Genomic DNA, 72,089 nt, shown 5'->3' with positions numbered 1-72,089 from the left:
CTTTTGTTTTTCATGATACTTACGACTTAAGGCATCTGCGACTACGTTTGCCTTTCCTTCGTGATATTGAATATCACAGTCGTAATCGCTGAGGATTTCCATCCACCTCCTTTGCCTCATATTTAACTCTTTTTGCCCAAATATATACCTTAAACTTTTATGATCTGTATAGATAGTAAATTTACTTCCATACAGATAATGTCTCCAAATCTTAAGGGCAAAAATTATGGCTCCTAATTCTAGGTCATGAGTTGTATAATTTTCCTCATGCTTTTTCAACTGCCTAGAGGCATACGCAATTACCTTCTTGCGTTGCATCAACACGCCTCCGTATCCTAATTTTGAAGCATCACAGTATACTTCAAAATCTTCTGTTCGTTCAGGTAAAGCTAAAATTGGAGCATTCGTCAATTTGTGCTTTAGAATCCTAAAAGCTTCTTCTTGTCTAGGTCCCCATTCGAATTTAACTGCCTTACAGGTTAGCTTAGTCAAAGGTACAGCTATCTTAGAGAAATTCTTAATAAATCGTCTATAGTATCCAGCTAATCCTAGAAAACTTCTAACTTCCATAGCCGTTCGTGGAACCTTCCAATTGGTGATTGCTTCTATTTTAGCAGGATCTACGTGAATTCCTTCGTGATTCACCATATGACCTAAAATTTGTACTTCCTGTAGCCAGAATTCATACTCCGAGAATTTGGCATAAAGCTTTTCCTTTCTTAACAAGGTTAAGAGTGCATGCAGATGCTCACAATGTTCTTCCTGACTTTTGGAATAAATGAGTATATCGTCAATGAACACGATTACAAATTTATCCAAGTATGGTTTACAGATCCTATTCATCATGTCCATAAATGCGGCTGGAGCATTTGTTAATCCGAAGGGCATGACTGTAAACTCATAATGACCATATCTAGTTCGGAAAGCAGTTTTAGGTATGTCCTCCTCTTGCACTTTCAGCTGGTGATATCCAGATCTTAAGTCTATCTTAGAGAAATACCTAGCTCCTTGCAATTGATCAAAAAGATCATCAATCCTAGGTAGTGGGTATCTATTCTTAATTGTAACCTTATTCAATTCCATATAATCAATACACATTCTCATTGATCCATCTTTCTTTTTCACAACCAACACTGGTGCACCCCAAGGGGATGAACTAGGTTGTATAAATCCTTTGCTTAGTAATTCATCTAATCGCTTTTTCAATTCTAGCATTTCGATAGGTGCTAATCGATAAGGTGCCTTAGCTATTGGTGTAGTACCTGGAATTAGATGAATTCTAAACTCTACTTCCCTATCAGGTGGTAACCCAGGTAATTCTTCTGGGAAGACATCTGGGTATTCTGAAACTATAGGGATGTCCTGGAGTTCCTTACTTTTAGTGTTAATGATTACAGAAATCATATACACCATTTCTTGTTTCCTTGAATAACTAGCCAATTTCATTACTGAAATGAATTTCAGTGGCTTCCGAGGTCTATCTCCTGTAATTAAAATTACTTCTCCTATGGGGGTACGGATTTCTACGGAATTCTTATCACACGGGATTCGAGCATGGTTGGCGACTAACCAATCCATTCCTAATACTACATCGAATCCGGCTAGATTCATAGGTAATAGGTTTGCAGAAAACTTATGGCCTAAAAGTTCTATTTTTCCTTCTTGCACCACCTTATTTATGTTGACAGAATTTCCATCTGCTGTTTCGACTGTAAAAATCTGCCTAAGGGTAGTTAAGGGTAAATTAAGAGCTTGGCAGAATGAAGTATTGATAAAACTTTGGTTTGCACCAGAGTCAAATAATACTTTTGCGTAAACGTCATGCACTAAGAACGTACCCGTTATCACATCTGGTATGAGTTCGGCTTCTTGAGTGGTCAGCTGGAATGCTCGGGCATTCTTCTTGGTTGTCCCTTCAGCTTGTTTGCCTTTATTATCTGTGGTTTTGACCAATTTAGGGCAGTCAGGTTTGAAATGCCCCGCTTCTCCGCAGTTATAACAGACCCTGGTCTTTTTCCTACAATCCTCCTCATGATGTCCTATCATTTTGCAAAAATTGCAGGTCACTTGGCATCTTCCAAAGTGTTTCTTTCTACAATTTCTGCAGAAAGGAGGTGATGAGGATTGCCCTGTTCCCTTTTTCTTAGTATTACCCACACGAAATCCTTGGGTAATCTTCTGAGCTAATTCTTTCTTTCGATCTTCTTCTCTTGTGCGTACCAGTTCATCGGTTAAGGTATTAGCTAACTCCACAGCATCGTCAATAGTGCGTGGTCTCGCAGCTTTAACGATGTTACGGATTTCTCCGATTAATCCCCAAATATAACGGGATATGAGTACCGATTCTGGCGAAGCCAGGTTAGGTACCACTCTCGCATATTCGAAGAATGTCGAAGTATATCCTCGACAATCTACGCCTATCATACGATGACTCAGGAACTTGTTTGCCATTTGTTCCTTTTCGTATTCGGGACAGAATTTTCTTTCTACAAGACTCTTAAATTCTTCCCAGTTCATTGCATAGGCCACTCTTCTTCCTTTTGCTTGTAGCACTGTGTTCCACCATTCTAGCGCCCCTTCTTTGAACAGGTTTGACGCATACATCACTTGATCTTCTTCAGCACATTTGCTTATTGCAATTAATGCTTCGGTTTTCTCTAACCAACGCAGTGTTGCAGTTGCCCCTTCATTACCTGCAAATTCTGCTGGTTTACAGGCAAGAAATTCTTTGTAAGTGCAACCAGACGTTGCAACTTTCATTTTCTTAGGGAATAGGGCCTGTTGCGGATCATGAGTGTCATGATTGCCGCCTCCATTTATGCTATTACTGTCGTTATCTTCCGGAGTGCGTTTACTAGGAATTAATTGTTGCGGTTCGGCAGGTTTCTGAGCAGCAGCCATGATTTCTGGAATAGCATTGGCTATCCCTTGAGTAATGATATTTTCAATATCTTGTCTAGTCATGTATTGGTTTTCTTGATTTTGCTCAGATTGATTTACTTCATTAACTGGTTCACTATTAGCGTTTTCCATCTGCTAATTAGTATTGATAAGAATTATTAGTATCAAACAAAATCCACACAGATAAACACATAAATTATTACAACATGCAGCTATAACCAAAATTGTCGATGCCTCGACTTCTGTTTTGTTTTATAGATTATATTTGCTTCAATACACACTTTTTATCTTACACTGTTTTATTTCCCATTTTACAGAGTTAGATTTACTGTATTAGTGATAATACAAACAAACTTTTCCAAACCCCCTACTATTTCCTGATCAACTGGCAGTTTAGTAGTGACGCTCCCTTTCATATTTCCAGGAAATCTGCTCCTCTATTTCCCGGATCCTATTCCCGGTGCCTATCAGTTCTTCACCAAACTGACGCAGTTCGGCTAAGTTTTCATAGCTCATTGACTGATTGGGGACAGGCTCTGGATCAAACTGTGGGAGAAAACTATAAGGACTATTGACAATATTTTGGAATTGCCAATCATTGGTCCACCATTCCTCCATTTGGCCTAACGGTCGTGTATGGACTAGTGGGTCTGGAATTACTGGTTCTAGGTTTATTGGGAATTGGGCTGTGGCAGGGTAAGAGAAGAGATTATTGTTAACCGGCTTTATGACATCACAATTGGCCAGTAGACGGTCTATTTCGTCCTAGAATGTGATCTCCTCAGGCTTTTTAGAGCTCTCTCCGATCTCTATTCCCTTTTGCTTCAGGTCACTTCCTATTTCTATTTCTGCTTGTTTGGAACTTTCTCCGGTTTCTATTTCTTTTCCTTTGCTTACAGGATTTTCTATTTTAGGGAGTCTCCTAGTTGTGGGTTTCCTCCTGCGCACCTTTCTCCATCCTACATACCTTCTCCTCTTTTTAGGTTTTGCTTTTTCCAGCGGTGGAGCTTGGAATTCCAGAGGTTCCTCTATGTCAGCAACGTAACCAGTGAAGTTGTGGGAGACTTCAATTGGCACGGGATAGAGGTTGAGGTTCTGAAATGCCTCAGATAGCTCACTCATGCTGTGCAGCATATATGCAAAATGCATAAAAATGCTAAGTTAAAACTTTGGAACAAAGTTTAACAAATAAACATTTTTTTTATTGCACACTAATTTGTACAACATAATAGTAAAGAGAACACACTCAGGTTTGTTTATTTATTTACTGGGAAGTACTTATTACTAGACTTAAAGTTTAAAGATTTGCATTTTCTGCTATGGTAGCGAGCAGATACAGATTTGCCCATTTTTCATCTAAGTTATTTTCCCCTAGTGGTTTATTGCCAATTTCCTGAATTTCCGGATTAAATCTCACTTTCTTGACTTTCTTTTCCTCTTGACCCTTTCTAATAATCAAATTCCTTTTCTCTGGGATAAGAGGATTTTCATAATTTGCCTTACGGACAAAGATTCCTTCTTCTATATCTGAGGAATATTTGGAAGAAGAAGTTCCCTTTTCTTTTAGGTGTACTATCTAATTTGCGGTAGACAGCAGAGATCTTTTGTTTACCCATACTGTAATTTTAACAATTACTCGGTTAATGCACATATATCATAACATGGCAATTAAAATTTTCCTAAGTACTTTTTAATAGGCTTAAATCAATTAGAACAGTGAGCTTAATCAGTAAGCTTAAAACAGTGGCTCTGATACCACCTTTTCCTGTCACGGCCCCCGACCCGGTTTTACCCGTTTCAGGAGCCGCGGGACAAGAATCCCGTGGTATTTAATTTAGGCTACAGCGGAAGTCTTTTTAAAACAGGATCTTTCAATAATTTAAACTGCCCGTTTCATAACTTAGGGATAAATTCCTGTAATTTACAATAATATGATTTCTCAGGGAAATCTTTATTTTTCAAAACATGTTTCTTTATTTATTTACATTGAGCCACTTTTCTAAGCTGGGAGTGCTTCACGGCACTTTTCTTTGCTCACACCAGATCACCTGAAACATGTTTGAAAAAGGTTTTGTCAGCGGGAAATACTGAGTGAATCATTCATTTTACTAAAACGACACATTTGTTATAATTCACAGTATTAAGAGCGATTACAATGTTTCTGATTTATCAAACCAACTACCCACAGTACTTGTCACTCGAACATCCATCGGTAGCCTCTTTGCTCGATGGTGTCTGTGACTATGGTCATATCACTCATTGGCTAACTCGTTGTCCAATAGTGACGATTATCAAGTAATGTATACAAAACCCCATATATCGGCTGTAACTTGGTGATTACAAAGACTTAATCCCTGTAATTATAACTTTGAAAATAATTTGGAGTTTTGTAAAACAGTTGATAAAAAGAGAATGACTCACGTTGCAGATTTTACGAGCAAGATATAAGCCTACTGATTAGCCTTGATTAACCTAATTTAACAATAATGCACACACAAACGGGTTAGTAACTAATACAGCAGTTACGTCAATTCACGAGATTAAACCCTCACAACGATTAATAAGTGCAATACTTAATAATTCAATCGGATTCCCAACGAATAACAGAGCATAGTCCGAATTCGAACAGCACTCAAATATTCAAGTCGAAATCACGACAAATAATCAAAGTACAAGCTCAATTTGAGCAGCACTCATACAATCGTTGGATAGTTATAATCGATCGGACGTTGAATCGTAATAGCGATCAAGTTATTACCCTGATTGTGGCAGCACCTCGTGATTTAGTGTGTGTTTATTGTACTGTTGTCGAAATAAGTTGACGTACAGACAGCAATTTCACGTCGTTTTAAGTTCTCTGTTCAAGTCCCAAGGTCGGCTATTTATAGTAATTTTTGGGACTTGCTTACGGACCATAAGCCATTTCCTTTGCGGTCCGTAAGCTAAGCAGTCTAATTATAGGCTGCCTAGGCTCGGGACTAGCTTGCAAGAATCAATAATTTTGGCCAATCAGCATATAGCAACGTATTATTTAGATAATTGTTCAACTAGGGTTTGCCCCCCATGAGTTTTAGGGGCCCTGATCCTAATTCCGATTGTTCTGAAAATTTTAGGGTTAATGCAGAATTACTTGGGTGTCTCCATTAGGGTTTCCTTATTGACTAATTATCATCCTAATTATTGATTTTTATGAGAGTTGTTACAGAAAGTACCCTCATTTATTTCAATAAATCTCGAGGTCGAGATTTCTTTTAAGGGGGTGAGGATGTAACACCTCGAAATTTTGCGTCCAATAATGTATTGACACGTGTCTTAGGTTTACACGTGGTATTAAATACTAAATAAAGGACTAAAGTTGACAAACATTGAAAGTATGTAAATTCGAGGGTTAAAAATGTCAACAAGAGATAATTATACTATACAGTAACCCTAAATGATTCTCGTACCTTTAAACGAATGAATCATGGATCGTACGGAACGAATCGTGGAAGAAAGTGAAGAATTACAAACTACAGGGGCCAAAGGTGTCAACATGTTTAAGTTATACCTCTGAGGACCTTTGGGCATACCCGAGGCTTTGTAATGGTAAATTATGCTCACTAGAATGTACGATATAAATTTCGCGAAGTTCCGTTTTAAAACGAGAAAGTTATGATCAAATTCGTTAATAAGGGTTAAAAGCGTCAAACATTGAAAGTTATGACTTTTCGGGTAGCAATAAATTAACCAAGGGTTAAAAAGTTGGGTAGAAGTTCCGAGGCCGTTATTCGTAAATAAACGAGGCCCAAAACGCAAAGTTACCCCTTCGAAACCGAAAGGCCAGGCTAATAATTACAAAAGATTTGAAAATCTTGAAATACAGGCCTCAGGCGGTCCGCGTCGAAGAAACAAAGGAGCTTACGCGGGCCGCGCGGGCAGTGCAGATCCGGGCTCTGACAATAGGATTCAGGCGACCCGCGTAAAGGTAGCCTGATCCTTAACGCGGGCCGCGTCAAGGTCCCAGATGCAGAATACGGGGACAGGAGCATTGTTTGCTGTTTTAACCGACTTAGAATGCAATTATGACAGCATGGGCGCCCCCTAAACATCCCCTAGCACTCAGGGACAGTTGTTGAACATCCATGAACAATTATAGACCTAGTTGTAATGATCCTAAGCTCCAAATTTCACTATAAAAGGCCACCTTGTGACCACAAGTTCTTCACACCTCAATCTGCTTTCTTGATCACATCTGGAGCTCAAGAACACTCTTCTAGCATCTCTGGTCGTGTACCAAACTTCTGTAAGTGTGCCTAACCCTTTGTGGTTTAGTTTTTGCTTAGTAATAGCTTAAAAGTCAATCCGTCGTAACTAACGATTGACTTCACGATAAATCACAAATGGTCCAGTGGTTTGTCGAATCAAAGATAGTTATATGTTGGTAATCATGTGGGCATTTAACTCCTAAAAGGGCACCCTCTGATTCCCACTCTAACTAGTCCGAATGACGAGTCAAACTTGCTTAGAAAAAGTCAACAGAATGCTATTTTGCGATTTTATGCATAATCAGTAATGTAGATAGCGTGTAACCTATTTTAACACTCATATAACCTAATAATAAGTATATTAACTAGTCTAAGCTTGTTTGATCCGACCATTTACTGTTTTGACCCGGTTCGGAACCGAAAGTCACAAAACTTTGACTTTTGCTATGACTTTAGTTCTGACCCGTTATGGTATGAATTAGATATGTCTTAGGACTCTCTTAGGACCAGGTTACATGATGATATAACCCTCTGTGACCGGTTCATTGTTTGTCCGAGTCTTTAGCACATTTCCGTTAAATGCTTAAATGTTGACCATAACGCCCTTTTCACTTTAAAATGAGAATTTTGGACATGTAAAAGGACAATAACCTTAGTTACTGATTTCTAAGCATGTCCCTAAGATTTCACGTCAATCCGAGGTCTAGAATAGGAGTTATGCTAAATAGCGCAATTACGGAAACTTTAGTAATTAAACGGCGCATTTAGCATAAAGCCTATCTAAACCCAAATTTCGATACCAAACCTTCTACATACTGATGTAGAATAATATTTTGAGATTTTTAAAGATTTTTAATCATTTTTAACCTGCTCATAACCTGCGGTTATGGCATCGGTTCGGTAAATACCGAATATACCCTTTTTTGACATAACTTGAGTTCTACAAGGTATTTTGACCCGATTCCAGTTGCTACTGATTTTAAATAATAAATAGAGTATTTCGGACTTTATAAACTGTTCGGAAAACTCAGACTTCCTGTAGAACTCAGAAACCTCTTTTATAATCTTCAAAAATGACCGAAATACCCCTACGGGGCATTTAATGGATTTAAACTCATTACGGGTATTATGGAAGGTATCTTACTGATACCACAACCTCTTTAGAGCATATTAACTTAGGAAAGCTGTGTAGGACTCTTACGGTTACCCGTTACGCCTTTTGCGCGCACGGTTCGGTTTATGTAACTAGTTTACATAAACTAGCCGAAACGGGTCAAACCTTATCATTTATACCTCAAAATCTAGAGTGTGGTTATAATACCCATATAAAAAGGTCTTCAAACTTGTTGGGTCCAAACCACATTCCATTCCCGGTTTTCGCCTTTCACGCGATTAAACCGTAATTATCCTTTGAAACTGACCGGTCTAAGCTAAGGTTAAATTAAAGACCCATTAGGATTCTAATAGGTTGTTTAAACCTTCGTTCTAGAGTAGGAGACCAGTAAAAGATACTTGCATTTGTTTATTAAGGATATTACTTGCTCAGGTAAATACTTTTAACTTATTTTCCGTTATACGGGCTTGGGTTACGGTATTTAAAATACCGCTTGGTCGGGCAATTGACCCCAACTCATTAGTAGTTGGGTATTATCAATGTGACCCGTTTAAAAATTGGTTTTGTTGGCTTTACGCCTTTGGGAGCTTAATGACCATGTCCCGGATATCCTTGTCATCATTTTACGAAATGGCCACGACCTCGACACGCGGGTGTAGGCGTACACCCGGAAATGTGTCTATATTAATTAAAGGTATAACCGTTGGTTTTCCCGCCACGACTTTTATGCTTTGTGGCGTGTCTATTAACCTTAAACGCGGCACGACCCGGGCGACCGAACGCATAGTGAACATGTAATTCTTTTACAATATTTAATTAATAAATTATCCCAAGTTATAAAGAGTTTGTGCCTTGTGCATTCAAATCAATTTTATTAAACATTTTTACAAAAGCGTCGGTTGATTGTATTTACCAGTGTAAACTGACGTATTTTCCCCAAAAGATTAAATGCAGGTTCTGTACGAAATAGGCTGGCCACTCCTTAAGCATCGTTAGAGTCTCGCAAGCTTGGGATGCCATATCTGTTGAACAATATTTATATTTTTATTTCGATCCCCTGTGGATTTATTTTCGACTATTCGTAATACTTGGATATTAAAATCGATGGTTGAAATATAATCTATCTTTATGCTTCCGCTGTGCATTTATATATTGTGGTTTGACTATATTGTTGCCAACTACGTCACGGTAATCCCCCACCGGGCCCACCGGTGAAACACGTGGAAATCGGGGTATGACACTAACGCATCATCATCACTGTGGTCTCCTGCAGAGTTTATTTCTTTCTTCTGTTTTAAACACTGATTCCTAAAGTGTCCTACTTCATTGCAATTCCAACATATCACATCCTTCCGAGCCTTAGACACACTCCTTCTCTTGCTCTGATGACTTTCTCGCTGATTCTTTCTTCCTCTGGCCTCTGTACTCAACAAAGAACTCAAAGACTCACCTGAACCACGGCGTCGAGCATCTTCTCCCAAAATAAGATCCCGCATCTTCGCAAACGTGAATTTACTCGATTCTGAAGTGCTAGTAACAACAGTTACGGTTCTAGACCAACTATCAGGCAATGATGATAACAATAGTAGAGCTTGAACCTCATCATCAATCTTAATATCGACAGACACTAAGCGAGACAAGATTGAGTTTAGGTTATTGATGTGATTTGTTACCGAGTCACCCTCCTTCATCCTAGTATTCACAAGATCTCGAATAAGATAAACCTTATTTGCTTTAGAAGGCTTCTCATACATGTTTAATAATGCTTCCATCATACCTTTAGCTGAGGACTCCTTCTAGATGTTATAGGTAACATTCTCGGACAGAGAAAGCGTTATCGCTACTCTGGCTTTCTTATCCAACTTCACCCAATCTGCTTCTGATATATCTTTTGGCTTCTCACCCTGAAGCACTGCATCTAAGTCTTTCTGACAAAGTAGTGCCTCAATCTGCATCTTCCACCAACCAAACTTATTCCCATCAAACTTCTCTATTATAACCTTTCCGTCTACAGCCTTGGCAGTGAGTAAACGAAACACTGGTTATGGATAAATAGAGACAAAGACAGAAATCCATCTGTTTAATACGCAATAGAATACGAACTTGATAATGAAAACTGAAACTTTAACTGCAACGATAAAACCTGACAAACGCGGTTAACTCTGGTTCTAGGTTTCTATAGTCGGTCTCTTTGATTCAACCAAACTGTTCTTCTACAAAACAGATCTCTGATTTTCACTGATACGGGACTGGTTGTCAAAGCTTTCGAAAAAATAGAACCTAAAACTCCTTCTGCGACGGCGGCAGAAACCCTAACGGCCGTGGCAGAACCCTAGCGGCGCTAGGGTGGCGGCGGCGGTTGGCTAGGTGGCTGACGACAAAAGAACTGAAGGTGGCGGTTCTCGTGTTCACGTGTGATCCCGATCAAGAGCCAAATCTCTGATACCAGTTGTTAGGATCGCTAGGATTGAATACACACACGAAAGTAATAAACAACACGAAGTTTTAAAGTAGTTCGGTCAGCTGACCTACGTCCACTGTGCTGCAACTTGGGTTTCTTTATTATTCAAGTCATCAAGGAATTACAAGTACAATCATATCAATATACAGAGACTAATTTAAGGTTAGGAAACTTGATCCCCAAGTTAGGCCCAAGCCCACATAGAGATAACTAGGACCGGCTAAATTAAAACCCTAATTTAACTGCCAAATAAAGACGTGTGGGCCCGACTCAAAGCTAGGGTCGGCCGCCCTCCCTTGACCAGGCCTCCACACTAAAACGCCCAACACTTGTGGTATGTAAGAATTTCACAGATGCCAAGTTAACATCTTTGATCTCCATCATTGAGATTTATAAGTTTAGTGGTTCTTATTAGTTAACGTTGTTAAAATTTCTAGTTAAGTCATGTATAATGACCAAACTACCCCCATATATTTAAAAAACAGAAGGGTAAATTACACTTTTCGTCCTTTATGTTTGTATTGAATTGCAATGGATAGCCTTTAACTTTAATAATTACAGTAACAATCCTTTATTTGGAAAACTCATTACACCTTCCGTCCTTTACCACTAACTAGGTTAAATTTTTTTTGTTAAGTCTGTTCACTTAAGGGTAATTTTGTAATTTTACCTATTTACTTAATAAAATATATATTTAGAAATAGAAAAATTCAATGAAATATATTTTATATTTATAAACCAATCACTCACACACTTTCAACTCTCTATTTCTAAACCCCTGCAACCTAATCTCCTCACCACCACTACTCCTGTCACCGACCACCACCACTCCTGCCACTTGCGACCACCTAAACACCTTGCTGTCAACCACCACTTCCAGAACTTATCATTTCTCCACCAGTAGCACTAGAAAGCCAACAACCACCACCCTCCGACTATTACCACCCAACCTCCGGTAACGACAATTCATCATAAGAACTGAGATATCAATATATCATATATACAAACACATATATATATATATATAGGGGGAGATCTAGAGAGAGAGAGAGATGGATAAAAGCTGTCATTTATGTGGGGAAGAATCTTCTGCTACAAACCCTAATCTTGAATCCAGTAAAGATCAGTACTTGAAGCAAATTCACAGATTATCTCACAAGATTTCAAAAACCCCAATTAGAAAATAACAACCCCCATTTGAATTCAATCATCACCTCCATCAACAAATCCATCACCCGCCGTTGATCTTCGATGAATCTCAACCGTCCAATCTCCACCACAACCAACAACAACAACACTAGTCACCGGTCTACAACGTCAGCAAAAGCGACTTCCTTGACGTCGTACAAAAACTCACCGGCTGACCACCGATCTCCGCCTACATGCAGTGTTTTCAGACAAACGTGACCGGATTCGGACACCCTTTACCGCCGCAAGTCCAACCGTCAACTTCTCTTCCTCAGCCGGATTTTCCTCCATCGTCTTCCGCCGCTGTCATTTGGGTGTCTGACCGGAGTTTTCGTTTTCTCCGACGAATCAATTTGGGTTCAACTGGACATTTGTTGACATAGTGTTGATAAAGAAATGCAGAAGATGAACAGTTGGAGTTTATGAGAAGGTGGATTTGGAGGCGTGTCTGTCTTAAAATTTGGGGAAGGTTGGTTGATAGTTGGAGTGGAACAGATGGTTTTCTAGAGAGAGAGAAACATGAGAGAGAAGAGAAAGAAAGAGGATAAGGTTTTAGGTTGTGTGGATGTGAAAATAAAAGGGAAAATAAGATATACTTTAAATATAATAGGCAAAATCACTAGCATACCCTCATGTGCAAGGCACATGCTATAGTTAACTAAAAATTTGAACCTGGTTAGTGCTAAAGGATGTAGGTTGTAATAGGTTTTCCAAATAAAGGATTGTGACTATAATTATTGAAGTTAAAGGCTATCCATTGCAATTCGATACAAACATAAAGGACAAAAAGTGTAATTTACCCAAAATAGAAATAAAAGGACCACATCCTCCTTTTCCCCAAACCACCACCACCTCCTGAAACCACCAACATGTAACAACTGTCACTAAAATTGATTATTAGGACGATAATTAGTCAATAAGAAATCCCTAATTGAGACACCCAAGTGATTCTGCACAAACCCTAAAATTTCCGGAACAATCAGAATCAGGATCAGGGCCCCTAAAACTAAAGGGGGGTAAACCCTAGTTGAACGTTTATCTAAATTAAACGTTATATAGATCTGATTGGTCAATTTCATTGACTCAGCTAGGCTAGTCCCGTAAGGAGCAAGCAAAAGAAAAATAGGTGTCCCTTACGGACCGTAAGGGGTTAGGCTTACGGTCCGTAAGCATGTCCAAATTTGTGTATAAATAGCCGACCTTGGCACTTGATTTCTGGTGTTAAAATGACGGAAATTCTCTGAACGTACGTCGAGTTAGAGTAGTCACAATCCAATTAAACACACTAATTCACGAAGTGCTGCCACAATCATTATATCCAATGGATGTTTAAGTGCCGCCCACATAGGGTTATACTTTGTCGTTCGTCGTTAAATCGATGGATGTTTAAGTATTGCACTTTTTCATTCGTTGTGAGAATTTGATCTCGTGAGTTATCGTAAATGCTGTATTGATCACTAACCCGGTTTTGTGTGCATCATTTCCTAAATTAGGATTATTAGTCTTAATACACTTACAATCAAAGTAGATGCTAATTCTCAGAAGAATCTGAATCATGAAGCTTGTTAATTCAAATACTGCATGCTTATAATGTGAGTTCATTTCTCTTTTCTCACAGTTTGTGAGTCCATTCTCTTTTCTCACAGTTTGTGAGTCATTCTCTTTTTATCAAACTGTTTTACAATACTCCAAATTATTTTCAAGAGTTATAATTACAGGGACTAAGTCGTGGATATCTTGAATTATTGGCTAGTGGGGTATTGTGCACATTACTAATTTTCTCCCAGTTAGGTTCATTAATCTACTTGGGATAATCACTGTTAGGTTCATTGACCTACATGGATAATCATCACTATTTAGGTTCATTGATCTAATAGTGGTATGACCATCGTCACCATTGTGACTTGTCACCATTGTGACAGTGCCATATAAAGATAAGATATGAACCATCGTAATCGCTCTTATGCTGTAATTTATAACTAAGGATCGTTTTATAAAACCTGAATGAACTCACTCAGTATTTCCCGCTGACAAAACCTTTTTAAAACGCGTTTCAGGTAATTACAGTAGATTGGAATGAAAGATGGATACGGCACTGAAAGGCGTCGAGAAGTGGCTTATTTTATTAATTAAATACAAATTGTTTTATGTAATAAAATTTATCTTTATTAAAGCTACCATTACAAAACATGGGGTTATCCCATCTATTTAAATAAAAGCCGGTGTTTTCTAAAACTCTGATACTTTTCCTAACTCACGGTCCTGATGAAAATTCCGCTGCAATATTTTTAAAATATAATCACCGGTACCGCTTGGCTGCTCGCGACTCCCGATTCCGTCCAGGGTGGGTCGGGGTCGTGACAGAAGGTGGTATCAGAGCCACTGCTTTAAGCCTGTAAGTGTTGTGATAATAATAATACTTAAGCTTAAATAAAAAGAGTTAGGAGATTACTATTAAATGGTAGCACAGCTGATATCATTTAGACTTGAACATAAGAAAAAATGCCTTAGTAGAAGCTAAGCCACTCGTTTAAGCAATTAGGTGTTGTAATAATACCTAAGTTTCAACGGAGAATTTGGAACTTAATATTATCTGGTAGCACTCCAGATAATATTTAGACTTGAACTTAAGAATTTTGTCTTAAACATAAGCTTCAAGATAAAAAATTACTTATATAAGTATAATGTAATAGATATTGGTATGTCATAAGAATAACGATTAGCAGGTAATAGCACTTAATTGCTGTTTATTCTGGTTTCTTGATATTTTAGTCCAGAATAAAGATATGTATGGAAATACAAATTTCCTTGATTCTGGATAAAAGCCCTATTGAAAGAGGCACTTTTAAAACCATTGAAAAAAAATAAAAAAAATATACTATTTATGGGAAATAGAAAATTTTCTCCGGCAAGACTGGGTATGGTGTAGCAGACTCTCCAGTTTGTCCGGATATATTGAGATTACCTCTCCGGCGCGAACCGGGTAAGCAGGTATATAATATGTCAAACAAGTGACAAAGAATTCCCTAAGTAGTATTATGATCAGATATTTGATTGGGTTTTTGGAAATATGACTTTGTGAATACGTTGACCTGATAAATGGTATGTTTATTTCCACATGTGAAATATATGATTATATAGATAGGTATATCTATAAGGAAATCCAAAAACCATAAGGATTGACAATTTGAAATAAAGCACTAGCATCTGTGTCTAGATTTCTTTATCAGGAATCTCTTTTCCGATATCAAACATTATTTCGTTTGATCATCTACCTTGTAACTCGAGTAACAATAATAAATAGTGGAAAACTCTATAAGTGGGAACGCCCTCAAAAGTATAAGAATTTTCAATACATTACCATAAACTATTCACACAAATAGGAAGCATGTAAAGTTGTACTAATACACAAGAAAAACACAAGAAACTTAAACGTCGAAGTTTATCACATACCTTTGTAATTTCCCTATTTTATTTCGACATTCCATGATAAAGTCACACCAGTTATCACACGGAATTCCAAGTAAAGTTTTTATATTATTTAAATTCTGATTACTGCCTATAGTAAGTTACCTCTCGTGTTTCTACTCCTTCTAATAGGCATCATACCATGAGGATTTCTTTCATAGTAGCGAATTTTTACATGTCTTGGTAAAACCACACGTTCATTGTACTTATGATTTATTCAAAATTAGGAAGACCATAGGAGGACTTTATGCCAATTGTTGTTTTATCAAAAGTTCAAATATCATTTCGCTATAGTTGATCTTTGCATAGTAAAACCTCGTTTTACAAAGCAGTGACTCTTTAATATCAAGTCAATGAATTTCTTGAAAAACTCAATTTTCCATGGTTTCTGTTGTAATGATGTCCAAACTTCCTTATTACAACTCATTTTATTCAAACCCAGTTAAATTGCTCGCAATCCGTATTCAATTCAAGGTCCCATATGATATTTTAAGCCATCATCTTCAAATTCAAAATAATCCCAACAAGCACTTTTGGTTCTCTTGGACTATAACATGTTTTTGGCCTTCGACTTCACTAAAATGTTTCTTTGATCACAAACACCCTATGGTGACATTTTCACAAAATCTAAAGATTGCGCTAATCTTGGATTTAACTATTTAATTAAATTATTTATATTAAATTTGCCTTGTTAATTTATTCTATATAAGCACTCTTAAAACAATCATATGCTCAGACAATGATACACCAATTCACCTCATCTCCCGATATACTCTCATTTAAGTTTATGATTAGTTTCATTATTTATAATAATATATCAGTATTTTAAATACTCTGGTTATTGTCAGGAACAAATATTGAGTAGCCTAGCCTTAGTTAGGCATGGACTGATCACCTATGATTAAACAAGGCAGCATTAACCAATATCCAATCATAATAATAACCATTTAATGTATGTAAATTAAGCCATCATACTTATTTAGTAAATTTTAAATTATAAAAGTACATATATAGATACTTTGTAGGCACTTCTTCTCGAGTTGGATGAATATCATAGTACGTCATCCTTCCCTGAAACCTTACTGGCTAGCACCCACCGAAATGCTAGAATTGAAAAAGCAATTAGATGAATTACTAAGTAAAGGTTTCATACAACCTAGTTCATCCCCGTGGAGAGCACCTGTATTGTTATGAAAAAGAAAGACGGATCTATGAGAAGGTGTATCGATTATAGAGAATTAAATAAGGTTACAATTAAAAATCGATACCCATTACCTAGGATTGATGATCTTTTGATCAATTCCATGAAGCTAGGTATTTTTCTAAGATAGACTTACGTTCCGGATATCATCAATTGAAAGCAGACAAAGAAGACATACCTAAAAATGCTTTCAGAACTAGGATGATCATTTGCCTTTAATCGAATTCTCCTATAACAATATTTATCATTCGAGCATCAAAACAAGTCGGTCGAAGCACTGTACGGACGCAAGTACAGAACTCCAGTTGTTGGGCAGAAATAGGAGAAAGCCAACTATCAGATCATGAGATTATACAAGAACCCACAAACAAAATATTCTCATTTATTCCAGTAAATCTCGAGGACGAGATTTTTCTTAAGGTGGGGAGGATGTAACAACTGTCACTAAAATCGATTATTAGGACGATAATTAGTCAATAAGAAATCCCTAATTGAGACACCCAAGTGATTCTGCACAAACCCTAAAATTTCCGGAACAATCAGAATCAGGATCAGGGCCCCTAAAACTCAAGGGGGGTAAACCCTAGTTGAACGTTTATCTAAATTAAACGTTGTATAGATCTGATTGGTCAATTTCATTGACTCAGCTAGGCTAGTCCCGTAAGGAGCAAGCAAAAGAAAAATAGGTGTCCCTTACGGACCGTAAGGGGTTAGGCTTACGGTCCGTAAGCATGTCCAAATTTGTGTATATATAGCCGACCTTGGCACTTGATTTCTGGTGTTAAAACGACGGAAATTCTCTGAACGTACGTCGAGTTAGAGTAGTTGTAAGACACTAAATCGTACTTGGCTAAAGTCGCAGCGGAAACACGTACCCTAAAATTTCTTTCCTTATAATTACCTTGACTTACTTAAAACTTCATTACTACACAACTTTTTCACATGAAGTCATCAACCAACTCATTTACAATTAGATACATGACATGAGTTTTCTAAATTTCAACACCAACGTTCCCGTACAATCTGTCTAGTGACTCGATCCTGGATCTCTAATCCTTGAAGATCCTCACGACTCGTACAACCTGCGCTCACCACATTAAAATTTATAACGTTAGTACGCATTATAACATACAAGATCTATTCACGTTCACTTTCCGTTCCGTTAACTATTTTACATCCCGGCTTTCCATCTAATTATAAAATCCATGGTGAGGCTTCCTTGCTATTCCTGCATTACACTTCATTCATATAACACGCTATTAATATCATTAGTACTCAATTTCATTGACCACATGCGTACCAACCTTCATACAAACTTATACTTTTTCTTATGTTCACACATAGTCAATTACGTACATAAATACATACCCACATATAAACACAACTACGTTAATACATGCATATCTACATACACCCATATCTACATCATCATGCACACTCGTGACATTATACATACATACATACATCCCTTAACCACATATAAACACAACTACGTTAATACATGCATATCTACATACACCCATATCTACATCATCACGCACACTCGTGAAATTATACATATATACATACATACATCCCTACTTGCATACCTTTCAAACTCATACATGTCTACTCTCGTACATACCGTCATATATCCACGTATTTGCTCACGTACTTATAAACATACATACATACCTATCTACACATGTTCATACACTTAAGCTTATAAAAACGTAAGTTAAATTAGTCGTACGCAACTTAAAATGCATTTAAACGAGTTCCCGATACAAAACGGAGCAAACGAACATTTTTCGCCAAACAGACACACCGTCGCGCAGCGCGACGCCCTAAAACAAACAGAATGTTTGTGTTGCTATGCTGCAGATTCCCAGCACGTCCGCGTTTCACAGAAACAGTCATAACTTCTTCGTTATTGGTCCGTTTTACCCGATTCTTTTTCCTACGCGTCCGTAATTTAATTCTCCATCTTATGGAGTTAAGATCTGACATCCGGATAAACAAAATTACAGACTTTTAAGTCTTCGGCTTACTACCCTTTTTACCAAGAATTGACCCGTTCATGCATTCATCAACATAACTTGTTTGTTTTACCATAATTCCTTATGAACCTAATAATATCAGTGACGTCTATCATAAAAGACTAAATTCTTGGATGTATTGCGTCCTCTTAACCCATTTTCATTCATAAGCTTATTTTGACCCGTTAAGGGTATTCAAGCATTAATTGGTCTTGTGACTAACAAAACCATACTTCCCACTTTCATACTTGACCAAAACATTACATTACTCGAATAACTTATTTCTAAACTACTTTTAAGATCGTTTGCCCAAAATACCCATCAAGGGCATTTTGGTCAACTTTAATCCCATCAATTACGACGAAAGCCTACAACACATATTTGACCTCAAACATCGTGTTTAGTTAATTAAAACACCATATTACTTAATCGAACTAAGAAGTGATTACGGAAATCACTTACCTTATGCGTCCGTGCTCGTATCTGATTCCTTGCCTCTTCTTGACCCGTTAACACCTCATGCTTGAGTCCGTCTCGACGTGATTCCTATACTTTCATTTCATCGAAATCACGCTCTTATTAGCATACTCATTTGTACTTGTAACAATCATATCACTCACATAATTCACACTTAACTTTCCTTAGTCATTTCTAACAAGCATTAAAACATATAATCAACTTCATATCCTTTCCAACACACGTAATTCATCATGTAATTACAAGTAATGCATATTAACATAACATGTACCAAACGACTTCCTATAATCCTACCTTTACGACAACGAGTCAAATCATGTTTCTTATACGTGTTGACTTTCAAAAGTCAACTATTAACCATATGTAACCATCGACTTATCAACATATACCCGTAACATCATAATCGACTATACGGACGACACTATATACATTTCATCATACACTTGATGTGAGTACTACCTTTTAAGCATAACGTACAACTATTTCATGCACAAATCTTCTAAACTCATACATAACCCATCAAAATCTACTACTAATACTCATATATCATTCCCAAATAAACATTAAACATATCATCATCACATTTCTCCTAATTCTTCTAACAAGTATTCATCATACCCACATAATACATAAATCTTTCAACAAGACTCGAACATGGGAGGTGATTCTAGTCATCGTCTTTACCCTAACTAACGGTTTTCACCTCAAATCATCAAATTAACGCAAACCATACATAACCCATGTTCTATACGAGGATTCTAACCCTTGTACATGATCAATTTCATATTAACTCACGGATTAGAACATAACCCACTTCACCCATGATCACCAATCTTAGATTTAAGACATACCTTATGATCCCCTCGTGTTGGTGATCATTAATCCATGCTCGGTTATGGCTTTAAACTTCATCTTGCCTTCCAATTTTAGCAAAAAGATGAAGTTAGGGTTTGAGGCTCCATGGGAGCCTCCTGATCTTTCTCGAACACACGTATGTGTGTGTGTTTGTGTGTGATTAAGTTATTTAATAACTTAACTTTCATTTGTTCCACTTTAGCCCCTCGGGTTTACCTTTAAAACATAACTGACACTACTCTCATCATTTACTACTTTTGACCATACCCTTAACTAGGTTAAATAGCCTAGTTATTTATTTCATGACGTGTCACATAAGAACATACGACAAATATTAACATTCGGATTTTGGGGCGTTACAGTAGTCACAATCCAATTAAACACACTAATTCACGAAGTGCTGCCACAATCAGGGTAATAACTCAATCGCTATTACGATTCATTTTCCGACTGATCAATATATCCAATGGATGTTTAAGTGCCGCCCACATAGGGTTATACTTTGTCGTTCATCGTTAAATCGATGGATGTTTAAGTATTGCACTTTGTTATTCGTTGTGAGAATTTGATCTCGTGAGTTATCGTAAATGCTGTATTGATCACTAACCCGGTTTTGTGTGCATCATTTCCTAAATTAGGATTATTAGTCTTAATACACTTACAATCAAAGTAGATGCTAATTCCCAGAAGAATCTGAATCATGAAGCTTGTTAATTCAAATACTGCATGCTTATAATGTGAGTTCATTTCTCTTTTCTCACCGTTTGTGAGTCCATCCTCTTTTCTCACAGTTTATGAGTCATTCTCTTTTTATCAAACTGTTTTACAATACTCCAAATTATTTTCAAGAGTTATAATTACAGGGACTAAGTCGTGGATATCTTGAATTATTGGCTAGTGGGGTATTGTGCACATTACTAATTTTCTCCCAGTTAGGTTCATTAATCTACTTGGGATAATCACTGTTAGGTTCATTGACCTACATGGATAATCATCACTATTTAGGTTCATTGATCTAATAGTGGTATGACTATCGTCACCATTGTGACTTGTCACCATTGTGACAGTGCCATATAAAGATAAGATATGAACCATCGTAATCGCTCTTATGCTGTAATTTATAACTAAGGATCATTTTATAAAACCTGAATGAACTCACTCTGTATTTCCCGCTGACAAAACCTTTTTAAAACGCGTTTCAGGTAATTACAGTAGATTGGAATGAAAGATGGATACGGCACTGAAAGGCATCGAGAAGTGGCTTATTTTATTAATTAAATACAAATTGTTTTATGTAATAAAATTTATCTTTATTAAAGCTACCATTACAAAACATGGGGTTATCCCATCTATTTAAATAAAAGTCGGTGTTTTCTAAAACTCTGATACTTTTCCTAACTCACGGTCCTGATGAAAATTCCGCTGCAATATTTTTAAAATATACTCACCGGTACCGCTTGGCTGCTCGCGACTCCCGATTCCGTCCAGGGTGGGTCGGGGGTCGTGACACAACACTACCTCCTCCTGAAATCACCACCACCTCCCGAAACCACCAACACCACCACCTGAAACCACCACCACCTCCTGAAACCGCCACCACTACCTTAGTAGTCCCAAAAGTTGCAGATCTTTGAAAGCTGGAAAAACTGTTTCGTGCAAACGCTAGTAAAAAACGTTGCGAGGTTGTTGTCAATGATGGTGGGTTGTGGAAGTTGCAACGGGGGGGGGGTGGTGGCTACCGTATGTGGGATTTTACACGAGGATTGTCGATTTGTGACCTATCGTATTTATCATTTTGTTTTCAGTTTTTGAAACGGTTACTAGATTGTGGTGGTCTAGGATTTTGGTAAGGGTGGGAGAAGTGGGGGTTGGTGGTGTTATTGCTATGGATATTGTGAGATGGGTGGATAGCACAAGAAGATAAAGTGTAGAGGGATGAGGGAAGATGATTAGGAAGAAAGTGGACCCATTAGTAGTTTAATATTTTTTTGTTATTTTTATAGAAGCAATCTAGTTATCTCACACCAATTTAATAGAGAAACTTAACCCTCATTCAAGAACGGACCAGGGACCGCATATGTTATAAAAATCAATCATCAGGCACCATCTTTATAATTTTAAAAAACTAAGGACCAAACATGCAATATTTGCAAACTATGGAGACAACTCGTAAGGTCTGAGTTGTAAATATCTACCTAGGGGGTGTTTGAGATTGCTTATGAAAAACAATTTATTTGCCTTTTCCACTTCCTTATCTTCTTTTTCCAAAAGTTACTTTCTCCTAACTTTTCCATTTCTCTTTCAATGCCTTAAGTTAAAACCTCTTTTCAACCCATCACTTAAACATTATCTTTTAAAAATTGTTTTTACAAAAGGTTATAAGTCAATAAGTTGTTTTATAAGCAAGAGTTAAATGTCATTTTAGTCCCTATGGTTTGGGCCATTTTGGCAGTTTAGTCCAAAGGTTTCATTTTTCGCCTGCGGGTCCAAAAAGGTTTTACAATTACCATTTTAGTCCACTGGATTAACTTCATCCATTATTTCTGTTAACGAGAAGGGTAATTTGGTGATTTTAGGCCAAATTGCCATTCTAGTTAACAGAATTATATATAAAATGACCGAATTGCCCTTCTCGTTAACAGAAAAAATGGATGAAATTAACCTGGTGGACTAAAATGGCAACGATGAAACCTTTTCGAATATACAGACAAAAAATAAAATTCTAAACTGTCAAAATTCACCAATCCATATGGACTAAAATGATATTTAACTCTATAAGACCATGTGTAGTGGTTAAGAAAAATAATGCCCCCACCATGGGGCATTATCCGACACGTGGCAGTCCAGTCAGCATGGGGCGTTATTGCAAAAGTGACGTAGTGGGAATAATGCCCAAATAATGCCCCTTCCAATCATTAAACAAAAAAAAAACCAAACTAAATTCTCATTGGCCAGTCAAAACCAAGTCAACCCATCACAAACCAAAAGTGGCGTTTTTATAAACACGCCTAACCCATTTTTTTGAAAAATAATGCCTCATGTAATGGGGTGGGGGCGTTTTTTTTTTGGATTTTTTTCAAAAATAATGCCTCAATACAGGTGGTGTAAGGCTGGACGGTATGGTACCGTCGCAGCTCCCGTCCTCACTCGACGACGGCCGGCAAACCACGCCGCCCCCACCCCGTCGAGCTCCGTCCCCGTCCTCTCCGTCGGGGTCTTGACGTTGGAGACGGTCCTCCAATGATGGGCCCCCTTTGATTGTTACCGTTAAATAAAAAAAATTAATTTACCAAATTTATTTCTACCATCCGTTTCTTTAGATATGCACATACACAAATTCATCATCACAAAAGTAGCAACCTGATTGAAGGAATCTGAGTTTTGGGAGAAATTACCTGATTGAAGATCTGCTACATACATAATGGAAGAAGAAGAAGAAGATGTATAGAACTTACAGGAAGATAGAAGCAAGAACAAGAACAGGAAGTAGAAGAGGTTAATTTTGACTATTTTGTCCATCTTGATTTGTCTGTAGAATGTGAGTGTTTGGTTTGGTTGGTGTATGGTGATGGTGAGATTTATGGAGGAGAGTGCCAGAGTGGGAATATATATTAAATAATGTACTAGTAACTCACTAACTCTTTGTTTTTTTTAAATAAAATAAAGCATGAGAAATATAGTGTCATTAGAACAAGCAAGGGTATCACTCATTTTTTCAAATAGTTAGTTAAATCTTGTAATCATTTTTTACTTATGTTTTTTTAAGTTTATGTAATATTTTTTAACTAGTATATAACCCCGCGTTGCGGGGCTTAGGTCGTAAAACCATGCTAAGTAGTAAGCAAACACCAACCAAAACCCGGAAAACCTTTGAAGAAAAAAAGCGAATTTATATCGGCACGTGACGTCAAACGTTGGCAAAAAAACATACAAACTTATAGCGTGAGCTAGTGTAAAACGTAAACGAACTCAAATTAATAACTAAACAACTTTTACTTAGAAAAAACCAAAGAAAAAGATAGAACTTGCAAAGCTAAAAATAAAATATAGAAATTTATTGGCTTAAAAATGTAAACCACAATTAAAAAAACTAACTCCATTACAAAAACAAAAAGAACACAAAAAATACCACCCTTATCAGTCACCGATTAACTTTGTGGATGGCGGCGCAGTTTGTTGCCCGTCTACCTGTTATTCTTATGTAATTTGCCGTGTTGATTGGAATGAAATTAATCGAAGTTACACGAAAAAAATGGCATTTTGGTAATAAAGTCACAAAAGAGGTTTCTATATGCACTGTATATAAGAAACTACTCTAAATGTATATAGTAATATTAATGAAAATATTGTGTTAGTTTATTTGTTAAATGTTAAAAAAAGTAGAAAATTAAAAAAAAAAACATAAAAGTGGTGGGGAGGACTATGACTAGGATCATCCTCCATACCCTCTAGTTTTGGGAGATGAAACATCCTTGGGAGGACTATGACGTGGCACCTACGTGGCGGATCATCATCCCTTAGAGGACCATCACCATACCCTCTAGCCTAAGCAATCTCAAACACACACCCTGAGTAAAGGTCAAAATAGTAAAATCACTTATTCGTTTTGCGTGTACTTGTGTGTCATCAACTCAACTCAGTTTGCAGTCGGTGCAACATCTCTGTCTCCGTTACCTCACCCTTCTTACACAAGATTCACTTCCACTAGATCCACCACAACTACACCCCTTCATTTCATTTCAGGTCTATTCACCTCACACTCACAGATCCCTTTCAAAGCCACCGGTAAGCACATCAAATTTCCTTACAATTCACATCATTTTCACTTTGAATCTATTAATCATCGTATGATTAGTTTTAAGATCGATAATTATATTGAACTTGTTGTTGTTGTTATTGTTGTTGTATAGATTGGATTTTGGGAAATTAGGGTTTTGGGGGAGAAGATGAAGGAACCTAATCCTACTACAGATCCAATTGGTCAGAACTTGATAAAGCTTATAAGTAATGTGTGTTTCTCTGTGTTTGTCTTTACTGTGCTTGTCATTACTGTCATTGCTATTACCTACCAACCGCCTGATCCCTGGGAGTCTTCCAGAGCCTTAACTCGGGTCTTTACCGAGGTCGAGAACGCCACTTTTCAAATCGATACATCTGTGTTGAAAACCGGTGAAGATGTTGGAATGGCTATGGTTAGCCCGGCTGCAGCTCCTTCCGAGGCCGATGCTGATGCGAGCGACACCCAAAACGACACGCAAAACAACGAGATTGTGCAGAAACCGGAAGAGAGTTCGGAGATCAATTGTGATGAGTCGAGATTGGTGAATTGTTCTGACCGAGGGGTGTTGATGGCGATTAAGAAGTTTAATTTGAAGCGTTTTAAGTCGATAGTGTTTCTCGATTATCAACTACCGGTAAACGGGTCGAATGCGAACGAGTGTGATGTGTCGTGGAGGTTCAGGAATCGAAAAGAGAAATCTTGGAGGAGGTATCGAGATTTCAGGAGGTTTAAAATCGGATATACCGATGATTGTAACTACAAAGTGGTAGGTGCGAGAGGATGGCATTCGGGTGTCAATGCGCGTCGTCCCAGGGCTAGATTTAACGCGACTAGAACTGAACGGACGGTTAAGGTTTCTCCATCTTACCGTGATGATGATATCAATGACACAATCCCGGTTTTGGGTTCGGATCTTGCGTTTAGGAATGGAAAATATTTGTATTATTCACGCGGAGGGGATTACTGTAAGAATATGAATCATTATATCTGGAGCTTCTTGTGTGCTCTCGGGGAAGCACAGTATCTAAACCGCACGTTCGTTATGGATTTAAGTGTTTGCTTGGCATCGACGTATACTTCGAGCAAGAAAGACGAAGAAGGAAAAGACTTCAGATTTTATTTCGATTTCGAGCATTTGAAAGAATCTGCTTCGATAGTGGAAGAAGACGAGTTCCTTAAAGATTGGAAACGATGGGAAAAGAATCATAAAAAGAAAATCCCGGTGAGAAAGGTTCCGACTTATAAAGTTACACCGATGCAATTAAAAAAAGATAGAAGTACGATTATCTGGAGGCAGTTTGACACCCCCGAGCCGGAAAACTATTGGTATCGCGTATGCGAAAGTAAAGCGGCAAATTACATTCGAAGGCCGTGGCACGCGCTTTACAAGTCAAAGAGACTTATGAACATAGTTTCCGAAATTAGTGGTCAAATGGATTGGGATTTTGACGCGGTTCATGTGGTCCGAGGCGAAAAAGCGCAAAACAAAGAGTTGTGGCCGCATCTTGACGACGATACGTCTCCCGATGCGTTGGTGGCGAAGCTTCAAAATATTATTCAACCGTGGAGGAATCTGTATGTTGCTACCAACGAACCGTTTTATAATTACTTTGATAGGTTAAGATCGCATTACAAGGTTCATTTGCTTGATGATTATAAGGAATTATGGGGAAATACAAGTGAATGGTACAATGAGACGACTGTTTTAAATGGTAAGCCTGTGGAGTTTGACGGATATATGCGAGTTGCGGTCGACACTGAGGTGTTTTACCGGGCGAAGACGCAAGTTGAGACGTTTTATAACTTGACTGCAGACTGCAAGGATGGGATAAATACGTGTTGACCGGGTTCGTTACCGTTGTACTATATTTCATTTGTTAAGTTGAATATGTTTTGATGGCTTGTTATATTTATAATGAATTTAGTTCTTTTTTCTGAGATTAAGAGTAGTTTGCTTTTTGTTTAAATCAAAACAAAAACAGCGGGATATAAACACTGTTGTTATAACGTCGGTAATCGTTGCAGCAACCAACGATTAACAACGTCAAGACTACTTTTTAATTGCTTATCGTCACGGGAAGATGTTGGACCTGCAAGCAACACAAGCAGAGTCAAAGAATTAGTCAACTCATGGCAATCAACTAAAAGTTAATATAAATAAGTAGTTATTAAGTAAGGTACCTTTGCGATATTTCTGCAAACCCAGAATTCTGAAAATCCAAGTTGCTTGACGTATTTGGTACACCCAGAATTCTGAAAATCCAAACTGAAAGAAACAAACTATATGTTGGAGTATATAATATAGAAATAAATATATCTGAATTATTTATTTTTTTCTGAAGAAAGAAAAGGATTGGGTTTGTTTTCGTTATATATTGTAATGATTTTTTGAGGCGGTCCTTCGTTTGAGGACTGGCCTGTTTTAATGAAGTTTTAAGTTCAAACAAAAGGTATAAGTTTTCATAATTCATATATTCTCATAGACAATAGTCAACATGCCATCTGGTACAAGTTTTTAACTATCATTTCGTTTTGATTCGCTAAAAAACTACCATGCAGGTCCTTAAGATTATGAGGCACCGCCTCTTAACCTTGTTCGCCGGGTCATAACTTCTACGAACATGCACGACACACATTCTAACGTAAATCCTAACTACATAAAATGACACTAAGTAAGCAATTTACGATATACAAGTCTCCTTACCTTATCGATATCCTCAAGAGTGACATTTTTGCCCTCTCCGGTAGACATTGCAAGCAAAACCAAATCACTGCAAAATTTGTTCAACAAAAGTAAGGTTTTATAAAGGCAGTCAATTTTATTGCAAAAACACATTCTAAAATTAGTATAATTACAAATAATGCAAGTGGAATGGAATTGACTCATTTTTCATGTAAATAGAATCCCCAGTGTAAATTTTTGAATTATAAATATACATTAAACCAAGTGTAACTACCTTGCAAATCCATCTCCACCGTCGGATCATGCTGAGATGAAATCTGAGCCGTTTAAACTCACAAAAATAACCGCTCCCATGGCAGTTTAGGGCGGTTATTTACGGTTTTCTTAGCTGGTGGTTACTTCCACGTTTACCCATGATCTCCACAATTCAACTTAATCCTCCTACAAACTTGGGTAGTGGTATCAATTCAGTTGAGGAGTTTTGTTATATAATGTACACGCCACATACAAACTTTCCTATTTTCAACTGAATCATTCTTGAAGAATAAAAGAAATCCCTGCAATCACCGCCATTGAGCCTCCCGATCACAGGTCTACTTTTGTTCATATTTGAAAGTATCGTAGCTATTATGCTCTTTCTTTTAGTTTTTCTCAGATTGGTTTCGTATTTGATTGAAGGTATCATCGAATTTTGATTTTGTTTAACCGAAAATCTGTTTATTTTTTTTTAAATTTTGGTTGTCGAATCAACTGAAACCAACGCAGGTGCGGATGAAGCTGATACATAAAGCAGGGAATATTGTTCGAGATTGCTCTGATTGCCTTAATAAAGTACAGCCTGGTAACCCAAGGATTGCTTTTCTTTGTAAATTTTCTAACCTCATGCTAAATCAAACGGGAAAGTTGTTACAAATACCCCACACCCAAAGAGGATTTTAAGGTTGTTAAGCAAACACAAGCAATGGAAGTTCTCAAGTCGATTCATTCAAATCAGCGGGTGCTTTTCGTCGATGATGGATTTGCAACCGCACTTACTATCCTATCCGTCGTCATCGGTGACGGCAATGGAAGTGTGTTTCAACAGGCATGAACAAGAAGGTGAAGGTATTTTTTCTATCTTATTTCTAATAAGATAATTGGCAAAATTGCATTGCATTTATGTCATATATTTACATTCTCACAGGAGTGAGGATGATGAAGCAAAGGGTATTTAAAAGAATTTGTTGAGCATGCTAAGGCTGTTATGGTTCTAGCCAGGTATGTATTTTCATTTTCTTGCGCATTACATGATTTAAAATCTGAAATCATAAGCGTTTAACAATAGTTAAAGCTACGCATAATCTTTCGTTTAACAATAAGCATGCAGAAGGTGGTTATGGCCAGTTTACAAGGTTAGTTTTAGATTATTGTTAGGCGGGTCGGGGTGGGGTGAGTTGTGAAACTAAAATTGTATAATTGTGTTGTAAGACAATCTATCTCATGGAAGCTGTGAAAGGAAATTTGCCTATTATGGTCCATCTGTTTGTGGTAAAACTCTTCTAGCCAAGGCTATTGCAAATGAATGTCATACTAACTTTATCAACATCAAGGGTAATGCTTACAATTGGTTCTGTGAGAGTGAACCTAATCTCTCATTTTTATTACGGCTTAACTATAATGTTATTACAAAAAAGTCAACCATCATTATGTATTTTCTTATGTTTTAAAGACCGTCTCTTGCTGTTTATATCAAACATGTGTGAAGTTATAAGTTTTTCACTTTTATTGTCAAATGATTTCTAACCTATGTTGTGTACTTGTGTGTAGGAAGAATTTGAAGCACCTGATGTCGGCTGATCTCACGCATGTGATGTGACCAATGAAGATTAGTGAGTATCTATTTTTTTAGTTATATACTTTGAGGATAAATCGTGCAACTGTGGGTTTCAGGCCATTTGTGATGATGATGATGTGAGGGTAAATATACCTGCTATGGTTTCTTGTAATGAGGATACACAAGAAGTAATTGCTACCCAAAATATGGTTAATAAACAGTTAGATAAAACCTTGTGTTTTAACAAGGTATGATTTTTTTTCTTTTGTTTGTGTAAATATCTAAAGTTTGATGGACATCCATTTGAATCATGATTTAAGATGTATTTATTTCTATAGGTGTTCGGTTCGGGCTCAAAAGAGAACTATTTGTATGATCAAGTGGTTGCTACAATTGCTAAAGAATCTTTTGTCGGACCATTTTTTCTTATGGGAAAACGGGTGCAGGAAAAACTTATAAAACAGAGGGTGAATGTGGGTCTTAGGGGGTGTTTGGGGTTGAGTTTTGAAAATAGATTATGCGTTTTGAATAATCAGAATCAGATAATTAGCTGTAACAAAACGTGATGCAGAAAGATAGTGTTTGGATTTGATTATGTTGTTTGATATCACAATAATCAGATAATCAACATTGTTTGGATTTGATTATGTTGTTTGATATCACAATAATCAGATAATCAACTATTTGAGTGTTTGGCAAGTATATATATTTTAAAAAAATAAATAGAGTGAATTTCAAGTTTTGTCTTTTATCTTTAGGCCACTTTGCAAGTTTTGTCCTTTATGTTTAAATTTGACGAGTTTTGTCCTTTATGTTTAAAAATCAAGCACGTTTTACCCTTTATGTTTAAAAATCAAACACATTTTGTCCTTTATGTTTAAAAAATAAAGCACGTTTTGTCCTTAAAAATCAAGCATAAAGGACAAAACGTGCTTCATTTTTAAACATAAAGGACAAAACTCGTCAAATTTAAACATAAAGGACAAAACTTGCAAAGTGGCCCAAAGATAAAGGACAAAACTTGAAATTCACTCAAATAAATAAGTGAAAACGTAAAAAATCAGTTTTTGGATTATCACGTTTTCCTGCAGCAAGGGGTGACCTACTTATGGATTATCACGTTTTGAACTCTACAAAACGTAAAAAATCACTTTTTATTAATTTTTTACCAAACACTCAAAATAGATTTTTTGCGATTTCAAAACACAATAATCAAATAATCAGGTTGAAAACGCAATCTCAAACACCCCCTTACTCTTGCTACAAAGCAAAACACTTGACTTTTGAGGTCAACTAAATTTAAAATAATAGTTTGTGTGTCAAAAAAAAAGGTTACAAAAGTTATATCATTTAATATTATAATATTGAATCAAACAATTTAGAAGGGTTTGTTCATTAAAAGTACACATGCGAAACCTTCGTATCATTTGAACAATCTGCCTTTTCTTTTTTGTATTGTTAATTTGACCCATTAGAGTCAACGCATAACCTGATTCGACCCGTTTGCAAGTAGAGGTTTCGAAATTGAAATTACTCGATACAAAATTGAGAGTTTGACTTTTGAGGTAACCCGTTGACTACATCTTCATGGCAGGGAAGAGCAGGGGAAGCTGGTGAGATCAACAAGAGCTTGCTTACACTCGGGTGTGTAATAAATATACAGGTTGACCATTCTGGATATGTTGCATACTGGTGATAGTTTTTTACTACAAACATTACAATCTTAATTGGCAAATGCATTTTTTTATTGAGTTTACAGTAAAAAGATGTTTCCAGGGTAGTCGTCTATTTGGTCTGCTTTACTCTTAGAACTCTCCTATCTTTGTTGCGTTTTTTTATTTCTACTTGGTTTTTAGGAAAGTTCCTTTTTGTTGGATTTTAATCTTAGTCAACTGTAGGGGTTTATCTTTAACCCCTTTGACTGAGTTAGCGATGGATCCAGGATGAATATGTATTTTTATGCTTATGGGAAGCATGTGCCCTAGAGAAATAAGAAAGAACCCCACCAATATTGATAGAATATTAAACTTGGCTCTTAAAATTTTTAGTTTTAGTACCTTACATTGGTGGGAAACTGTTTAGTTTTCTTGATAACCATTTTCTTGCTTTTAAAGTCAATTTGAGTCAGGTTATGGTGTGCTTGGGCAGGGTTGGAGGTATAAGTAGCAAGGGGGTGAAGCCATGGAATTTGTTGAAAATGGCAAGAACCCAAGGGATTTAATTTTTACTAGATTACATAGTGGGAACAATTAATTTGGTCTGCGCAGTGTTAACGAAAATGAAAATTGGCAGGGGGCTAGCTTTGAAAGACATCTGGAGCAAGACACCAACTGATATGGTGGAGTAATAAGAAAAGCATGTATGAGAGGTATGTTAATATGGCAAGATGAGTATGTGTGAGTGCTAATAATATTAATATTTCTAGTAAGGCCATTACAATTGTGGAAGTTTTTAAAGATTACAAGAGAATTATTAATATTTTAGCTGCAATTTGCGTGTTATAATAAAACTGCATTGGGTCAAAGCTTTTAAAGTGACGACCCAAACTCTTTGGTTCCCTAATTTCTGGTTTAAAGGGCTTAGAGATTTTGGGCGTGACAGAATTCATGGTGGAAGGGTCAGTAAGAGGGTTGAATTTGATATTTGTTCGAATGGACATGCTTGATTTTATCAAAATATGTACACTACTCCTCGGCAGCAAAATATGTACACATCGATTTTATCAAAATGGTGGGGCCTTAGAATAAAAGGAGCTATTTGGGGTTAAATGTTGACCTAATTGTTAAAGAATGTGAAGTATGTGATTGGAGAAAATTATATATGAGTAATGAATTTTCGGTTTCAGGTAGAACAAAAATTTGTAGGCTTTGGACCTGTATGAGAAAGATTCAATGGGCAAGAAATATATGGAGTGAGGATAAAGCCCATGGAAAGTTCTGGTCACGAGGGAATTATATTTGGGCTTGGGTTTGGATTGCTAAGTTACGTCCTGTTGTGATCTCTTAAAGGGGAGAGCGAGAGACGGTAGCAATTGGGTACAGGTAATAAGGAATAATGCAGGGTCCAGCAAATGTAAAATGTAACATGATTAGTAAAAACTCTAAGACATGTGCCTTTAGTATGTTATACGGATGGATTAATACTGTCTTAGTAGGCCTAAAAACTAAAGGGAATATTTTGGGCCTTGAAAGATGGGCTGTGAGAGTTACATACACTATTGTGCTTGTAAGGGTTGGGAGGGAGTTGTAATCAGATCTGGTGGTAGTATTGGGTTGACCGAAAGCGAAATAAAATTAGATATGGGGGATTTATTTGGATATCGGGCTTTGGTTAAGGGGGCCGTTTACTAAAAAAGGAATAGTGGTCTTTATTGGTATTGAACTTACAATGTGTACTTGTGTAGGCTAAGTATAGAAAAGGAGAAACCAAGTACTTAGGAGTTAGGCCCATGTAATCGGTATAGTATGTGGACAAAGTTGGGCAGGAAGTCTCAAATAGGTCTGGAAAGAATAAATAGGCCTGGAAAGAATAACTGGAACAAGATATACTTGCATGGGCTTATGGATTACACTTATGAGATGGGGCTTATGGGGTTTTGCAAGAGACGAGTAGGATAGATTTGATGTATATTGAATTGTTTGTGTTTTTGTTTTGGCATAAGGTTGATAATAAACATTGGGCTGTAGCGAAACCCAATGGAGTCAATATCAATAGCAATAGGTGGGCCGGGTTGATTACCTGAATGTATAGGGCCTACTTGATTGTTTCTTGTGAGTGTTTAATCAAGTTTAGGGGGTATGTCACTAACTCACTATGTCCTAAGCTCGGTAAACACTAGATGCTACTTTTTGTAATGTTTTTAAATTTATAAAATTTTGTGGGACTGCAGTTCATGTTACCAAAAAAAAAAAAAAAATTAAGTTTGCAATTCGGACTGCAGATCATGTTACCAAAAAATATTGATTTGTTACTTATGGTTGTTGAACGTGCCACAGTCAATATCATGGAAAACTAAGGCCTAGGAGATTAACTAAGCCACAATGATATGCATGTTTCATATTCCACACACTTTGGCTTATGTTTTAGTGTCAATGGTCTACTTAAAGATTCAATAAAATATAAGTTATTGAAATTGTCTCCAACATTGCCTTTTCAAGTTATTAGCATATCATACATGTAAATGTAAATAAAAAATTTATCTCATGACGACACTAAAAATACACCAAGTTTGACAAATGGGCACCGTGCATCAAGTCAACAGGTCGAAAAGAGGCCACCTTTGAGGTTAAAGAGGACGATCTAAAAGCCGAAAAAATCGAGGCATTAAACCATTTTTGAATGTTATTACACTTTCCCCCAATGTTGCTTACCGTTTACTTTTACATTAAAATGACTCTATTTCATGTTTTACCACTCTTATTAGTTTTATTTTATATTGTTTTGTGGTTGTACACTGTTCATGTTCGTTTTCCTTTATTAAAGAATAGTGTTTTTATTTGTAATGTTGTTTAGATTTGTGTTCACTTAATGTGGGCGTTTGGAATTGCTTATTTTGAACTCCTTTTAGCGTTTTGACTTCTTAAAAGTTAATAAATCATTTTTGTAGTGTTTGGATAACGTGTTAGAGAATGAGCTTTTGTGATTTGAAAAGAAGAAAATGAAAAGTTAGATGGTTGTGACTTTTTCAAAAAGGAGAAAAAGGAGAAAAGAAGAAAAGGAGAAAAGGAGAAAAGTAGAAGCAATCTCAAACACACTCAATATAAATTATTTTTGTTTGTAACGTTGTTAGCGTAACCCGTCCAACGGACGGGTATTAAACTAGTTTAAGCATGATTGCTATGAATTTGAGATGCTTAATATATACATAAAAAGGTTTGTAAATTCCAGAAAAAATATACTAAAGCACCAATATTACAAATTTAATATATCATTGGTGACAATCTGAATATAGAATAATTAAATAAATATGTAGTGAATGAGATATTGACACCCAAGTATTCTAAAGTTGTACATCAGATACTTAAATTTTCAGGGGTGATTATAAATAATACAATAAAATAACATAAAATTAATAAAGATTATCTCAAGAACACATTTACTTACACAAACAATTTTACTAAAAAAATGCATAATAAAGATTATATCAACAACACATTTACTTACACAAACAATTTTACTAAAAAAAAAAAAAAAGCAAAACTAACATAAAAACATATATCAATGCTATGTTTTTCATGTCGAATTTCATAGAAAAAAGAAAGAAAGAACTAAGAGTAGTTTCTTTCGAATAATTTTATTCAATTTGATTTTGACCCGTTTTGACCTACTAGTTTTTGTCCCTCCCTACCGACTAAAATCCTGAACCCGACACTAAACTTCTCAACAAATATCACTAATAAATTCTATTGAACTATTTTGATTTGTTTTGACAGACCCCTTTTTGCCCCTATCGAATAAAAACCATGAACCCGCCACTAAATTCAATAATAAATTTCTCAACAAATGCCACTAATCATTCTACTATTTTGACTCTTGAACCGTATTAACCCAGAAAGCCAAGAAGTGAGTTCTTTAACGAACTTAGGGTGTAAGGGGCACTCACCTAAGAGGTGAGTCCCCTCTCTTACGCCCAACCAATCAATCAGTGTCACGTCAACTCCCCTTTTAAACTCTCCTAACACCCCATTTTGATGGCGGCACTCCCCTCTTAGGGGAGTTGGTTTTTTTTTTTTTTTAAATTATGCATGTTTACAAATTAAAAAAATATTAATAAAAAAAATTAAATAAAAGACATTTCATTAAATTAAAAAAAAATACATTCAAACTAGAAAAAAAAATTACATTCAAACTAGAAAAATATAAAAACAAACTACTCGTCGTCCGAATCAACTTCAAGGTGAGGCAGATCTAAACTTCCGAGATGCTCAACGAGATCGTGTTTTAGTCTCCAATGTGTGTCTTCGTCAATGAGCTCCGTATAAGCTGTATCATCGAAGACGGGTTCGACTGGAGGATCTTGAATATGTACCGGTGCTATCGCCCTTCCGTCGTCTTTTATAATCATGTTGTGTAAAATAAGACACTTATACACGATGGACCTTATCTTTCTCACCGTTTTCGAACGCATTGGACGATTTAGTATTCCCCACTTCGACTTTAACACACCAAACGCCCGTTCCACATCTTTTCTTGCGGCCTCGTGTTGCCTCTTGAACTTTTTTTCATTCGGGTCGTGTGGATATGGAAAAGACTTCACAAACACGAGAGGTCCTTTCAGACATATTTAAATACTCGTCCCCCTCGTCTGTGACGAAAAGTATCGTCATTAAATTTTGGATTTTCATCAAAATAATCGGCCATGAGTGTCTCATGGCCCCCCTCACGATCTCGACGGACAACTTTTTTTTTACTAGACGATGCCGTGTCTAGTAGCTCCGCTTGTTGGATGAGATTTTGGAAGAAAATTAAGCTAGTATCGCTTGACGATGCATCTCCATCGTCGGGAAAGTCGGGTAGGGTAGAAAGAAACGGAAGCTTGGAATCCATTTTGTATTTGAAAGATTTGAGTTTGAGAGTGTTGGTGTGAGTTTGAGAGTGGTGAGTGTGGTAAAAAAATTGATTTAGGTTGGTTAGATATATATTGTTTAAAAAAGTTGAATTTTTTTTTTTTTATAAAAGTGACCGTTGTCAAACGGTCTATTTCCGAAAATCGTGCCAAACCAAGCGGTGACTCCACACCGATCCCTATCACCGAATCGGGTTCCCGCTTTGATGGCGGCGGTGTTCCCGATCGATGACTAAGGTCACCGAACCCCTCCCCGCGAACGCCCCATTACACCCTTACAAATAATGAATGTTGGAGAAAAACAGATTGAATTCAATGGTTTTAGCTGAGTTTGGCTGCAAAATATCGAAATCAACTTGTGAATATCTTTTGGGTGTTGGGCTTTTATTTTATTTTATTTTTTTTTTGATTGGCTAAACTTGTACACCATCACCAAGGGGATTAAACCCCTGACCTCTTTTATCCTAAGCTCTATCTAAACTCACCAACACCACTGGGCTATTTCCAAGTGTTCTAATCAAAGCATGGTTACTCGTTTCATAAGGCTAAACACAATTAATTAAATTATTTTATACTATAAGATATATCGTGTTCTAAAAAGAAAAAAATAAACGCATAATAAAAATAAAAAAAATATGTAATCGTATATAAATCGTTTTCCATAAAAATCGTGTATAAATTGTGTTCCATATAAAACTATATTTGATTTGATTAATAATATTGTGATTTACAGATGGCTTTATAGCCTAGTGGTATTTTGGTGGTGGGATAAGGCTTATGACCATTTGGTCATGGGTTCGATTCTCACAAAGGGGGTTTTTCCCAGATTTATTGGGTTTCCTCCTGAATTGGTGTATAGGCATTGCCTAGTGGAGATGGATATGATCGGGTGGTTCTACTGGTGACACGATGATACTCCAGTGGTCCGTCAGTGATCCAAATTTGCCGTTCAAAAAAAAAAAATATTGTGATTTCAAAATTTTAAAAAATATTAAATTTCGGTGGAGTGAACTATTTGATTAATAATAGTATCATTGTTTCTGTTGGATTCATGTTTGTTACACTCCTAAATGCACGCCCACTATTTAATGAATTCCATATTCAGACTTTAATAAATTCGCATTACACCCAACACCTCCATTAAATTTTACAAAAAAAAAAAAAAAAAGTTATAGTTGAGGTCTTTTTTTTATAAAAAATGGTTTAATACGATTACATATAGTATGGATGGATGGCAATCAATAATGATATTTACAATTTTTTATGATACAAATTATTAACTTATCTTTTAAGATTTACATTATCTATATATTAAAAACTAAACCTTATGAACAGTACAAGGTCATGTTATTATCTATATATTAAAAACTAAACCTTATGAACAGTACAAGGTCATGTTAGTAATTTTATTGCCTTCTTTCATCTAAACGTGTCACCATCATACACACGTACACATCATCATCACTTTTTCATCTCAAAATCCTCACTCCAACCCACCATCACCCCTCCACCGTCACCCCTCCACCATCCATCTCAGGCACCACCAAATTCGGCCACCGGACACCACTACACACCCCTTTCTCCACACAACACGCGTCATCCACCGCGCGTATGCCGGCATCAACACCGCGCCTCCCTTACTACCATCGATCACCACCGGTCTGGCTCAACCGGCGTCAATCGACGTCGGCGACACAAGCACTTCCAAATAAGGGTACGCATGTCTTCTCCCCCTTCTCACTTCATGCCTAACAAGTCCAGAAACCCTAAATGGCGATGAGGTTTTCCACCGACGATTATCAGCAATGACGACGTCGATGATTACCACAGTCCATCAGAGGTACCCAAATGTGACGGTTTTGATTCGACTTCTTCTTCAGAGGTATTCGGGATTATTGTTGATTTGTAGTTGTGTTATTTATGTTTGTTTACCTAATTTGGAGTTTGCTAATTGCTGGTTTAGTTTCAATTTAAAGTGCTTTGAATTTGAATTGATAGCTTTTTATTGCATATCAAGATTTATTTTGTGAACATTCGGTCTACGTTTCAAACTTTGTGAATCTGGAGATTTGTTAGTATTTCGAAAAGGTGTGTTGAGTTTGTTTAATTGTGTAATGTTTATTGCTTTTCATTTGTTTTTTTGAAGTATGTGTGGTTGGATGATTCATGAGGTTATTTGAAACAAAGTGTTTGATAATTGTGTTGAACCATGATCTGGTAGATTGTTTTCATTGATTTTGGATGATATGAAACTGTAAAAATTTGTTGGAAGTATGTGAGCTTGGCTGATTCATGAGTTTATTTGAAACAAAGTGTTTGAAAATTGTTATCATGGTGAGTTGAGTTGGAAGTTTCGGCCCATTGGGTTGTGTTTAATCTAAAAGAAGGAACGAAAAAAGTGTCCTTGTCCACCCAAACAACCCTTGTGTGTTTTGACTGTACCAAAGTTGGTGTATTTTAATCCGAACCCGGTTTAATCTGTTATTCATTTCTAAAGCTTTTCCTATGTCCATGTTGCAGCATTAACATTAAAGGTGATAAGCCTTTGCTTCACGATGAATCTCAAATGACTCTTAATGTGAAATCACTTGGTCATGTTCTTTATTTGTTCATTTATGTTGGGTTAAACGGGTTCATTTACAAGTCACAGGTTTAATTCGGGTCAGCAAGTTGCGGGTCAAAAGTGTAAATGGTTCAGTAGTAAACGGGTCAAGTAAAATCAATGGGTTTAATTAATTAGTTTCTACACAATTTATTTAGAATGGATTTTAGTGCACAATTTATTTAGATTGGTTGGGGTTTGACCATATCTCATGGAAAGTGCACATTGGTTGGGGTACACGAAGATGGATTTTAGTGGGGGTGCCCATCACTCACCACACCCTCCAACGGTCACCAAACCAATGTTCACATTCCATCTTCACGCGTCATGGCCACAACGCGTTTTGGTCACCGCGCGTGGTCACCCATGGTGACGGCGGTCTTCCACGCGTGGTCGGACAACCACCACGGAGCGCCCCCCACCCCACCCCCCCCATATTGTGTTTTCATTTCCGCGTTAATATGCATGTAGGCTATACATGTAGGCTATATAAAGCCCTTTTGTTTAATGAATATTGTACCCCTTCTTTGATAATAATATAGCAAAGCTTTTATCCTTTCTTTCTGCAAATCAACTTTTCTCATTCACATATAGAACTTGATTAGTTAAGTGTGTTCATGTGTGTTTGCTAAGGGGCCTGAACCAACACATTAATGGTCAACCTGAAGGTAAAAGAAAGCAACTTATCGTAATCTGATGCTACTGTTTTATTTGTTTTTGGACAGCTTTTCATCTGTTTGTTGTAATCGTCATCGATGCCTTTTCGCTTGCAGGTAAATACATTTCCAGTAGTGTGTATTTATTGCTTAGCCATATTAGTATATTGCTATTAGTCAATTTTTATTATCACTGATACATGTTATTAGGTTCCCCAAAATTTGTTGTGTTTACATACCTACATTTACTTTTGTGTCGGTTAACCAAACCATTTTTTATATCAATAGAATTAACCAAAACTGTTTTTAACCCAAATTTATCGTTTTCAAAGAACAAACTCCATCTCTTAAGTTTGACTGTTGGACTTGAATTTGACTTTCGTATATATAAAAGATTTTAATATGAGTACAGAACTATGGTGCGTTTTTTTTTTTTTTTTTTTTTTTTTATAAAAACGGGTACTGGTATTTTGGGCCAAGTGAAGCTCCAGGGCTTAACAAATGGGTCGGTCGTTGACCTTTCATCTCAACAATGGACATATTGAGTTGGATTCAAAGGAGAAGCACAAGGCCAGGACACTGGTGGTTCGTCACTTTGGATCTCAGGGTCCCCTAAAAGTCAACCTCAGACTTGGTACAAGGTAATATCAAAGTCAGTTATCTAAAAAAGCAAACTTTGATAACAGTTTTATATATTAAACAAGTATGTCTTAACTGACCAACTTTGATGCTTTTGCTACTGATGGTCCAATTGCAATAGACTTCACGGGAATGGGGAAAGGCGAAACGTGGGTCAATGGTCAAATCATCGGACGTTATTGGTCTGCTAATATTGCTCCAAGTAACGGTTGCTCAGATTGTAGTTACAAAGAACCATGTTTGAACTGTTGATAACTTATTATGTTAACTGTACTTGCACATATTGTATCACAACAAAGGACATGATAAATGCTTGCAACCATACCTGAATAAATAAATCACAATATTACTAACATGATGAATGCTTGCAACCATACCTGAATAAAGCTAACCGAACACGTCGCGCAACGCGCGACATCAAATACCCCTAGTCATCATTAATTTTACATCTTTAAAAAAGTGAATGATATGTATTACTTTACTGTATCTAATACTAGGTTAGAACCCCGTGTAATACACGGATTCAATAAATGTAATTTTATATACCAAATAATAAAATAAATATATCTTTAAAACCGTTTTTATCAACGGGTTGAATAAATGTAATTTTATATACCAAATAATAAAACAATACATATTTAAAAATCTCGTTTATTACATAGAATAAATGTAATTTTATATATTAAATAATAAAAAAAAGTTATATCTTTAAGAACCCCGTGTATTGTACGGGTTGAGTAAATTTAATTTTATATATTAAATAATGAAAAAGGTTACATTTTTAAGAACCTCATGTATTGTATGTGTTGAGCACATGTAATTTTATATACCAATCAATAAAAAGTTATATCTTGTTAGGGTGGGAGTTGGCTACAAAGTCCATTTTTCCTACAAAGTGTAAAAAATAACACCATAATGTCAACCATAAAACACACTTAAAACCCACAAATAACAAAGTGAAGATTACTAAAATGTCATATTTTTCGGGGTTTTGTGTTGTGTTTTGGATGATAAGGCTTTGATTATCGAATGACTAACATTAGTGTGTTCTATGTTGATTATCATATTGTGTTTTATATTCATAGTTCTATGGTAATGTGTTTGAAGTTTTTATGGATTATTAGGATTTCGATATTGTGTTTTAGTGATTTTCGCTATGTTATTTGTAGGTTTTGAGTGTGTTTTATGGCTGAAATTGTGGTGTTTTATGATTTTGTACACTTTGTAGGCAAAATACACTTTGTAGCCGCGCCTCACCCTATCTTGTTATATCTTTATAACTCTGTGTATTATAAAACATTTGGACTAAATCGATAAAATGGCCCAAACTACAGGGACTAAAATGACATTTAACTCTTTACATCATATTAATTTATATTTAGTATACGTCTTTTATTAATTTCAAGATAAATAATTTTGAAATCTAATAAATATTTCAAAAGATTATATCATCTTCTATACGAATTGTTTAAATTTATATTAAATTAAATTTTATAATTATCTTTAATTAATATTAATTATCTATAATTAAGTAGGAGATAAAGATGAGAAAATTAAAAAATAGATGGCTCCAATAAATGACATGTGTCCACTCATTGGTTTCTTTTATTATATTATATTATAGAGTATAGATTTTTGAAGTAGTTGAACAGAAGATTATTATTTAAATGTTTTTTTTTTACATTTATAAATATCTTTTCATTACTTTTCTTTAATTATTAGTTATTTTAATTATATTATTATTATTAATAGTTTTGTTTCTTGTTTATTATTAAATTATAATACCTTTGAGTGTATTTTTGTAACACCCTGAAAATTTCGTTTAAGTATGTGACGACACGTGTCCAATTCTTCAACTAATCCTGACTACGTGGAGGGAGAAACCTCCAGCTAATCCCGGCTATGTGGAAGGAGGAAGGATCCACACTGTACGTTCACTAAAATGTGTCCCGAATCTCCAACTGATCCCGACTCTGGGAAGGAAAGGGACTACTATAGTGCGTTAACTGAAACGCGCCCCGGATATCCAACTAATCCCCACTAAGAGGAAGGATAGAAACTGATATTGCAAATATTAATAAGTAGTTGACCCAAGGAGTCAATTGTGCAAAAAAATCCATAATCTTGAAGTCCTTACGGACCGTAAGGCATTTAAATCACTGCGCGCCGGGAGGTCTCACGGATCGTAAGGCGTCAATACTTACGGTCCGCATAAAGGAGTAATGGGCAAGTAAACTAGGTCCTTACGGACCGTAAGGGACCTGTAGACAGCAAATAGCTGGCTGTTAATTGCAGTTGTTCTGATACCTTGTGGCCTCAATTTCCACAATCCTTGTTCTCCTTACACGTCCCAAGACATTTGTCAACAACTGAGAATACCTGGCACCTTCCCCTTCACCTCCTTTGTCTATAAATAGCAACCTTCATCATTCATTCAACTCACACCTTCACTTTCTTCACTCTGGATCATTTTTGGAGCTCTCCTCTGGACAAAGGACTCCCTCGCTCAGTTGCATTCTGCTCTAACACTTCCAACTAAGTGTTCACACTAGTTCTTTTTCATTTATGTTAGTTATTTAAAGCTTAAAGTCAAATAGTTGACTTTCTGTTTGACTTTAGCTTCTGACCAAATTGGTCAAGGTAAAGTTCAATCCGAACTTTCCTATGTGATCGTAATAACGATGGTAAGTTCCCTCTGTGTTCATACCCTCGGATTATTGCGTTTACTATTTGAATTGATAAGTCGAGCTTGCTACGTAAAAGTCGAACTTTTGATTAAACTTCATAAATGATGAAAATAGTTTTTTATAAATTATAACTCAAATGTTTTGACACATATACAAGTTTTACAACTTATATAAAATGGTATTAGCATGCCCAACTCGTCCAATTCAGTTTAGAACCTCATTCTATGTCAAAAGTCAAGCACTATGTCAAAAGTCAAGCAGTTTGACTTGTGCTTTGACTTTTGATTCTGACCCTTTTGGTCAACGTTAAGATCTGTTTTAAACTTATTTTGAGACCATATTATTTTTTAGTATAACTCTCCGAAGTTATACCACTTGGTCATTGCGTTTGATGAGTTAAATGACAAGTTTTGGAAATATTATTGAAAATGAGCACTATACCCTTATTTGGTCAAAGAAGCTAATTGAATGGTTTTAATCTAGACCAAGTTATAATCTGACTTTAGAACAGAATATATATCAACTAAAGATATACTTTTATTACTTAGACTTGTCTAAAATCATCCGACCTTCCGAACCCGCCTTTATGCATTTAACTAGTTCTGCGAACCTAGTTTGCATAAACTAGGCGTAACGGGTTAAAACCTTTCAAAACTTTTCAAAATCAGAATGTTGGTCTAATGAACCTTTATCCAATGAGTCCTTATACTCGGATAAGTATAAACCACATTCTATCCAATTTACGCTTAATCTGGCGAACCGATCTTATTCTTAAGTAACAGGTCGTGTCTAAGGAACTAACCTATGACCCGTATACATTCTAACAGATAACTGAATCTATTCACTCCGGACTATAGAACTCCCCCAGATATTCGGACTTGAGTTTTAATACTTTGACTTTACGGCTTTTACTATATTAGAACCGTTATGTGTTGGAAGCTAGCAAAAAGGTAAATACTTTTAACTTATTTTGTTTTAAAACTTGTGGTATGGTGAAGATGCCACTTGGAGCGGGTATTACATAAATGAGCCGCCTATGATAGCTCATAAATGTAAGAACTCGGTTTAATCCGTTTACATGATAACTGAAACAATTGGGGGTTATTGGTACCGTGTCTGGGTGTCCCGACTCATGAACTATTATGGCCATACGGAATAACGTGTCGGGGTAGGCATACTGACTGTAAGACATGTTATTCAACTTTGGTGTGTACCTTAATCATTATAGAACTGAAAATGACCAGATTTGATCTCTTGTTCCCATTTTATGACAAATATGTAAATCTGGTGACAAGATAAAATCCTAAGAAATATTAAATGATTACCTACGAGTTTTCTCTTTGTATAAAAATCATTTTTGAAAAACTATTTTCAAAATGAGTTAGTTAATTGTATTTACCAGCGAAAGCTGACGTATTTTCAAAAGATTGAACTGAAGGTACTGAAGCTTGATATTATGTTGGGAATCCGGGTCGGCTATGATAAAGGCTATGGAATTTGCAACTCCTAGCTTAAATTTAACTGTAATTAAATTTGATTTTCTGATATATAATTAGCAAAATCAAGATGATTCTAATTTCTAAGGGTTATATTTTTGTTTTTAAATTATTTAAATATATATTCGCTCACGTATTAGTATCCCCACCCATATATGATGGCATGCAAGACTATAACTACATTTATGGTGGTTGTTAATAGGGCCGTTCAAACCGCTCGACGCTCGTCGCTCGCTCGACGCTCGTTCGGAAATTGCTCGAAAATTGCTCGTTCGATTTGACGCTCGATTGTAAACAAGCTGCTCTGCTCGGTTCGGTTTGTAAACGAGCCAAGCATGAGCAAAAGTCCGCTCGACTCGGTTCGGCTCGAATTATTATTTTTAGTTAGTATACATATATACATATACACTCACATACATATATAAACATGTATATACACAAATATAAATTATACATATATACACACACCTATATTTATACACACATACATATATACTTAAATATAAATTAAATTTGTAGTTTTATATATACTACTCTATTAGATTTTGGTCAACTATATACAAATTTATAACTATATCTATACGTACTAACCCGATCACTCCAATAAAAATTAATATCAAATCTTAAAGTTAAACCCTAAACAGATAAACGACAGTCTGCTCATCGGCTTAATGTTTCATGTCGTTACCCTAAGCCAATCATCTCTTGCTCTCAACGTCATTGTTCGTGCAATATGATTATCGCCTCGTCGACCACAACATTGTTATTCATAAGAAAAATATTATGCCATGAAATGTGCTTGTTTATTAAGACATAAAAACTTGAGACCTTACATTGTCATTATCTCTCAGCAAATTTAAATCGGGCGACACGGTTGTCCAAATCGCTCGAACTTCGCTCGCCGCTCGCTCGAAATATTTTCTGCTCGAAAAATGCTCGCTTGATTTGTGGCTCGATTTTAAATGAGCCGCTTCGCTCGGTTCGGTTTGTAAACGAGCCAAGCACGAGCAAAGGTCCGCTCGGTTCGGCTCAGCTCGTGAACAGCCCTAGTTGTTAAGGGTTATATTTTTGTTTTTAAATTATTTAAATATATATTTGCTCACGTATTAGTATCCAATATATGATGGGATGCAAGACTAGAACTACATTTATGGTGGTTGTTTTAAACTGACTTTGGAGAACAGCGGAAACAAATGGCCTCCGGCTAATGAGGTCATGTTCTTCCATTAACCATTGAGCAAAATCATCACATGTTTGACCAATTCGGATAAATTGTTCATGGGTTCAGGTAACGGGTACCTTCTCGGGCTGGGTTGACCCGACCAACAACTACAAGGGATATATCATTTTTGTCTATATCATGATCTTGGTTTAATTTGAATAGAGGTACGCCTTTCAACCTGTTCACTTATGTATAGATGACTACAACATAACCAGTGGCGGATCCAGGATTTTTTTCTAAGGGGTTCACTTTTTTAAGTGTTCCAATATCATATGTCCAAACATAAAAAATACGGGTCGGTTCGACGGTTCGGGTCGTGTGAGGTTCATCACATAATAAAAACTAGGTTAGCTACCCGTGTATTACACGGGTTGAACAATGTAAATATATAATTCGTAACTTTATAAATACATGACTTTAATACACAAAAAGCCCTTTGTAAATTTTTTGAAGCGAATCGGGATGACAATTGATTAATTAGATCGAAAGGTAGGGGGTATCCGTCACAAATTCATACTCAATATTAGATGAAAATTCATAATAGGTTTTCAAATTTGACGTAGATTGGTTACAACAATTGCCAAATCTATTAGATAGTATAAATAATACCAAAAAGAATATGCGACTATGCGCATCGCATAAACTAAGAGTCTAAGAAGTATGTGTGATCAATAGCTTTAGTTTAAAATGCTGCATATGTGTACCAAGATCATTTACTGCTGCCATGTAACTTCATAGTCAAAGATCCCAATAAACTTAAAAATTAATAAACTGGTTGAAACATTCATAGTCCTTTACACACTTGTACTCCTTGTATTGATTTTGAAGGTGAGTTGGCTCCACTTTTATGCAATCTGAATAGGCTAAAACTAAAAAAACTATTACATAAATGAATTCCACCATCTCAGCCAACTTGTTTAATTAAATGAACCCAAAATGACACTGATTTTCCTCTCAAATTTCACCTTTTGACTTCTAGCTTTGCAACTAAATTCTGTTGTAAACCAACAAAAAGGAGGCCTTGTTTGAAAGGTAAATTGTGTTTTCTTTCGGGATAAAGTTTGAAGCTTTCAAAGTAGATCTTTAATTTAATAAAAACGCAAAAATACATGTAAAACGAGTTGGAGCAGACTCGAACACAAGACCACAGTGTTAACAGGCGCACATACTTACCAGTGGACCAGCCTAAGCATTTGTTTATAGGGTTCCCCTACAAAATATTAAGGGGGTGTTTGGTTCGCGGATTGAGTTGGAATTGGAATTTGTATAGGAATTAGAATTTGAAGGAATTGGATTTGGAATTTAAACATTCCAATTGGAATTGGAAATTGTTGGAATTGGAATCTCAATTCCATTTTTTATGTGTTTGGTTGTCAAATGAATTGGAGTCCATCACCCGGCACCCACAACCCCCGGTTCGGGTTGAAACGGTACGGGTGGAAACGGTCTGCGTCTAAAATGTTTGGATCAAAACGGTTCGCGTCGAAACGGTTCACGCCGAAAGGGTACGGGTCGATACGGTTCGCGTCGAAACGGTTCGATTCGAAAGGGTACGGATCGAAACCGTTCGTGTTGAAACGGTTCGCGTCGAAACGGTACGGGTTGAAACGGTGCGGGTCGAAACGGTCGAAGATTCCAATGAATTTACTTTAATTCCTTCACATATAGGAAGGATTTTGAATTCCTTTAGTTAAAGGAATTTGAAGGAATTCATGCCTAATTCCAATTCCAATTCCATTGTCAACCAAACACATGAAGATTGGAATTGGGATTCCAATTCCATCAAATTCTGTAAACCAGACATCTTAAGAAATGGAATTCAAATTCCAATTCCCTTAAATTCCATTCAATTCCTGCGAACCAAACGCCCCCTAAGGGGTTCCTTCAGAATTTTGTAAATGACTTAATGCTATAAGTTACAAACCGAACGGGTTCCTAGGAACCCCCTAACTGAGAGTAAATCCGCCCCTGGTAACATAACAATTTAGGGGGTTGTAGGCGACGTTTGATCCAATTCCCTTTTAACTTCTAAAATTGATTTTGTTCGTTTGACATTGACCCGTTCATAAGTAAATGGGTAACGGGTGAAGAGTGCTTCGGGTAAAATCATATTACTTTTTGTGTGAGTTAGGAATACGTACAGTTCGAGTTCATTGGACGCACTTTTGTCTTTATTAAAGTTCCCTTTAAATGATTCACATGTTATCTTCTAACAGAAAAATTTAGAAGATTTTATGTTTTAAAAATGTGCTTTGGCCGACTTCCAACCTGTTATGGATGAATATTTCAATTAATATTCTGGATCATGACTACTATCCAGGATATTCAACAGGTTAGATATCCTGAACATGTTCCTTATTTTCAAGCTAATCTAGTTTGCACGTGTTGTTTATCTATCGCAGGCTTAACAAAAAGAGACTGAGTCGAAGCATGATTTTATAAAAGGTACACGATTTCCAACGTAGTTGAAGGTTGGAGAAGATGATGTGTTGTGTACAAGGATGATGAAGAGGTGTGTGTTTGTTTGAGATGGAGAAGAGCAGGAGAGATGTCAACCATTGGATCATCACATAATCAATGGACAAGAGCAGCTGTTGCTGGCTCACACGGACCGTCACCATTAGTGGCAACGCTTTTAGCGGCGACGCAGAGCGCTGGCAGCGACCAACGATGCTATCGCCGCTAATGCCCTGCGTCGTTGCTAAAAGGTGTAGCCGCTAATGGTGACTTTTCTAGTAGTGTATTAGAAGTTGCACACAAATCAATAGTTGCATACAAATCATACCCACAAATACAGCTTCTTTGGCCATGGATACAATATGAAAATCAGTTGAATCAAAATACGAAAATCATTTGAAGTTGCATTGTGGATTATTAATCGGATGGTGTTAATTACTTTGAAAAAAATAGTATTTAAACCTTCTATAAATGTCTAGTTACATAAAATCAGCTTTTAAATCTTTACTTTTAATCACAAAATTTAAACCAAAATCAACAATTCAATGCGTAGTTGAATTAAGTTTGGTCATCTGTTTTGGAACTAAACAAGTATGAGTACTTATGTGACAACAACCATATGCATATTCGTGTCACTTTTCATGTACATATAAAAAACTTGAAATTCAGTTTGGAGTTTCCCATACAAAATTTGCTATTCAGGACCTGCAACAATTAATAACATAGTCAATATATAATATCAATCACAATGTCTAGTTACTCAATAGCTAAAATATACTAGTCTTCTACATTGCAAAATTTGTATCTGCCGTTCACCTGAGCCAAAGCCATGCTGATAGTTGTCAGCGGAGGGCAAGAGTTAGAGTGGTGTCGGTGGGGCCTGGAACTGAAGTCCAAAAACCCCCAGTTTATGTCGATCAATTTCCACTTCAGCTGTCAAGAGTTTGAAAAAAAAAATTGAAATAAAAGAATCCTAAATAATAATAATAATAATAATAATAATAATAATAATAATAATAATAATAATAATAATAATAATAATAATAATAATAATAAGTGTTCATTTATTTAAATAAAAAAACTATGTATAGATTTGTAAAAAAAAATACATACATATATAATTAGAATTCGGCTATTTGGGTCAAATTGGTTCAAAAATCACAAATTCGTAATTAAAAAGTTGAAGCAGCTTACTAATTGGTGTTGCTTCAGCTACCGCATACTTGAAACTCCTCATTTCAGCAACTTCATTTGGGTGATGATTCAACTGACTCATCATTTCAGCTTGTTTTTCAATCAGATCATTGAACCTTAGTACTTGGTCTATCACAGCCAACCGAATATAGTACTTCCTGAAGAATTCTGGATTTTGTTCTTTAAGAAGCCGCCAAACTGAAAGAAACAAATTATATGTTATGAGATATATGATATGTATTTATTACAAAAAAAATTGACAATATAATTACATACCAGTCTTTGTAAAGTAAGGCTCTATCTTTTCTTTCTGATAGAGAACATCCATCGCCTGCTTCGGGCTCATGTGATACACTAGACATTGTTCTATCAGATTTTTTACCTGAATCACACAACACCAACCCAAATCATGATTAATTGTACCCTATTCAATCGATAATAAACAGGATATAAAACCCTTACCATCTGCATCTCTTCCGGTCGTCTGGTAGACGTATTCTCAAGCAAAGATGACGACGCTCCACAATCAGAACTTACTACGAAAACCATCATTTGAAATTAGTCAGATAGTACAGTTAACAGCTTACCAACAAGACCTACCTTGAATCGCACCTGTATACTAGATTTCCTTCCAAATTAAATCTGATAATTTATTGGAATAAATAGCCGACAAGGGAGAACCTATCGATCTCTTGAGAGTCGATCAAACCAACTCATTTTGTTATTCTGTGTTCTCAGGTCCTATGATGTGTATATAAAACCAACAAGCACCTTGTACAGGGCTATCCGCTTAACCAACTAACTAAATAAATAAATAAATAAAGACACAATCCGCTAATTGCCCCAATAAATAAATAAATAAATAAATAGACAAACCTCAAATTGCCATAATAACCACCAGATTCAATATTGATTCCAAGTAAGCCCATCCTGTCAATCCTTGTATCATTAACAACATATTCAAAAGGAAAAGCAAAGCATGTTGCATCCCTCACGTTCCAAAGTTAAATATTTGTTAGTAGGTAACTAATCCTTGTGAGGGTTGATTGTACTCCATGCATCTCGGGATATATAAATTACAACAGTAAAGCCTCAGAATGATACAAGACAATAAAAGGAAAAACAAATTAACTGTTCAAGCCCAGAATTTGCATGAAATGGAAATGCCAATAATAATAAAAGCCACTCAGATAATAAGGGGGGTCGGGGCGCTCCGTGGTGGCAGCCCATCACGTGTGGTTTAGCGTGGAACACCGCTGCCACCATTGCCCAAAACGCGTGAACCCCATAACTCGTGGTAGCCACAACGCGTTGAAGATTTCTTTTGCTTCCTTCTCCTTCACTCATGCTTCCTTCTCTTCCTTCACATGTGGTGAGTGATGGGCACCCCTACCCCCTAATAAGTAGAACCAAATATCAATTTTGTAGGATTTATCTATCTTACCTGGTGGTGTATTAGACTGATTCATCACTTCAGGTTGTTTTATATGCAGTTCTTTCATAATCAACCTTGAATAGTTGTCAAACAATTCTTGTTTCTGTTGTTCAAATTCCTGCCAAACTGAAGGACAGAACAAAATAAAATAAAGAGTAAACTTCTGTTTTGCTCCCTGTGGTTTGGTCACTTTAATGGTTTTGCTCCAAACCTTTAAAAATAGCCATTTTACTCCCTGATGTTTCGGTTTTTTTGTCAGTTTGCTCCCCGCCTCTAACTCCATCCATATTGTTTGTTTTTCCATTTTGCTCCCCGCATGGAGCAAACTGGCAATAAAACCAAAACATCAGGGAGTAAAATGGCTATTTTTAAAGGTTTGGGGCAAAACCGTTAAAGTGACCAAACCACAGGGAACAAAACAGAAGTTTACTCTAAAATAAATATATATGTCATGAGAGAATATAGATAAAAAGAAAAAAGAGTAAACTTCCGTTTTGCTCCCTGTGGTTTGGTCACTTTAACGGTTTTGCTCCAAACCTTTAAAAATAGCCATTTTGCTCCCTGATGTTTCGATTCTTTTGCCAGTTTGCTCCCCGCCTCTAACTCTATCCAAATTGTTTGTGTTTCCATTTTGCTCCCCGCACGGAGCAAACTGGCAACAAAACCAAAACATCAGGGAGTAAAATGGCTATTTTTAAAGGTTTGGGGCAAAACCGTTAAAATGACCAAACCACAGGGAGCAAAACGGAAGTTTACTCAAGAAAAAAAGAAGACTCAGAGAAACACATACTGGCCTCTGGAAAGGAACGCTTATCTATCTTGTCATAGAGAACATGCTTAACCTCGTTCGCGTTCAGGTTATGTTTCATGCCTAGTTGTATGCATTGTTTAACCTGAATTCATTCACACATACATCATGATTGCAATGAGCCTATTCAGGGGCGTAGCTGTTAAAGGGCTAAAGAGAGGGAGGGGGCCGACCTCCCGAACTTTTCGTTCAGTAGTGTAATATATGTGGTTTTCGTATAGAAGTTTTTGGGTATGTACGTTTTCGGCCCCCCCTCGGAAATCTCAAGCTTCGCCACTGAGCCTATTTATTTATACATTAAATTAGAAGATCTAAATAGTCAACGTGTAATGGAAAATAATGATGCAACTTAAAAAGAATTCGATCGAGTTGAAAGCTAGAATCACAAACATCTTAATCTACAATCAGCAGACTATAACAATTTTCAAACAAAGATCAGTAAACCCTAAAAGTAAAATAACGATCAAAACCAATTCAAATAAATCAAGAATTAAAGAAATCAAAATCAAAATCATTACCCTATCTTTCTCTTCTTCTTCAGGATCACGTGCTCTTTGCCCTTTTCGCTAGACATTTTCTCAGATTTCGTAATCTTCTACGCGATCTCATAAAAATGTTCGAAATTAGACGCATAAACATCAATCTTGTACGTAAAATCAAATTATCAATTGCCGATTTATAAGAACAAGATGTCAATCAATTAAGTGAGATCGATTTAACGAGAAAGAGATTTACCTTTAATCGCTCTCGTTTTCTTTTCTGTTTCTAGGGTTTCTGTTCGAACCGTACCGCCAAAATCAACGATCGAATCGAAAACTGGTAAATTGTTTAAATCATCAATTGCAGATTTATAGGAACAAGATGTCAATCACTTAACTGCGATTGATTTTATGAGAAAGAGAATTACCCTGAATCGCTCTCGTAGTCTTGTTTTTCGTTAATTTCTGTTTCTAGGGTTTCTATTCGAATGGTACCGCCAAAATCAACAATCAAATCGCATATTTGAATAAAACTGCCTCACTTGTATATAAATAGTCCTTCAAGTTTTTAGTTTTGTTTGTTTACCTCTTGATAAGAGTTTTAATGTTTCAGACATCTTACTGGTCTAACACTTAGGCAAAAGATCAAATACAAATAATCTTAACATACTAAACATACAAATTGAAGGAAAACTCAAAAAGACAAGGTGGCATTTTTGTAATTACCACCAACTATCAAAAATGTCACCTTGTCTTTTTGAGTTTTCCTTCAATTTGTATGTTTAGTATGTTAAGATTATTTGTACAAGAACTTTACTCCTAACACTTAATGGTTCAGACTGTTTGTTTCGCGAGCAGATGTCTGAAAGGGTCAGACATTTGCCTCTGAATGTTAAGCATTATACAGAGTCTGAATGGTTAAGACCCCTAATCTGAATTGGTCAGACATTTGCCTCTGAACGATTAAACATTATACTGGCTCTTAATGATTAAGACCACTTACTAGTTCAACACTTAATGGTGCGGGTCTATTACTGGTTCAGCACTTAACCAATCAGATGTTGCCAAACAGCCCCTTACTATTACTATTTGAATCCCGTGTTGTTTAAAACTTGAAAGCTTAACGACGCACACCAACTGTTTAATGAAATGCTTCAACCAAAATTTCAAGATGCAAATTACCGGCCTATGAGTTTTTGTCGTGGACATCATCTGGAAATAAAATGCCTGTGAGTTCTTGCCTCCCGTTTGGATTTCTTTGTTTTTTTTCAAATTAAATGCTTGTGATCTGTAACAAGGTTTCAATATTTTAGTTTTGAAATCTGTTCATGGAGTTGGTAGATTCATCTGTGTTTGATACGTTGGTAGATGAATCTGCATTTGTCGTGATGTTTTGTAGATAATTAGTTTGTCAAATATAATTACAAAATCAATATTGTTTAAATAATAATTTATTTTTTAAATGAAATCTATGTGTTTTCTCTTTATCTCACCTTTTCTAACTTCACCATATGTTTTATTTATCAAAACCCGGTTCAATAAATGCTATGTCTCATACCCAAGGATCACACTCAAAGAACAATCACCAGGTGTGCGGAATCCACCTAGCAATCACGACTGTAGAGTATTGGATCAAGAAACAAGAGAATGAGAATGATATGATAATACACAGAGTATTCTCAGATGATGAATGACATCACACGCAGTAGCCGCCAATGCACACACAGTATACTGATTAGGGTTTGCTTGAGGCACAATCTTTCCACAAAAAAAAACTTCCATTTGTCATTTCACTAATAAGTATTTGTACAAGGAGAAGTACTGACTACAAAAACATAAAGGCCCAAAGCCCAATACAAGAAAATCATAATCCTGACCATCTAAACATACATAAATTCGGACTAGGAACAATTTCCTAAGTCCTGACTAGTTCCAATCCCTAAATTCGTACCATTCATAAGTTCTGACCAAAGCTTCAAGTTCTAACAAATTACATAAAAACCCTTTAAGTTTGAGAGCCTGCACTTATCACCCAAAGTAGATTTACAGACTCCCCCTTGATCAGTGCAGGATCTTCAATGCAAAGCTTGAAATCTTCTCTTTGTTAACACTTCGAGTAATCATTTCCGGCACACACTTGATTCTTGACACCGAACTGCACTACCTTGATGTATTGATCAACTAACAGTTGATCTTCTTCAAAGGAATGCAGCGGCAGACGTCTTAGCTTCTTCAAATCTTCTATCTTGAGATGGACGATCCAGACTCACACAGCTTCTTCAAATCTTCCATCTTGAGATGAACGATCCAGACCTGAAACACTTAACACCGGATTAAGAATTTTAACCTCGGAGACACTCAGCCCAACCCCGAATCCAAAAAAATAAACTCCAATACCCTAGAACAAAAACTGAAATATTAGACAACCATCATTTAATAATTTGTATTTCAAATCCCGAACATTCAGAACAATTTACTTCAAAACTTATACTTTTGGAAAAATATCACAACTTGGAACCAAATTTACCAACCACCTATAAAAATGACAAAAATACCCACACACTTAGATGGATTGACGTGTGCGTATATATACATGTTTTTACAATGAATTTTACACACGGTTTGGTTTTAAATTTATAAAAAGGATTTATACTTCAACGTTAAAACACACACGAAAGGGCAAGTGTACCCCATCATATATGTAGTAAAGTATCGGTAAGAACCAAGTGTCGATCCAAGGATGTGGGCGGATGAATAATACTAAACCTTTGTCATTAAATTACCGGTAGAAAGATAAGTTGGTGATTTTCTAAAAACTAAAATTAGACTAAACAACTATTTTTAAAAACATAATAGACTCCAAATATGAAAATAAATATATAGCCTTGCTCTATGCACAACCAAAGTATGTGAACTAAGTCGGTTTTGTCACTTAAACCACTTGGTCAATTTTCCATTTTTTCAAGACAATTAGTATCCCTTTCGGGAATCCTAACATGACAACTCTTTGGAAAGCTAAAACGATAAACACACTTTAACCACCTAAAATTGTTCTTTAACGCCCAATTGACAAATGTCTATGAAAATCCCCTAAAGAAAAGTTAGTCATCCGTTAGGAGTTTTCTAACTTCACTTAATCAAGGAAAGTGACACTGATAAACACAATGCAACCACCGAGACAAGCATAAACTAGATTAAATCACAACTGAGTTCACTTTACAAATCTTGAACATAAATTCACCAAGCAAGCAATTTTGGCCTAAACTACTAACTAAGCTAACAATTTATGTCAAGAATTCATAACAACACCATTTAACCCGTTAAGGTCCTTACATGAGGGAAAGCCTTCTTGATTAACAATAATTACCCCTTATTAAACCACTAACCATTTCTAGTATCATGGTGCAAACATTTTAAACAAGTTAAACTAGTTAAGCAAGTTCAAAGTCTACTAATACATGAATAATTAAGCTTCTTTTTGCAAATATCTCAACTAACCACATACTAATCATCCAAGATAATTAACTATAATCAAGAATTCAACATCAATAAACAAGGTTGCAAACTAATCATCAAGGATTAACATAGAAAATGCTTCAAGTGTCATTACAAACATAATCAACATACTAATGGTTGTTGTTAAGCAAGGAATACTAGTGTTTTTTGCCCTTAGGCTTACAATAATGCATATTCATCATCCAAAATGCTTGAATTATAACAAAATCATGGAAAGATTCAAGAAATCAAACCATAAACAAGCACTAGATTGAGAATCCGGATGATAACGGAGCTAATCGGCACGATGTGGCTTGATTCCGGGTGAAAGCAGAGCCTTCGAAACCTGAATAATCGCCAGAAAAGCTCCCAAAAGTCCAGAGTTGCGAACTGATTGTTGCGATCTGTTTTTTATACAATTTTCAGATCGCACGGTCTTGTAATTAAAGTGCACGGTCGTGCACTTTAACTTACTTTTCAACATACAGTGTGACCTCAGCAAATCTTGACCGGTCTTCAGATCGGTACGAGCGTTCCACCAGTTGCACGAGCGTTTATCACCTGGATAAGGTTGGCACGCCCAATCGCACAGGCAGTGCATATCCGGGCTGGGGCTAGTCATCGCATCCGCACGGGGGTGCCTCCAGTGGCACGGTCGTGCATTCCCGGGATTCCGTTGCACTCCTGATTGCACTTGCGTGCACTGCTGAGTTGAGCCTTGTTGTCGGATCCGCACGGGAGTGCCACCAACTGCACGGCCGTGCAACGTGCCCAGATCAGTTTTCTTCATAGAATCTTCGCAGTTCAGCCGTTTCGCCCGGAAAATCCTTGTTTTCATCGTCTTCTTGTTTGGCACGCTGTTTTAGGCCTGTAAACAAAAATAAACCCGATTAAGTGTCTGATTCTCGGTTTTACGGCCAAAAAAGCGTAAAATGGGGGTAAAATGGGGGAATAAAACATATGTATTTTAGTGAATATCAAACCTCCCCACACTTGAACCTTGCTTGTCCTCAAGCAAGCTAAAATTAAAATGTAATAAAAGATAGTTTATAACGAGAACAAGAATTTACAAATTACCTACTAATACACAAACATACGGTTAGCCAGTTTTTCGAAAGGCAACATCAAATGATTCAAACCAAACAAGCACATGCAAACATATGTAGAGATAACCATAAAGCCGTGATTTCACTCCGATTGACTTAGCATGCTAATCTTCACACACCTCGCAATGTTCACACACACACGGTTATATTTGTGAAACATACATCAAATGTGTATGTGTAAACACTCAATGCCTAGACAATGAAACGTGTAATATCATAAGCTTGTCACAAGATCTTATCTCCACCAACTAACATGCGAAACAATGTAAATCAAGAGGTCTTTAAGGGTTGTAACGAAAGGCTTGGGTAAAGGGTGTGGAATGGAAATTTTTAAAGTGACTAAATGGTTAAAACTAGGCAATCACGTTTAACACGCGTAAAACAACTAAACTATATATACTAATGCCTTAAAAAGGCGACTTTTTGTGTTATCGAGCTCACCAACGAAACTTCATCATTTTAGCACTTAAAATTGCTCGAATTTAGTCGACTTCACCCTATTTTAGAGTGCTTTATTTTCTGGTTTTCTGATTTTTTTGAATATATATTCTAATGGCTTTGTACAACGAACAACTAATTACCAGATGTTGGTGCAGTTGTCTGTCGACTACATCTTCGTTCGAGTCTTAGGTTAGGGCTGATTGTATCATGCACGGAAATCAAGAAATCATGTTTTAATCATAGTTTCGCTCATATGTCACTAAGGGGTTTCGCTTATGTGTCATAGGTCTAGTTTCGCTTATATGGTCAGTGAATGGTTTCGCTTATTTGGTATTGTATAGGTTTCGCTCTTTTGGTCATGTACATAAAGGCGAAACCTCAACCTTATATAAAGGGTCATATGAGCGAAATCACAGAGTAGTAGTGAAGGTCTTGTATGTAACGGCGAAGCCCTGCCGGATTGTCTCCAGCGCTTGTATATTGTCAGCAGATCAATAAAAGAGACATTAAATAGTGAAATCAAGCTAAACAAAGACTGAATCAATGAATTCCGCCTCTGATTCAGTCTAAGCACTCTTCTGATCGACTCGTTAGGTCGTCTAACGATCCTACAAGTGGTATCAGAGCTCAGGAGGAAGAGTTCTTACCGTTTAGCTCGTTTTCGCTCAAAATTCTGATTTCTACACCTTCTTTCATCATTTCAGAGAGTTTTAACGGTCAAAATTGGCTCAAAATTTCACAGACTGTGTGTTATTGGACATAGATAAACCCTTGAAAGTTTGAGACTGAAATTCGGACTAAAATGGACAAAATTGCCCTTCGAATAGGTTTCGCTCATTCGAACATTCTAGGGTTTCGCTCATAGATACACCCTGATTTCGCTTATAGATACATCTATTTTCGCTCTTGTGTCACAAGAAATTAGGGGTTTCACTTTTAAGAACATCCTGGTTTCGCTTATTGGAACAATCAGTTTTCGCTCATAGTGTCACTTTGAGGTTTTGCTCATTTGAACATTCCCTGGTTTTGCTCAAAAGTGCACTGATTTCGCTCTTGAGGTTTCGCTCTTGTGAACATCAGGGTTTCGCTCTTGTGAACATCAGGGTTTCGCTCTTGTGAACTTCATGGTTTTGCTTTTGTGAACATCAGAGATTTCGCTCATTTGAACATTAGGGTTTCGCTCTTGTGTTTCAAAACCCTAATTTTACTCCAGTGTTGTTTTGAGAGAGAACATATCAGGATTATTTGAAATATGGCAGAAATGTTTGATGAAAAGGAGAATGAGTTTGTTGAAAGGTTAAATAGATATGGTTGGTATCAAACGAGAATATATGAACAAGATGATAAGAAGATTTGGATTCTTAGACTTGAAAGGTTTGCATGTCAAAAGGATGAGACCGTGAAAGAGATGGAAAGGAGATTTGATTACTTGATGGACAAGTTGAAAATGTTTGGAATAATACTGACAGATAATGAAAAGATATCAAAGTTTGCAGATGCTTTACCTGCCGAATGGGATGATGTTTTAAAGAAATTAAAACAAGAGTCTAAATTTTCAAAATTACATCCATCTGATTTCATCAATAAACTTCAAAAGCATAGTTATGAAAATTTTGATAAGAAGAAAATATTGATGAATAAAATCAAAGGAAATCTAGATGAACTGAATTTGGGAAATCTAGATAAAATCAATTTGGATGTAATTACTGAAATTGATAGAAGAATATGTATGTGTTTCGCTGCAAAACATAACATGAAATATGACTTTAAAAGGGGATGTTATATTGATGCAAATTTAAATCCTCTTGATTTTGTTAAAATTGTTTGTGCAGGAACATACAAGACAGAGACAAAGGAAATGTCAAAGAATAAAGAATCTGTGAAGAATGAATTTTCAAATTCTGCATCAGTGTGTTTTATATGTGACAGCTTAAAGACGGAAAATGACAAACTCGTGAAAGATGCGGAAAGTTTGACTTTGGAAGTCAAAGAGCTGAATGATAAGAAGCAAGCTGATGATAAACAGATTCTTGTTTTGCAGGAAAATTGTGTAAAGCTGAAATCTGAAAATGACAAACTGTTAAGTAACTTGAACAGTTTGACATTGGAAAATCAGAAGTTGAAAGAAAATGCAAAAAATTTTGAAGATAAACTGAAAGTTTTTGAAATAGAAAAATTAAAATTGGAAAAAGAATTTCAAAGTCAAATAAAAATTCTTGAAGATGGGAGAGATGTGTTTAGCAAAAACAACATCGAAAAGCAAAAAATGATATAAATTCTCATCTTCAGAAAATTATTAAACTTGAAAAGGAAGGCGAATGTGCTCGAAAGAAAATTAAAGAATTAGAAGAAAAAGTTTTTGAAAGCCAAGAGAAATCTTCAAAAAATGAAGATTTCTGGATAAAGCTGGAAAACAAGAATCCGAAGGCAAATAAAACGAAATTTCAAGAACAGATAAAAGTTTTGGAAAATGAAAAATCTGTTCTTGAAAACATGAAGAATGAGAATGAAAAATCAATCAAGTCTCATCTTGAAAGAATATCTCAGCTTAAAAATGAAGCTGAGAATTCAAGAAACAAGATTGATGAACTTGAAAAGAAATTGAAAGGTTTTGTGACTTCATCAGACAATTTGAATTTTCCTTGTCCAAAACCGATCAATTCAGTTCCAATAAGTGACGATGTCACAAACTTTGACAATGTCAAAGTTGAAGATTGTGATGAGAAATCTGATGATGAAAATGAAAAAATTGAAAAACAAAAATTGTTTTTGAAATTAAAAGAAAAATTTCAGAAAACCGTTCTACAATCGACTGAAAAGGGAGAATGCTCAAAGCAAAAACCTTTGAAGAAGAAAGTAGAACAAAAAACAAAAGGGTAAAAATTTGAAAAATGTTCAAAAAGAGAATAACAGCTCATCAGATCGATCATCCAATCAAAATCAAAAATTACAAAAAATAAAAAATGAAAACTCAAAAATTGTTGGCAATAAGTGGTGCAGGTCGGACCACAGTGCTCAAAAGTCAAATCCAGCAATCAAGAGGAATAAGGAGTATCACCAAGCCAAACAGTGCTTTGATTTGAGCATTTGGACTGAAAATGGTGATTGGTATGATAAGAGAGTGTGTTACCGATGCGGTTATCAAGGACACATTGCTGTTAACTGCCAGAGAAGGAATTTTGAGACGAGAAGATGCTTTAACTGCAACATCAGAGGTCACATTGCCAGAGATTGCCCAAGGAGATCGAATGACAGATTGAGGGCTAAGTCTCAAAAATTGGCAAATATTCCGGTCAATGTCAAGCCCCATGAATAGAAGGTTCTAAAACCTAAAGTTCAAGAACAGAAAATTCAAGAAAAGAAAGTTAAACTTTCACAGGGGCAGAAAGACAGACTGAGGAAGAAGAGGAAGAAGGCAAGAGAGTATCTCGAGAAGATCTTGTCCTCGGGTTCATCCGTTGGTAAGAATAAGAGTTCTGATAAATCGACTCCTTCGATTGCAAAATCAAGCAATATGAATTCATCAGATTCAAATCTGAGGACAGAAGAGAGAAAGGAGAAAAAGAAAGTTGTCGACGATGAATCTGACTCTTCAAAGTCAGACAAGCCACACTCAGGCAATGATTCTGGTGTGTCAAAACCAGAAGAGTCATTTGTTGAGGTAAAAAAGGAGAATTCAGGTTTAACAATGGATGATGAAAATTTTCCACCATTGTTAAACAAGAATTCAAAATCACCCAAGGATCGTCACGCTTGGGTGAAGCTGTTTAAATGAAAAACCTGACTTGCCGGAGTTCCCAGGTTGGTAAGCGTGGAACATGAATCGGCACATTTCTTGAGAAATTTCACTCCGGTGATTTTTCGCCTTACATGTGGTAAATCAGGGACATTAAGTTGTACTTGATTTTCTACAAGTGGTGTTTGAGATTTAAAACTGAAATTGTAAAATCTATCATGTGTTTGAAGAAAACAATGTGATGAAGTGACCCCGAACCTACAAATGATTGGTAAACAAACTAATTTTTCCGGAAAAACCATTTTGATTAAAACAAACTTAAGTGTTTTGAAATCATAATGGGAAAATAGTTTGTTGTGAGGGGGAGTGCTGATTGTTTACGCCAGGTGGATGGAGTATTGAAGCGATTCTCATCATGTTGTCAAGTTTGTACAGTTTTGTTTCAAGTTTTCCCATAAAATCAAAATTGAAACATATTTTGATTTTAGGAGGAGAAAAATTTTTAAAAAATTAGAAAATTTGAAAATGTCAAAAACATTGAAAATTTAAAAATGAGTTTTTGTTGCATAAAAGAGGAAATGATAGGATATCATTGGACTATCACAACACGCTAAAGATATGAAATTTTTAAAAGTGATAAACAATCTTACTGCGGATGTGTCGGTAGATTTTTGCACACTTAGTAAATTGAAACGAGATATAAACCTAAATTCTAACTTGCTTAATTCGTGGGTAACTATTCTTGAATATATGGGTAACCCCCGAAATCTTGTTTGAAAGGTCCCGTATTCTGAGGTACTAGGTCTTTATGCTCAGTGATATCTGGGGTATTATCCCGGGACTTCTGCTGTATGGAAGTACTGACCTTGTCCCCGGATAATACTTTCTGCAAAAAGCTTTGAAATATAAGCTCGCCCTCAGCATGCTGATGAAACAATAAAATTGATAGTCGCTGCTGTTGAAAACAAAAGATCCTCTAAAGGGGACACACCAAAAGTCGAAGCCGTCATCTCTCTGCGTATACGGAAGTATCGACCTGAGCTCTCACGGCCCTCGCAATTTACCCCTTTACAGATATCATCTGTGGTATACTCACCTGTAAGACTGAACATTGGGATCTGGATACGGGAGTATATTCAAGTGGAGTGATACACAATTAAGTTCAAGTTTCTAAAACATTAATATAGTATCTCAAATCAATTGAACTTTTTGTGAAAATTTAGAGTGGACCAATATCTTGACAATCTTGGTAAATTGTTTAAAACTTAAAATGTTTAAAGCTTAACGATGTTAGTGATATGTCTTAAAATCTGATATGATCCTCTTGCACAAACTCACAAAAATAGTGTTTGTATATATTTTATTTATGCATTTAATTTTAGTTTTTGCACTTATGTTTCATATTTTGAAAAATCCAAAAAGATTTTCAACAACTGATGTTGGAAAACTGGTATTCAAAATCTCAAAGGCTAAACATGATGGACAGTTGGGTTGGACAAGTTTGAAATGTTGAATCAGAATTTGGAATGTTTCAAATTTTGATAAATTTTTAAATGTAAAAAAAATTCTTAAATGTTTAGTTGATTCATTACTTGAATCACAATTTTGTTGGTTTGTAATAGAATGTTTGAGATGTGTAGGTTTCTGATCCTGTTGCTACTGAAAGCCAGGAGATACATCAGAACCTGAAAAGAGCTTAAATTGTAAAAGCCATGATTTGATTTCAATGGTGTAACAAATTCCAGACGGCGATCCCAGTTCGATGATAGGAGGAGTCTGACGAGAGTTAGAACCAGAGAAAGATCCGGGTACATGATTCCAGGAAGAAGTTTCTGAAGAAGACCGATCAAGATTGAAGAACTGTCATGTTGAAGACTCTCACTGAAGATTCCGTCAACATTCAAGGGGGAGTCTGTTGGTGCAGTTGTCTGTCGACTACATCTTCGTTCGAGTCTTAGGTTAGGGCTGATTGTATCATGCACGGAAATCGAGAAATCATGTTTTAATCATGGTTTCGCTCATATGTCACTAAGGGGTTTCGCTTATGTGTCATAGGTCTAGTTTCGCTTATATGGTCAGTGAATGGTTTCGCTTATTTGGTATTGTATAGGTTTCGCTCTTTTGGTCATGTACATAAAGGCGAAACCTCAACCCTATATAAAGGGTCATATGAGCGAAATCACAGAGTAGTAGTGAAGGTCTTGTATGTAACGGCGAAGCCCTGCCAGATTGTCTCCAGCGCTTGTATATTGTCAGCAGATCAATAAAAGAGACATTAAATAGTGAAATCAAGCTAAACAAAGACCGAATCAATGAATTCCGCCTCTGATTCAGTCTAAGCACTCTTCTGATCGACTCGTTAGGTCGTCTAATGATCCTACACAAGAAACGCTAGTTAAACGATTTTTAACCGAGTTTTAACACAAAAGGGTTAAAAATAAAAAGGCTAAATTTGGCTAAGTGGGTTAATTGGTTGGGTAAAAGAAAGTAAAACACGGGAAAGACTCAACATGGTTAATCCTAATGGGTAGCGTAGGGTTTAAGGAAAGATAAAACAAAGAACATGGCTAATAACAAAGGGTTTTCTAGGCGCCTCTATCATTTCTACACAATTTCACACGTTTATGGTCTTGAAAAGCATGCTAGTGACAAGTTCTAAACTACACGTGACATCCGGCTCACTCCTACTCCGAAATGAACAAACATATAACGAATTTAAGGCTCAAACATGCTCACATAACGGAAGGAATGGGTAAAAGTGTGAAAATCATCATGCAAGTTTTTCTTTGTTTGTCACGTTTTTTAGTTATCTTTTTCAAAATTTATTTGGCTTGTCGGATTTTTATCATATCTGAAACTTTCTAAAACAACAACTAACCGGTTTATTTACTAAAAATATATACAAAAGCTCTGATTCTGATTTTGATTTTTTTAGGACAAACAAGGTCAAAATGTTAAACCTCGTCCCCACACTTGAACTTCGCATTGTCCCCAATGCGAAAGCCAGAATATAGAGAAAAAGGAGAATAACATTCCCCTGAAGATGACTGAAGATGAACGAGGCTCCAAAGCTGATTCTGTTGTTTCTTTTTGGTCCAAGATGTGCTTCAAAGATCTGCATAGATGTCACAAAGCAAAGCAAAGCAAAGCAAAGCAGAACACAACACAAGGGAGAATCTAGTCGCAACATAAACCATGATCCACATAAATAATAAAAGTACTAAATATCCATACATAAACTAAGCAAATAAACGATAATGTCTGAAAAATAAAAACATGTCCGCGGGTGTTTACAAAAAAACCAAAATGACACCCAAAATAAACTACTAAAATACTACTATATCCACCAGCTTAGAACTCCTCCACTACTCATCATCGGCACCTCCGCCTGTGCCGGATGTGCCTGCCCCGCCATAGTCGTCGGGGTTCCCGAATGGGAACTGTGGGGGCTCGCCAAAGTAGTTGGGGTAGGCGTTCTGAAGACCCCCAAAGATGTACGAAAACCCGACATGCACCTCTTGGTGCATGAAATCCTTATTCGCCCGCATCTGCTCCTGATTAGCTCTCAGCTGCTCTTGGTTAACTCGCAGCTGTTCCTGGTTAATCTGCATCTGCTGAAATTGACCATAAAACTTAGGATATGATGGGATGCCAGGAGGCCAATGCTGGTACTGCGGGGGCTCCTGATGCGGTGGTGTGTGTGGCGGCTGTTTATGCTCCTCCTCGTGATCGGGCATAACTTCATCCTCATCATCCGCTGGCTCTGGTGGTAACGGGTCCCAGACCTCGTTGTTTAATTCTTTAAGCCTCTCACCATTATCGGTATCCACGATGAGCCCTATGGCCTTCAATAAATGGATATCCACATACGTCCCTTCAGTAACCAAAGTCAAACCCGCTACTACTTCATCAATCATTATTCCATAGCGTAGGCAAGCTGCGTGACATATTGACCCCCATGGATTTGGCTGCTAGGGGTCCTGCCTGAACTGTGCACGAAATAATTTGCCATACGTGCGGCAAGGTTAATGTGAACCCCCACCGTGAGCGCATATAAAAATATGACATCAGGAGTGGGGCAGTTTCCCAAACTATCCATGCGCCCTGCAATGATGTGGCTGAAAATATGGTGCATAACCCTAAGCAAAGGGTCTCGCAGCCACGATGATTTAGTTACTCGAGGATCATATGGTGGGCCAACAGCAATCCGTGCCCAAAAATCAGCCCGCTCCTGCTCGCTGGGAAAAGTGTATAGCTTGGTGAAAAACTAGGAGTTCATTTCATTTTCAGTGTAAATTCCGAGTCGTCTCCCCAATCTCCCAACGGTCCAGTTATGCCAATTACCACCCAACATGAAATTAATTCACTTCTTATGTCGGAAGTCTGGGTTCCGGCTCACTTTTGGTTTCTCGTAAGAGTATGTAGCGAAGAATTCCAAAGTGAGCTCCAAGTAAATGGGTCGGTCAATGTTGACCAGTCGAGAAAACGGAAGTGATAACATGTTTGCTAGCTGTTCGCTTTGGTTAAGCTCCACCATTACATCCCAATCCAATCTTCTTAGGATATCAATTTGGTCTCATCTCTGAAAAAGTTCATTAAGTTTTGTAAGGCAAGGATGATACCGCTGATTGTTTTGGTCAAAGTGAAGGAAGGGGTGGTCCATCTGCACGAGGAGTTACTGTAAGACAAAGAGGAACAGAAAAAAATTCAAACAAAACAGCCTATCACACCATTATGAAGCTACTGTCAAACTGATCTGGGTAAATCGCACGGGCGTGCGATCAGATGCACGGTCGTGCGTCACCGAGATCAGCGATGGTGTTCGGAGTTTATCGGAACTGCACGAACGTGCGACCTGTTGCACCACCGTGCGACTCCGACATCACAGCAAACATTTTGAACAACCCGCAATTGCACGATCGTGCCACCAACGGCACGACCGTGCGGCTCGATTTCCTGCAGTTTTTCAACCCCCAAAACAGAACAGTAAAATTTCTTTAATAATCAACAAATTTCTGGCCAACAGGGGTTAGGAAGCCGACTGTGTGTTCATGATTCGCTTTAATCTTGCAAGGATTAGGGTTTCGTTTGTATTTATGAAGAGAACCCTAAAATCCTTGAAGAAATTTGAAATACCTAGGCCTAGAACAAGATTAAAATAGAGAATCAAGAAGAAATACATACCGTGTTCGAAGAATCTAAGAAATGTTGTAAAAAATGGTGGGATTTTGGAGAGGAGACTGGTCAGGAACGAGAGTTCGGCTAGGGTTCGCGAGTTGTGAGAATGGGGTGTAGAAAAGGCCTTTATATAGTACATGGACAAAACTGCCTCTGGCCATCCGCACGGTCGTGCGACCTGACGCACAGTCGTGCATCACCGACGTTGACTGCTCCTGGCACGTTGTTCTCGGACTGCACGGGGGGTGTGACTCAGGGTGCCGGCTTGAATCGGCACGGATGTGCGACATTTGGCACGGTCGTGCCATATCTACAGATCAGCCTGTCTTTCACAGAACCCATTTTTAGATGATGTTCTGACCCATTTCCACCATTTTTGCAATACGCAAACTGATTTAACAATATTCTAACTTAGATTCTTCGTCCGGCGTGTTCTAAAACTGTACGGTCCTACGAAAAGCTACCAAACACACCAAAAACACGAAAAAACGACAAAAACAAAAACTTGGACAATTTTACCCCTAAAGCGCATGAGACGCTCTTGCTACATTTTTGATCCTCGAGTCAGTAGCGCAGACTCTCTTCCCTACACTTATGATGAATGCGGGGTGTGGAGTTCGATAACCTCCACCGCCGACTCAATAGGCCCGGCCACGTAGAGCTTTAAGCGATGCCCATTCACCTTGAAAATTACGCCATCCGCGTTCTCAATCGCAATGGTTTCATACGAAAATACCTCCTTTACACGGACCCATTCAACGCGAATGCAACTTCCCTGGAAATAGACGCAACCTCGAGTTGTAGAGTAGGACAAGATCTCCCGCTTGGAATTGTTTATGGTCCTTAAATCCTTTGTCATGCAATCTCTTGGTGCGTTCTTTGTATAACACGAAGTTTTTATAGGCGTGTTGTCGTAGCTCTTCTAATTCGTGAATCTGAAGGAACCGGCCTTCACCTCCGGCTTTAAGATCCAGATTTGCAGTTTTGAGAGCCCACATTGCCTTGTGCTCCAAATCCACGAGTAAATGGCATGCTTTTCCGTAAACAAGCCTAAAGGGAGTAGTCCCAATAAGCGTCTTGTACGCCGTACGGAAAGCCCTCAGTGCTTCATCCAATTTTTCCGACCAAACCTTGCAGTTTGCACCCACCGACCGCTCAAGGATTCTCTTCAACCCCCGGTTTGTCACCTCCACTTGCCCACTTGTTTGTGGATGATATGGCGTGGATAATCTATGGTGCACACCATAATGGGACAGAGCTCTCTCCAGCTGAGTGTTACAAAAGTGTGTTCCTCTGTCGCTGATCAGTGCCTTTGGTGCACCAAACCGGGCAAACAAACTCTTCAGAAACCTCACGACTACCCTGGCATCATTAGTGGGCAAGGCCTGTGCCTCGGCCCATTTCGATACATAATCAACAGCAACCAGGATATATTTATTTCCTCGCGGGGGGGGGGGGGAATGGTCCCATGAAGTCTATCCCCCAGATATCAAAGACTTCACATACTTGGATCCAATTTTGAGGCATTTCGTAGCATGCCGATATATTTGCTGCCCTCTTGCAAGCATCGCACACACTGACCCACTTCTGAGAATCACAAAATATTGTCAGCCAATAAAACCCTGAATCAAGCACCTTTTTAGCGGTGAAATTGGCTCCATGGTGACCTCCGGTAGGTCCCTCGTGACAGTGGCGCAGAATGTCAGTCGCCTCCTTTCCCGAAACACATCTCCTAATCACCTGATCAGCTCCAACCCTAAACAAGAAAGGGTCGTCCCAAATGTAGTGCTTGACGTCTGAAAAGAATTTTCTCTTTTGTTGATGAGCCAATCCTTTAATCAGGATCCCACAGGCAAGATAGTACGCATAGTCGGCGAACCAAGGCGACTCATCGCATACCTCGACACTCATCAACAACTCGTGTGGGAAATTGTCATTTATTGAATCCCAACGCGTGTCCTTGATGTCTCCATGCTCCAATCGAGAATGATGTTCAGCCGCTACATTCAACGAACCCTTTTTGTCCTGAATTTCTATATCAAACTCCTGCAGCAATAAGATCCACCTGATAAGACGCGGTTTAGCGTCTTGTTTGCTGAACATGTATCAGATGGCTACGTGATAAGTATACACGATTGTTTTCGAAAGCACCAAATACGATCTAAATTTGTCAAATGCGAAAACTACCGCCAAGAGCTCTGTTTCTGTCGTAGTATAATTCTCCTGTGTGTCGTGAATAGTCTTGCTCGCATAGTAGATCGGGTGAAAGTGCTTTTCCTTCCTTTGTCCTAGAACGGCCCCTATAGCAAAATCGCCCGCGTCGCACATAATTTCAAATGGCAAACTCCAGTCAGGTGCGACTAAAATAGGGGCCTCAATCAGCTTTTGCTTGAGAAGGTCAAAAGCCTTCAAGCAATCATCTCCAAAGATAAAAGGAGCGTCTTTTCCAACAGACGGTTCATGGGCCTGGCGATCTTTGAAAAATCCCTGAAGAATCTCCTGTAGAACCCCGCATGACCGAGGAAGCTCTGTATCGCTCTCACAGAGGTGGGAGGTGGAAGTCATGAAACTATGTCAACTTTTGCTGGGTCGACCTCCATACCAGCTTCCGAAATCTTATGTCCCAGAACTATGCCTTCTCTCACCATAAAGTGGCATTTTTCCCAGTTTAGGACAAGATTCGCTTCTTCGCACCTCTTCAACATTTTCTTCAAATTTTCTAGACATTGATCGAAGGAATCTCCAAACACTGGAAAGTCATCGATGAACACTTCCATAGAGTCTTCGATCTTGTCATGGAAAATTGCAACCATGCATTGCTGGAAGGTAGTCGGTGCATTACACAACCCGAAAGGCATACGCCGGTAGGCGAATGTGCCAAAGGGACAGGTAAAGGTAGTCTTCTCCTGATCTTCAGGAGCAATAGGAATCTGAAAGTAGCTAGAAAACCCATCCAGAAAACAGTAATAAGACTTCCTCGACAGACGTTCCAACATCTGGTCGATGAATGGAAGCGGGAAATGGTCCTTGCGGGTGGCATCATTGATTTTGCGATAATCGATGCAAACACGCCATCCTGTGACCGTCCGGGCTGGAATAAGCTCATTCCTATCATTTGTGACTACATTCATGCCTCCCTTTTTGGGCACTACCTGAACAGGACTAACCCAAACTAAGTCGGATATGGGGTAGATCAAACCTGCATCCAGCAACTTTATCACCTCCTTTTTGATAACTTCCTGCATGTTCGGGTTCAATCGTCTTTGTGGCTGTGCACATGGCTTGTAATGGTCCTCCATGAGAATTTTATAAGTACAGAAGGAGGGGTTGATTACTTTAATATCCATGATCTTCCACACGATTGCTTTCTTATGAAGTCGTAGAAAACTGAGAAGTCTGCTCTTTTCCTCGTCCGACAAAGATGATGAGATAATAACCGGCAGATGGCGCTCCTCGTCTAGAAATGCGTATTCCAAATGGGGTGGAAGCTCCTTAAGCTCCAAGGACGGGGGACCTTCAACTGAAGGCTTCGACTTTTCTTCATCCTCACGATCAATATCTTTAAATCGATCCGGACTCTGGGAACCATCATCACCAATCTGATAGACTGGCTGCTCGAAATCGTGGCCCTCCTGCGTAATGCCATCTAGGTCCCCACACAACAGATGTGTGTCCGAATCAATCTCCTCAATCGTGCCCTGGAAATGTGTGCTCACATAAGTGTCGACAATGTCAACATAGTAGAGCGCATTATCCTAACTCTGTGGGTGCTGCATTGACCGCTTGATGTCAAAGGTCACACGCTCATCATTCACTCGGAGTGTAATCTGGCCCGCAGCTACATCTACAATGGTCCGGGCGGTATTCAAGAATGGACGTCTGAGAATCAAAGGCACCCTAGAGTCCTCATCCATATCCAGGATAACAAAGTCCACAGGAAACACAAACTTGTCAATCTTAACAAGCATATTCTCAACAAACTCACGTGGATACTTGATAGAACGATCAGCTAGTCGAATGCTCATCCGTGTAGGTGATGGCTCACCTAGATCCAACTTTGTAAAAACCTTATAGGGCATAAGGTTGATACTCGCTCCCAAATCAGCCAATGCATGGCTAACAAGAATATTTCCAATCAGGCAAGGAAGCTTGAAACTGCCTGGATCTCCCATCTTTGTGGGCAGATGATTTTAAAGAATGGCAGAGCAGCTTTCATTCATCACCACACAGGACATATCCTCGAGCTTCTGATTATTTGAGAGGATGTCCTTTAAGAATTTCGCGTACTTCGACATCCGGGCCAAGGCTTCAATAAATGGTATGTTTATGTGTAGTTGTTTAAACATTTCGAGAAACTTACCATACTGTTCTTCATTTTTCTGTTTCTTCAGCCTGCCCGGGTATGGAACTGGAGGAGTGTAATCTTTGACTGGCTCCTGGAGTTGTGTTGTACTTGCTGGGCCTCGCCTGGCGTGCACCTCGTCCGGTGTATCAGTCGGGACCGCTTCAGTGATCGATGGTGAGTCCGATATGTTGGGTCCGGTAGTTCTGCCACTCCTGGTCATAACCCATTTACATGCCCTCGCGGATTTGGCTCTGTGTTGCCTGGAAGACCACCTGTGGGTCTCTTTGACATCATCTTAGCTAGCTGGCCAACCTGGTTCTCGATATTTTGAATCGAGGCTTTTTGACTCCTCATTTCTCCCTCGTGGGCTAAGAAGCGATCTTCGCTTTGTTGATATCGCTTTTCAACTAGTTGATTTGCACTCGTGGAGCTCCTAAGAAGTTGAGCCATCATTTCTTCCAGCTTAGAACTTGATTGAGGGGCATGTTGCTGGGAACTACTCCTGGAGTCCTGATTCTGATACGAGTATGGACGTGGCTGGAAAGACTGACTGTAAGGCTGGAATTGCAGACCATGAGCCTGCTGCGGTGCTAGAGCCCGCTGGGCAAATCCTAATGGGTTCTGATTACCGACATTTTCCCTCCATCCAAAATTCGGATGATTCATCCATCCGGGTTATATGTATTGCTGTAGGGGTTGTTCTGCGGCCTCACTTGATTGCTTACAAAATCTACTTCTTCAAGGCCCTCATACATAACCCCCTGAAAACATGCACCAGGCTCGTGTGACACTCCGCACTGGTCACACCCTGAACTAGCCTGTGCAGCCATTTAGGCTTTATCAAACTTTTTCGAAAGCGTTGAGATCTGTGCAGTGATGGTTGTGTAGTCGTCCACAGCATGTACTCCTGGGCGGGATGGTGATGTCCGGCCTCTCTCTTCGTCTAGACGCGAGCTCGACTTTAACGCAGCTCTTTCGATGATAGCATAGGCTTCATTTGGCGTCTTTGTCCCCAGATCTCCTCCTGCGTATACATCCAACCGCTCCTGCGCGTCATAATTAAGCCCTTGGTAAAACGTCAAAACCAACTGTCTTCTGGAGAAGCCATGGTGTGGAACATGAAGTAATAAATCCTTAAATCGCTCCCGGGCCACATGCAACGACTCTCCTTCGTCCTGACGGAAAGTCACAATCCGGTTCCTTAACTTGGTTGTTTTCTCAGGCGGGAAGTATTTTTGCCTAAATAACGTTGCCAGGTCATTCCCGGTCCTGATGGACCCTACAGGAAGTGACATAAGCCAAGCCCTAGCTTTGTCACGCAGCGAAAATGGAAACAACCGCAACCGAATAGCGTCCTCCGAAACATCCCTAATCTTGAAAGTTGAACATACTTCGAGAAAAGCGGCTATATGTCTACCCGGGTCCTCATGCTCACGTCCGTCAAACTGCACCGAATTCTGCACCATATTTATAATACTAGATTTAATTTCGAAAGTAGGTGCGTCTACCGTAGGTCGGACAATGCTTGGCTCCAGGCCGGCACCTCCGGGCTGATTTGAGTCGTTCAGTGGTCGTTCGTCGTCCGCCATGATTATATTTCCTACGTCCCCTGAGCCCTCGGCTTCAGCGGGTACCACCTGCTCGTCCGCAGCTGCTATGAGTTGCGGCGAAACCGCGCGGGATCTCTCACGAAGACGTCTCCTCAGATCACGCTCGGGTTCGTCTGAAGGCTCAACAACGTCGGGAGCGGGGGTTGAGGACATCAACCTGCAAACGCAAAATTGACAGACGTGAATATTATATTATTATAATAAGGCTTTTTTTTAAATCAGATTTTCTGTAAAAAGGGCTGAAAAATTTTAGAAAAATTCAAAGGTAGGCCCGGAATTTTATAAAAATCAAAACAAATAAAATAATCAAATCGGCTAGTATAAAAATAACTTTTCGGAGCCGAAAATTCAAAGAATAAATAATTAATTATTTCGAATTCGAACAAATAAATGAAATAAAAATTTACAAGTGTTTGAAATAAGCTTGAAAACAAATAAATTAATCAAAAACAAAAAATATTAACAAATAAATAAACAAATAAATAATCAAGAAAATATTTACGAATATTCACAAGTATGTACACCGATAAGATATTGACTCAGGTCGTTCCTAAAGCTCACCACCTCCCCGGCAATGGCACAAAAAACTTGATGTGTGTGTATATATACATGTTTTTACAATGAATTTTACACACGGTTCGGTTTTAAATTTATAAAAATGATTTATACTTCAACATTAAAACACACACGAAAGGGCAAGTGTACCCCGTCATATATGTAGTAAAGTATCGGTAA

The 72,089-nt window shown here is 37.4% G+C and overlaps 3 protein-coding genes and 2 long non-coding RNA genes across 10 annotated transcripts; 3 read left to right on the top strand and 2 right to left on the bottom strand.

The window, feature by feature from the left end:
• Positions 1-17,449: 17,449 nt before the first annotated feature.
• LOC118486271 lies at positions 17,450-20,429 on the bottom strand. 2 transcript variants are annotated; one of them, XR_004878168.1, is made up of 2 exons: positions 19,924-20,429; positions 17,450-19,146 (listed from the first exon to the last, which is right to left on the bottom strand). It is a non-coding gene; the product is annotated as an uncharacterized LOC118486271 (long non-coding RNA). The 2 variants fall into 2 exon arrangements; XR_004878167.1 differs by having other exon boundaries at positions 17,450-19,141.
• Positions 20,430-24,544: 4,115 nt separating this feature from the next.
• LOC110908698 lies at positions 24,545-26,645 on the top strand. Its single transcript, XM_022153665.2, has 2 exons — positions 24,545-24,712; positions 24,838-26,645. The coding sequence occupies exon 2, from the start codon at positions 24,874-24,876 to the stop codon at positions 26,548-26,550; it is 1,677 nt and encodes a 558-aa protein (XP_022009357.1). The 5' UTR covers positions 24,545-24,712; positions 24,838-24,873; the 3' UTR covers positions 26,551-26,645.
• A 950-nt stretch (positions 26,646-27,595) lies between these two features.
• Positions 27,596-32,347, top strand: LOC110908697 (kinesin-like protein KIN-5A). 4 transcript variants are annotated; one of them, XR_004878165.1, is made up of 8 exons: positions 27,596-28,494; positions 28,574-28,647; positions 29,197-29,258; positions 29,320-29,451; positions 29,542-29,643; positions 30,798-30,866; positions 31,496-31,571; positions 32,049-32,347. XR_004878165.1 is itself a non-coding variant. In XM_035982575.1 (6 exons), exons 3-6 carry the CDS (start codon positions 29,362-29,364, stop codon positions 31,548-31,550), a joined length of 297 nt encoding a protein of 98 aa, XP_035838468.1. In that variant the 5' UTR covers positions 27,596-28,494; positions 28,574-28,647; positions 29,197-29,361; the 3' UTR covers positions 31,551-32,007. The 4 variants fall into 4 exon arrangements, 1 of the variants encoding a protein (XP_035838468.1); XR_004878166.1 differs by having other exon boundaries at positions 29,197-29,451; positions 30,798-30,847; XR_002574809.2 differs by having other exon boundaries at positions 29,197-29,451.
• Positions 32,348-37,154: 4,807 nt separating this feature from the next.
• LOC110908696 lies at positions 37,155-40,032 on the top strand. The gene is made up of 3 exons (XR_004878164.1): positions 37,155-37,650; positions 39,096-39,667; positions 39,787-40,032. It is a non-coding gene; the product is annotated as an uncharacterized LOC110908696 (long non-coding RNA).
• Positions 40,033-48,049: 8,017 nt separating this feature from the next.
• LOC110908695 lies at positions 48,050-51,977 on the bottom strand. Of its 2 annotated transcripts, none has more exons than XR_002574807.1 (10): positions 51,872-51,977; positions 51,700-51,780; positions 51,483-51,559; positions 50,947-51,049; positions 50,166-50,282; positions 49,184-49,257; positions 48,998-49,103; positions 48,722-48,919; positions 48,333-48,460; positions 48,050-48,232 (listed from the first exon to the last, which is right to left on the bottom strand). XR_002574807.1 is itself a non-coding variant. In XM_022153664.1 (10 exons), the coding sequence occupies exons 4-9, from the start codon at positions 51,023-51,025 to the stop codon at positions 48,387-48,389; spliced, it is 648 nt and encodes a 215-aa protein (XP_022009356.1). In that variant the 5' UTR covers positions 51,026-51,049; positions 51,483-51,559; positions 51,700-51,780; positions 51,872-51,977; the 3' UTR covers positions 48,050-48,232; positions 48,344-48,386. The 2 variants fall into 2 exon arrangements, 1 of the variants encoding a protein (XP_022009356.1); XM_022153664.1 differs by having other exon boundaries at positions 48,344-48,460.
• Between the last annotated feature and the right edge of the window lie 20,112 nt (positions 51,978-72,089).

This window comes from Helianthus annuus, chromosome 14 (genome assembly GCF_002127325.2).
Source record: "Helianthus annuus cultivar XRQ/B chromosome 14, HanXRQr2.0-SUNRISE, whole genome shotgun sequence".
Lineage (NCBI taxonomy): Eukaryota > Viridiplantae > Streptophyta > Magnoliopsida > Asterales > Asteraceae > Helianthus > Helianthus annuus.
The sequence above is the reverse complement of the archived record's forward strand: the minus strand, read 5'-3'. Positions and strand labels throughout refer to the sequence as shown.

What these genes read in the sequence shown, in the direction of transcription:
- LOC110908698 (XM_022153665.2), top strand. Translation starts at nt 24,874, where the DNA reads ATGAAGGAACCTAATCCTACTACAGATCCAATTGGTCAGAACTTGATA.
- LOC110908697 (XM_035982575.1), top strand. Translation starts at nt 29,362, where the DNA reads ATGGTTTCTTGTAATGAGGATACACAAGAAGTAATTGCTACCCAAAAT. An exon ending in AAACCTTGTGTTTTAACAAG is followed by an intron (nt 29,452 to 29,541) that starts GTATGATTTTTT and finishes TTATTTCTATAG; the next exon opens with GTGTTCGGTTCGGGCTCAAA. An exon ending in TTTTTCTTATGGGAAAACGG is followed by an intron (nt 29,644 to 30,797) that starts GTGCAGGAAAAA and finishes TCTTCATGGCAG; the next exon opens with GGAAGAGCAGGGGAAGCTGG.
- LOC110908695 (XM_022153664.1), bottom strand. Translation starts at nt 51,025, where the DNA reads ATGAAACATAACCTGAACGCGAACGAGGTTAAGCATGTTCTCTATGAC. An exon ending in GCCTTACTTTACAAAGACTG is followed by an intron (nt 48,920 to 48,997) that starts GTATGTAATTAT and finishes TGTTTCTTTCAG; the next exon opens with TTTGGCGGCTTCTTAAAGAA. An exon ending in AGCTGAAGCAACACCAATTA is followed by an intron (nt 48,461 to 48,721) that starts GTAAGCTGCTTC and finishes AACTCTTGACAG; the next exon opens with CTGAAGTGGAAATTGATCGA.